The 72,089-nt window shown below is 44.1% G+C and overlaps 1 protein-coding gene across 2 annotated transcripts; it reads left to right on the plus strand.

Annotated features, from left to right (window-relative positions):
* The first annotated feature begins 432 nt into the window (after window positions 1-432).
* Window positions 433-14,279, plus strand: ARRDC3 (arrestin domain containing 3). Of its 2 annotated transcripts, none has more exons than XR_014783278.1 (8): window positions 433-981; window positions 4,919-5,000; window positions 6,778-6,925; window positions 7,829-7,931; window positions 8,274-8,530; window positions 8,816-8,978; window positions 9,200-9,392; window positions 11,612-14,279. XR_014783278.1 is itself a non-coding variant. In XM_084801945.1 (8 exons), the coding sequence occupies exons 1-8, from the start codon at window positions 702-704 to the stop codon at window positions 11,666-11,668; spliced, it is 1,245 nt and encodes a 414-aa protein (XP_084658071.1). In that variant the 5' UTR covers window positions 433-701; the 3' UTR covers window positions 11,669-14,279. The 2 variants fall into 2 exon arrangements, 1 of the variants encoding a protein (XP_084658071.1); XM_084801945.1 differs by having other exon boundaries at window positions 9,238-9,392.
* Window positions 14,280-72,089: the final 57,810 nt, after the last annotated feature.

The following is a 72,089-nucleotide window of genomic DNA, read 5'->3' on the forward strand; positions in this document are numbered from 1 at the left end:
CAATGCTTTCTTCTATGAACAATATTTGTCTGCTTTTTATTACGTTTCCTTTTGAAATTCATTAGCTTAGACTCGGGGCCACCAGCCGCTTGCCCAACCGGTTTCTCCCCTTCCCCCCTTGCCCCCCCCCCCCCCCCCCGGCTCGCACGTCCTTCTCCCCGGGTCTGCGGCCCTCGCGCACACTCGGGCCGCGGGGCCACACTACCCAGCTCGGGGTGCGCGTGCAGGGCCGGTGCTGCGGGCCGTGGCGGGGGTGGCGCTGCCAATCGCAGCGGCCCATGCACCGAAGTCGCCGGCTCCACGCCTACTGTACCGGGAGCGCGCGGCGAGCCGGGGCGCGCCGCGCCGGAGGGAGCGCGCAGGGAGGCTGGCCGCAACCGCGGCCTGCGCCTGCGCACTGGGGTTGTTTTTCACAAAGCTGCTCTTAAAGTGAGCTGGCAGCATCCAGCCGCCCGTCTTTGTAAGGAGACCACTGAGGCGAGCGGGAGCGTGGAGCAGCAGCTTCCTTGCTGCCCTGACTTTTTAAGAAATCTCAATGAACTGTTCGTAGACAATCACTGATCCTGCCTGCAAGATTTTTTTGTTGTTGTTGCTTTTGCACGGCAAAAGACACCGATCAGTGTTAAGTGAAGATCACATTTTATATGCGATCTTGACTTTTTTGGTCTTACATTATATTTTTATAGATTTTTGTTATAATCATGGTGCTGGGAAAGGTGAAGAGTTTGACAATAAGCTTTGACTGTCTTAATGACAGCAATGTCCCCGTGTATTCCAGCGGGGACACTGTCTCAGGAAGGGTGAATTTAGAAGTTACTGGGGAAATCAGAGTAAAATCTCTTAAAATTCATGCAAGAGGACATGCGAAAGTACGCTGGACTGAATCTAGAAACGCCGGCTCGAATACTGCCTATACACAGAATTACACTGAAGAAGTAGAATATTTCAACCATAAAGACATCCTAATTGGGCACGAAAGAGGTAAGTTTTTATATTAGTCGCTACATTCGGCTTCTTTGCATGAGAACTTTATTCTCATTTAGTGTACTTGTAATCGGCAGTTTGAGAAAGGTTAGCAAACTTAGATGCAGTTTCTCCTTGACGTTCAAGCGTGGTAAGCCCGTAATGCATGCAGGCGTCTGCAGGGTGACTGCAAACTGCACTTACTCAACTCTATCTGTAACCGGCTTCATAACTGCCACCCGCACCTTATAAAGTGTTTAAATCTGACAGCGTCGTTTTACTGTTATTCCCAAATTCGTTGGCAAAAGCTGCAGTCCAATATTGGATTTCTCCTTTTATTTTACAGTCTTAGATCCAAAAATGAGCTCCAATAAAGAACTGGAGTGACATTTCAAGAAGGTTGCTAGATGTATCTGATTTTGATGTTCACATGCAAAAGACTTTAAAGACTTGATTATTGTTCCTTGATAATGGACTTCCATGGCTAATTTTGACATATGGCATCAACACCCCCACGTGGGTTTTTTCCCCCTATTTCTCCCCATTCCTTTAAAAATGTACACCAAGCATTATTTATTTTAAAGGATGATATCAATCATTATGCAAACCACTAAGTCAGGTTTTAGAAGCCATTCGGGGTCAGTAATTTTCTTCCCAGAGCATCACGTCTAACTTTGGAACGTGGATTCAATGAAAGCCATGGCAGGGGGATGGAATTGTAAAGTATATGGCACATCGGATTTGGTTTGTGGGTACAAGAGGAAGATAGGCATTGTCAACGGAAGAGAAGGGGGGTCCTGAGATTTGCCGTCTGTTGTTTAAGTGGTTACAATGTGGAAATATAGGCGACTCCAAGCTTGTTTTTCTAAGTTTCCACCCTTTGTTAGAAGCGGTTCAATCCTGTTTCGGACCAGTTCTGGGGGGATGGTGAGGAGGGGCGCTTGCTGTGCTCTCAGCAGATTGGCCACACGCGTCAGGTGGTGGCGATGACTTAATTCCTAGTCCAAGAAGAATATAATGTTAAAACTGGTTATGTAATTTGTGTTTCTCCTTTCTAATGCAGTATTTTAGTGCAAATACTGGCGTTTTTTGGTTTTTGTCCAGATAGTGGCATACTTTCACTTTTTAAAAATATCTAAAATGTACATCCTGGGGAGACGGTAATTGAACTTAAGGCAAGTGAGAAGTGGGAGGATGCTTTAAGTTACACAGAATTAATGCACCGTCTTCTAAATATGAAGGTGAAGCCAATTCTTAGGGTCACGCAGCTACACCGAGGCATCCTACACCCTAAAATGGTTCCCTAGATAACCTTCCCCAGCGTCCATACAGATGGGGCATACAATGCCTAATGACAGTGCTCTTATTTGCTTTAAAAAAAGGGGGGGGGGGCAGACGCATGAATTTGCCTTTGAACCTGCTTGGACGTTGCAGCCTTTAATAAAACGAGAAGAGACAAAAGGCTTTTTTTTTTTTCCTCGAGCAGTAAGGACTTGTTATGGAGAAATCAGAGCGGGTTATGGGGACCAGCAGTTCATGGGGGGGGGGGCGCACCCTGACCCGCACGGTTAGGAGAAGCTACCTGCACCGTGCGCGGTGGCCCCGCAACCCCGGCTACGCGTGGCCCGGGGCTCTTGAGGCTGGAATAGTTTCAATGACTTCAAACTGGGAGCTCTCAAACTAGCCTGGCAGCCGGGCGCCCGCCCCGCGCGCCCCGCGATAGGCGGAGCCGCGTTTGTTAAGCCTGTTGCTAAGGCGATGCCAGCCGTTGATTGGATTGGGCACGGGGTGGGGGCGGGACGGAGGAGGGGTGGGACGGGGGGGGGGACAGACAGCGAGCCGGCTCGCGCCGGCTGGGGCGAGGCTTGGAACCGGCGTGCGCCGGTAAAGGTCCCTCCCGGCTGGCCCGCCCCCGCCCCCTCCCCAGCCGCCGGGGTTCCCCCACCCCACCCCGGCCCAGCCCTCCCTGGGCCCCGTCGCCCATCGGAGCCGCCGCAGGTGCCATGGCCCCTGGGTGCAGCTTTGGTTAGGGATCCCACCGGGGTACGGAGGGAGGGAGGTCGGCGCGCGGGGGGCTCGTCCTCCCCCGGGCTGGCACCTGTGTGACCCGAGGGGACATGACAGTGGCCGGCAAGTGAAAGGGCGGCGCGGCCAGCTCGGCCTCGCCCATTGTCCCCACACACACACACCGGGGAGTGGGGGGGGTCCTCCGCTTGCCGGCTGCCGCCTCCGCCCCAGTTCCCCCAACGCTGTGAACAGTAAAGGTGTCAGGGTGGCCTGAGCCAGATCGAACCGGTCACCGGCTGGGGCGTGGAAAGCGGAAGCGCGGCGCGCCGTGGCCCCGCCCCCCTCCCCTCCCCCGGGCCCAGCAGGCTAGGCTGCCCGGGCGCGAGCGCCGCGCGACGTATGCCGTATGTATAGCGGGGCGGCGGGAGCGCGCGCGCGCGCGCGGGCACGGGCACGGGGGCGCGGGCGGGCGGACCGGCTGGGATCTGCTCAGCGCCGGTTTAGGCCGGTCCTCTCCTGCTCCAGTCTAGTTCTTGATTGACAGCCAGGCACTTGTTTACCACGGCGCGGCGGCCGCGGCTCGCCTCAATGAGACTGCTGAGCTGGCACAAAAGGGAGCCGCGAGGAAGAAAGGGAGAAGAAGGAGGCAAAGTTTGGGCGCCCGGGAGGGAGCGAATGGGAGGACCCCGGCTCCCGGCCACGTCCTCGGGGCTGACACAGTGCGGGGCCTCCCAGAGGCGCGGGCGGCAGCCGCGTACACACATGGGCGGCTCACCGTAATGTTGGAACGAAAAGTCATGTTTTTAATGCATTGTCAGTACTTCGGTCGAAAAAGAAAAAAGAAAAAGTATAAATGATGCCGTGGCCAGCCTCCCTCACCCCCCTCCCTCCCAAGCCAATTAAAAAGGATTGCACACCAAGTAAAGCAAGTAAGACCTTGGTGTGTGCCCTAGACAGCCAAGAGGAATTTTTTTTAACTCTAAACCTTTTCCACAGTTTTTTTTTTTAATGAATTTATTTTTCACGACACACACACACACACAAAAATGAATTCGCACAAAAGAAAAACTGGTTGTTAAATGAAAGCCTGTATCTACCCCACCCCCACCCCCACCCCCAAGCAAATGGAAACTGCCCAATTAGACTTCATTTCTTAAGGAGGTTGAACAAACTGTTTCTTTGTAAAAAGGCATCTTTTAAATTCAGCCCTCTGCAATTAAACTTACAAAGACAGATTTTAGTTGCTGTTAAAACCAGTGTTGGATATTGTCTTAAATAAATGACTGTATTTACCTTCGAAACTGTACAGTCACCTCCTCCCCTCTTTGACAGGGTCCCCTGTGGCTAGCCTTGAGTCCCAGGCGTCCTTCAGCCCCAGTTTCTTGAGTGCAACCTGAGTAATCTCCTCCAGAAAGTCAATATTCACCAAAAACTAGCTATTAAAAGATGTTACCACAATTTTTACTTTATGCACACTCATATAAACAACTAGTAACCAAGATAACTGTAGTTTGATACCTGAACCTTTTGTTAAATACTGTACTTGATACGGGGTTTTTTTTCTCATTGTTTGAATCATTTTTTCATTAAAATAAATAGCCTATAAAGTGTAACTACTCACATCCCCATTTGGGGGATGAGGACGGTGAAGAATAAGGATTTTTATTTTAGCCAGAGCAAATAATGACGTTGGGATGAGAAGGCATATTGCTAAGGTGAAAGCTTGTGCCTTTTTATCATTAAGAGTGCCCTTGCTACAAGCAGGCAGATCTGTGAGTTCTAGGCTAGCCTGGTCTACAAAGTGAGTTCCAGGACAATCGGGGCTATGCAGAGAAGCCCTGTCTCCTGGAGAAAAGAAAAAAGAAAGAAAGAAGGAAAGAAAAAGAACATCCTTCCTAACCACTTGAGAGTGAGAAGGTTTATGTTTTTTTCTTTTTGTTCCTTTTAGATGATGATAATTCAGAAGAAGGCTTCAACACTGTTCATTCAGGAAGGCATGAATATGCATTTAGCTTTGAGCTTCCACAAACGTAAGTACTCTAAGTAATAGGCATTTCTATGGACAGTCTTAGTCAATTGTTCTTATAAAATAAGATGATCCATATTGTAAAGTTTTCAGTTTAAAAATTTTTTCAGCCTGGAAAAAACAAAACAAAACAAAAAAACCCTTTCATTACAGAAACTTAGAGAAAGGAAAACAATATTAAATAGAAGGAGCTATTTTTAATTTCATGTGGCAAAATTACAGAAAGCACACTTAGTTGTTAGTATCCTTCAGTAGTGTTTGAAGCTTGTAAAACATTCATATTTAATTTAGGAGTGGTGAGCGAGTGGGTGCTAGTCAAATAGTAACCCTTCTGTCACATAGCTGCTTTTTTAGCTTTACAAAAAGAGCGCTATGGAGTACCAGCTCACTGCATTAGAGTCGGTGTTCTACCTTTTCTGCCATTAGAATGCGAAGATAAGACTCAAGGAGGGTCTTGTTCTTTAGGTACAGAGTCTGTAGCTTTTGTGTACAGAGCTACTGGGGACATTATATAAGCTAACATAACCTGGACTTGAAAGCAACCGTCTGTCAAAGTCACCTTAGGAGCTTGAAATGCAGCACATTCTTAGCATTTTAACATTGTTGGTAGAGAATATATAAACACCTTTTCATAGTGCATTTTAACAGACACTAAGATCTATAAACTGACACCTGCGTTGATCTGTAGAAGACTAAACTTAGCTCATACAACAGTTTATCGTGCCTTGAGTGTATGTAATCCTATGTTTACTAATTCTACGTTGGAATTCTTTGTAGAGTTCACAGTCATTGTAAAATACTGGCACTTGTACCAGGCTAATCTAGCTCCAGCCTTCTATGTAGCAACACTGGGCAGTTCTCTAATGGGACAGACTGCTGCTTAAAACCTTCTACAGGCCAGACATGCCTGTAATCTCAGCGCTCGGAAGCCAGAGGCAGGAGGATCTCTGTGAGTTCGCAGCCAGCCTGGTCTACAAAACGAGTCCAGAGTAGCCAAGGTTACACAGAGAAACCTTGTCTCAAAAGACCAACACAAACAAACAAACAAATAACCCTATAACCTTGTACAAACAGCAAAGCCTCCAGCCTGGCCAAGTTGAGGAACAGCTCTGATTCCTCTCACGTGGGTTCAGTCGGGACATTTTTTCATTTTGAGCCTTGGAAAGTAAAGCTGGGAAACAGCCAAAGGAGAGTTAAAATATGAGAGGACAGGGCTAAAAAGCACCTTTCCATTCCTGTGAATTTACAAAATACAAAATTGTGAGACTATTCTAGACCTTTTTTTGACATTGGTAATTAACTGGTAAAAAAGGAGAGTCTAGTTCCTAACTAACAAAAATGCAGCAGCACGGGGAATATTTTCTGAATGTTTTACTGGGAGCTAGGATTTTTTTAGATAAAAACTGGCCATTCTTATCTTTATATTTATATTAAAACTTTTACCTTTTCAAAAATAGTTCATTTAACTTTCATGATTTTGCCACCAACATTAAAAGTAGACTCTTTAGTTTAAAGGGATTGTATTCTTCTGGCTTTAAAAATAAAATTTCTGTTACATTTAACTCTTACCTTTTGAGAATAAAAGGTCTTTCCCCAGTGACTTATCCCTTTGGAAAGTTTTAAGAACTTAAACATGCGGGGCCTCATTGGTCCACAGACAGTACTTTATATATGTGGTACCTCATAGACAGTACAACATGGTGACGTGTTTATTCTGATCTACTATTGAATTTTTAGAAAGAGGTATAAGATTAATATATCAATCTTTATATTTTGCACAGACCACTTGCTACCTCATTCGAAGGCCGACATGGCAGTGTGCGCTATTGGGTGAAAGCCGAATTGCATAGGCCTTGGCTTCTACCAGTAAAATTAAAGAAGGAATTTACAGTCTTTGAGCACATAGATATCAACACTCCTTCATTACTGGTAAGAACTGACTGAATTCTGCATTGCTTTTTGACATAAGACCACATAAAGAATAGCCTCTGATCTATGCAATCTCCGTAACTTTAATAAAGCAATTTTATTGAAATCCATTTAAGATACCTATTTTAAAATACAGTACAAGTAGAGCACACAGTGGATGAATAATGTGCTCCTATTTTTCATGTTGTGCTAAGTAAATTTAAAAGACCAGTATGTGATGCGAAGTGTCTTTTATGTCGAACACAGCAATAACAAGGCGTGGTCCCTAAATGACTCTTTGACAAACAGTATTATCATTGAAGGCGATGGCGTTTACTCTTACTTGAAACTGTCACCGTCTGTCTAAAGTTCGTACTACAATGCGCTATTCCAGTTAGGGATAGGTGTCAACTCATGGGGAGTCATCATTTTCAGGAAAAAACAAAACTCTTAATTTCTTTTTAATTACATTTTATGACACTAATTCAAATTTGGCTTCAAAACCTATTAGGCTTAAACATACGATAACATCTTTAAAGCTAATTCAAAAAATTGACAATTTTTACATTTTATTAACAATTTTTTACATTTTCAAAGTCAGATGTTACCATTTGGAATTACAACCAAGTTTACGACAGAGAGTTTATATGGAATTTGGAAAGGGTTTTTTTTGTTTGTTTATTTGATTAGTTTTTTTATTGTACAAAATGGGCTAAAACTCTGCTTTGGAATAGGGTGTTAAACCTTTAGCCCATTTTTTTTTCTTTATTCAATAGAAGTTTATATAAAGACAGATTTTGATATCATTTAAAAACCATTGATTAGGGGAACAAAATTAATTATCTTAGTTTATTTTTAAAGCACTCTGCCATTTATTTGAGTTTGTACATTTATGGATTTTCTTTTTCAATTTATTTCTTACAGTCACCCCAAGCAGGCACAAAAGAAAAGACCCTCTGTTGCTGGTTCTGCACCTCAGGCCCAATATCCTTAAGTGCCAAAATTGAGAGGAAGGGCTACACACCAGGTATGTATGAAGCTGATGCCCACAAAAAGCAATTTATTTACTAAGCATTTGTGTATACACTTAGAGTATTGCAGATACCAGATATAAACACCCAGCCTTCCTTAATAAAGCCACGCCCATGGTGCGTGCCCATTTTCTTTTCACAGTTGTAGGCCCCCTTTTCCCTATAGTTCTGTGAGTGGGCAGCCATTTTTGACTGTCGCTTGCTTTGCCCACTTCTAGGATAGCGTTTCCTCCATGGGGTCAGTTGCTCTTCATAACTAAGCTTCAGAAGTCAACACTTTACAATAGGTGTTTGCTGATTTCTTTTCTAATAGTGAATATAACTGCTTCCCTCTCCAGGTGAATCAATACAGATATTTGCTGAGATTGAGAACTGCTCTTCCCGGATGGTAGTGCCAAAGGCAGCCATTTACCAAACACAGGCCTTCTATGCCAAAGGGAAAATGAAGGAAGTTAAACAGCTGGTGGCAAACTTACGTGGGGACTCCTTATCATCTGGGAAGACAGAAACGTGGAATGGCAAGCTGCTAAAAATTCCACCAGTTTCACCCTCTATCCTCGATTGTAGTATAATCCGTGTGGAGTATTCGCTAATGGTAAGTGTTACTGTAAGAAATGTTTGTGACTTCTCTTAAGGTTATGGGGTCATAATTTTGACTTACCCAAGATTGGTTTTTATAGTACTCTCAGTGGAGTGTGTGTGTGTGTGTGTGCGCATGTGTGAAACTTTACACTGTGACCGCTAATTTTACCACATAACATGACATAAAAGAGGAACTTCCTAGAAATGAAAGGGCATCTCCGTTAATGTCAAAATTGGGTTGTGTTGTTAAAGAAACTCCTACTTAGAAGGCTGACTCCAGCATCTCTTTCCCGTTTAGGTCTATGTGGATATTCCTGGAGCGATGGATTTATTTCTTAACTTGCCACTTGTCATCGGCACCATTCCTCTTCATCCGTTTGGTAGCAGAACCTCAAGTGTAAGCAGTCAGTGTAGCATGAATATGAACTGGCTGGGCTTATCCCTTCCTGAAAGACCTGAAGGTAATTTGATAATAAATGTCTAATCTTATTCTATCCATTATTACTTAAACTTTGTTGTTGTCTGATAATTTATATCCCTAGTTAAATTTTTATCTTAGATAGCATGTGACTTTAATATTAAGTTTTGTTGTATGTCTCCCTTGTTTTAATCACCAAATAATTATTCTTTTACATGACACTTTTTTAATATCTACTATTCTGTGTATTTTGACATGCATAAGAACATGTTGTTCGAATTGCGTGTATCTTTTTCCTTCAGCGCCACCCAGCTACGCAGAAGTGGTAACTGAGGAACAAAGGCGAAGCAATCTCGCCCCCATGAGTGCGTGTGACGATTTTGAGCGCGCTCTTCAAGGACCACTGTTCGCCTATATCCAGGAGTTCCGGTTCCTGCCTCCACCTCTTTATTCAGAGGTAAGCGCCAAGTCAAAGATGAAATTTGCTGGGTCTCCTAGGAAACAGCAATAAAGGCTTTTAAAAAGATACAGCCTTTAGCAAAATAGTTGCTTCTTGGTTATTCTTCTAATAAAAAATTTAGAACAGTTTTTAAAGTTGTGATTGTCAATTTTCCTCTTTTTTTTTTTTTTCTTTTCTTTTTTCTTTCTTCTTTGGTTTTTGAGACAGGGTTTCTCTGGATAGCCTTAGCTATCCTGGACTCACTTTGTAGAGCAGGCTGGCCTTGAACTCTCAGAGATCTTCCTGCCTCTCTGCCTCCTGAGTGCTGGGATTAAAGGCGCGCCCAGCTCAATTGTCAATTTTTCTAACTTTGACATATAAGTAAGATTTCACTCAGGAAATAAGATGATGATCAAACTCCACTTGAATCATTAGTATTTTTGAAGGAATAACTTTATAATATCGTAAACATTAATTAACTAGAATTTATGTATGAGCCTTTTCCAATCTAATTCTTGTTTATTTTAGCATTCATAGTCATAGGAGAAAATAGCATATTTCCAAATGGCCTCTTAAAAAACATTTCTACAATGCAAGAGTTTTTGTTTGTTTTGCTTTTTGTTTTGTTTTGTTTTGTTTTCGATTTTGTTTTTTGACATAGGGTTTCTCTTGTGTACTGGACTCACTTTTTAACCCAGGCTGCCCTTGAACTCACAGAGATCCTCCTGCCTCCTGAGATTACAAGTGTGTGCCACCACGCCCAGCTACACTGCTAGATCTTTATGTTCTTCATGTTGATGTATGAGCATGCAAGGGAATAGATAAGCTAGCACTTGGATAAGCTCAAAGATTATTGAGAAAATAAGATTAGAAACTAAATCAACAGTGTTAGAAAACACCACTCATTTAATGAGCTGTTTATTGGATCTTAGAAATCAGAGTAACTTTTCTGAGAAAGTTATTTTTAAGCTGAATTTTTAAAAATGAGTAGCCCTCCAAAGGTGGGACAGTCCAGGAAGAAGAGCAGCGCAGCTACAGGGCCAGAAGGCTGGGCTCAACAGTGTCTGGACATTTTTAGCGACTGGAGCAAGAGCACAGTTTTTACAAGGACTCTTCAAATTGGCCTTGGTAACCAAAATAACTATAAATCAAGAAAGTTGTTCTTGGCTGGGCGGTGGTGGTGCACGCCTTTAATCCCAGCACCTGGGAGGCAGAGGCAGGTGGATCTCTGTGAGATCCTGTGTTCGAGGCCAGCCTGGTCTACAGAACAAGTTTCAGGACAGCCAGAGCTATTTCCACAGAGAAACCCTGTCTTGAAAAAGCAAAAACAGAAAAAGAAAAAGGCAGTTATTCTCTGGGTGATGTAGTCTAGTTCTCTATTTTATGGTGAGTTCTGTACTATTTCATACTCCTTAGACGTGAGGGAATTTGCTTTCACTTTGAAACCAATCGCTGTGCCACACAGTAGCTGGAGCTGAGACAGCTTCCCCAAGTGTGACAGTGGAGTCGTTGCCGTCAACTAGGGTATTCAGAGTCTCAAAGTGTTGATTACATGTATTTCCTTTCTTACTGTGGTTCATAAAAATATGTGTTAGATACTGAAAATATTCTACCAATTCTCACATTTTATTACCATTATTATTATTATTTTCTTCCTGACATTTTCTTATTTTGTTTCTGGCTTTGAATGGTCATAGCTTTCATGGAAGCATTTTAAAAGAAGGAATATCTGAATAGCATTCACTTTTATGTAATTTCTCATAAATTCTGCCCATTTCAAGTTGAGTATATATATATATAAGTTCATTTAAACCTTATACAACCCTAAAATGTTTCTGGAATCTGATTTAACTAAAAAGTAATTGGCTATTTTCTTCAAAACTGTGTATTTGGCATAAAACTTTTAAGGCACTTTGGGTTGTCTCACATTTAAATTCAAACAGACAGGTCTTGCCCAGTAGACCTCTGAGTGACCTTCACAGGAACTGCAGAGCCTCCTCGCAGATTTAGGATGGGAGCAGAGATAGTTTATTTGGCATAACTATAATCATATAGCTGGTCTAGCACCCTGCGCTTCCCACACATCACCTGAGATGGAGGGAATATTAACTTCACTTGGCTACGGAGTGACGAGTGTGCGCTGACTCCGACTCTTGCTTAACGTTTGCTGACGCAGTTGTACGCTGCATTCTTCCTACACCTTACCAAGGTAACTTTGTACATTTTCTTCCTACTAGATTGATCCAAACCCTGATCAGTCATCGGAGGACAGACCTTCCTGCCCCTCTCGCTGAAGGAACACTTGATTGAGTCAAGTTGATGTGGGTTCCGAACTGTATCTCTTCCGGCTGAGGACAGAGAAGTATCTTGGAGACACGTTTTCAGAGGAAGTGGAATTGCTTTTGCCCAGAAAAATGGTGGCAAATACGTGAAACAGCCAGTGATCACGCTTTAGAATCCTACAGCATCATTCTGAGGCTGCTCCAACGTGCTTGAAGATCTAAGCTTTTCTTTAAAACTGGCATATGCTAAGTGCAGTCTTCTTAGCCTGTGGTCACACGTGTCAAGACACCGTTGCAGAGAAGGGTGTTGTCCTTCTGATTTGAAAATTTGCACATGCTCAATGCTTACATTGTGCAGCAGTTCAATGTCACTACAGCTTTTTTTTTCTTTTTTTCTTTTTTTTTTCCATTTATGCCAGACTCTTGATACTCTTAAAACTTGCTTGTGGTCAGCACAACGTGGAACAAAAGAAAGCTTTGAAAAACTTTGACATGAAAAAAACAAAACAAAACGCACTGACAGTTGGGTTTTTTTGTGGTTGTTGTTTTCGTTTTGGGTTTTTTTTTTTTTTAAGTTAATGTAGCCTGGACTCTACCTGCGTATGCACATGCTCAGAATTGTCCTGCTAGGCTGGCCATGTACCACCTCTTCAGCTTGGATCCTACGGTGGATTCATTTACAAACATCAAATGCCTTCAAGCCAATCCTTTTGCTGTATGTTTTGCAGCCTACTGTAGTAGATAAGCAACAGATACACGGAGAAAAAGGGCGGGAAGAAGCGGACGAGAGACTCTGTGGGCCTGTGTACCCAGGACTGTGTTGCCTTCTACTCCTGACAGCAGAGCAGCATTGTGTTACTGACTGCCTAACATCACTCAATCTCAGGTGACCGCATCACTTGCCAAACGTCGGAATGCTATTTGTGTTTTGTTGCACTGTTACTTTGTTGTTGTTGTTGATGATGATGATGATGTTGTTGTTGTTATTTGGTTGGCTTTTTGGAGAGGGAAATTCAGAAACGGGACATACACAAAACTGATAATGCACCCACATCCCCTTTTTATCATTACATATAAGCAGCAGAGCCAAGAGGGCTGCAGAAAGGCAGCGGGGCAGGCACCAGCGGGAGCTAAGGGCTGTGGCTCTGAAAGAATATTTTTATTATTCTGAAAGGAAGCGGAAGTTGTCCAGTCACTGGGGCAGGGAGGGGAAAGTGCATTTATTTTTATACAGAGTTACTTAATTACCTCCAAAACACATATGTTGGAAATCATTTTTGCTGATGCAGTCTTCAGTAAGCCAGAGGTGTCTGTGAGTGAGGGTCATGGTCGGAGAAGCTTGACTTAAATGATTGCTGAGGTTTCAGAGATTAAAATCCCTGATTTGTTCCCTGGGTGTGCAACTTCGCAATTACCATCACTAGCATGTTCGCTGGGATAAATAGCTTCAGTTTGTACGTGTGAGTGTGATACTGTTTTTCAACAATTTTTTTCTCTGTGATCTCCAGCTCCGAACCTATACAGGTAGAACAACACATCAGTAAATTATTTTTAAAGATAATGTGTGGTTGGGTCATACCAGCGTACATGAAAAGATTTAAAACTCTCATCTTCCCAAGTACAAAGAATAGTGATTTCTTTTAGGAGTTCACTTGTTTCTATGACACCAGCATCTCTGATGTTGCAACATATGTGTAAAAATTGAGCGTTACATCTACCTACCTTGCCATCTAACCCACAGTTAACGTGACTGAAAACAACAGTAACTCTGGCTCGGTGCTTGGCCTGGTTAAATACTGTCTTAAAGCTTCATACAAAATAGGCTTTTCCATAAGTGGCCTTTAAGAAAAACATGGAAGAATATTCATGTTTGAAATTATGCTGACAGGGTGAAGAAAGCCCACTGTAAAAAGGGATCGCGTTTTAAGTGATTCACTTACAGGGTTTGTGCTCCCGTAGCAACCTATACTAGATGATAAGGAAGTGGGGGTCAATTATTTTTTTATTGTTGAGTCATTTTGTGAATGTCCCCCTCAGAATAAGCTGGTGGGATATTTGACATAAAAAGGGCATTTGGTGGTTTGGTTTGTTAAGGAGGGATTGTCTGAAAACACCTCTTACTCATTGTGACGTCTAACTAGGGAACAATTGTCGGTGTGCACAGCATCGGGACACTCACTAGCATATTCTCTCATAAAATACTGCATTAACCAAGAATGACCAATATTACGATAATCGGCACTACGTGACAAAATTCCTTTAAGCCTTGGTGAAATAGAGTTTTGTTTTTTCCCATTAAAGATCTCTTCACTCTTTCAGGCTTTCCACTTTTCTAAATATTGGTCCATTCCTGACATTACATGTGAGGGTCACAGTTGTGCTCTAGTATTCAAGATAGCTTCCTAATTTTTCATTTAGGAAAAGTAAAATCCAAAATGTTCGCGAAACAAAGTGCAATATTAAATGTTTGCTTTATAGATTATATTCTATGGCTGTTCGTAATCTTTTATTTGGTGCTGAATATGTCCTTGTAGGCTCTGTTTTAAGAAAACTATGTGGGAAATGATTTAATTTTTCCTATTGCTCTTCCTTGTGGAAAATAAAAGTGTTTTTTTTTCTTTTTTGTATAATTGTTTGGCAATTTATTTGAAGTTTGCTCGTATTAGCGATGCACTACATTCAAACACTATTAACAATACAATTAAACTCTTAGATCAATTTGTGCTAATGAAAATTACTGAGGACTTAAAAGATGTGAACTTCAGTCTTATATAATGAACCAAATGTAATGAGATAATTTAACATTTAGACCCCAGTTTCCTTCCCCTCTGATGTGCCCTAGTCCTGATGCTGCAGGAGGGCATGCGTAAGTTAGATTGAAAAGCACTGAACTGATTTTCCAAATTTTAAAAACAGCAAGTAGTAAATATTTTTTAAAAATAGGCCTGACTAGTATGGTGATTGGCAACCTTCAAAATCCTTTTGGCATCAAGTTTAATTTTTCGTTTTGCTTTGTTTTGTTTTTCAAGACAGTGTTTCTCTGTGTAGCCTTATCTGTCCTGGACTCACTTTGTAGACCAAGTTCACCTTGAACTTGCAGAGATCAGCCTGCCTCGGCCTCCCAGAGTGCTGGGATTGTAGACATGTGCCATGACACCCAGCTAAATTTAATTTTTCTTGTTAATTATTTACACATGTACATAAGGATTATTTATTTATATGCCTTAGATTCTCATGTTACCAAGAAGTATTCCTACATTTTGTGTGTAATTGCAATGTGTTTGCATAGATTGCAGGGCTGTCAGCTTGTCACTCAAGCCAGTGTAAGATAGGTCTGTAGTAAGGCTAACAAATGAATCAGTGATGGAGGGGAGGGGCCGGAGAATGTGTTTCTTCCTTCTGTGGCTGGACTAGGCATCGATCAGAGTGCTCAAGTTGATTTCCTCTTCTGGAAAGAAGAAAGATTACATAAGATGCTCTCTCTTGACGAGTGAGTTTGGCCTTCTTTCGAGGAAGTAATAACGGTTATGCTCTTTTTGACCACCTATGACTGTGAAACTGCATCGGACTGGGTTGAGACGCAAGTGTGTGTCTTCTAGGTTAGACAGCATCCTGAGTTCTCTTTAGCTGTCAAGTTGCTCTGTACAGCCATTGAATGGCTGACCTTACTGTATCTATCAGGACTTTTGAGTCTGCAGGAAAGGAACTCGGGACTAGCTTCAGGAAAACAATGTGTTAGCTGGTAATTCCAGGAGTGATCTATATTAAACACATCTGGATTATGGGGATGCCCTGGGAACATACTCTTTCCTTTAATCTCTAGAAACTAGTCTTTGATACTGGTGTATTTTTTTCATACTGGCTTCTAAGCTAGACAGGCTAGAAACTTTTTTTATGTACTCCCAAGACAAATAGAAAATTAGCTTTGTGGCTCAGCCTGGCTTCAAACTCAGAATCCTCCTACCTTGGAAGTGGATGCCACCATGTCCAGTGTGTGAGAGATTCTGACTAGCTGATACATAGTTCTTATGGGCAGGTGGGTTTTCCAGTAGAGTAATTTATGTTCCCAAAAGGAAGAGGTGAATGTTGTCCTGATCTGTCAACGGAGCTCAAGCCAGCAACCACAGTATATGCACAGCATACACTCATCTACCTCAGAATATAGAGCAAAAATCTACCTACTTAAAAATTCCCGGGTGTGCCAGGCATAGTGGTGCATACCTATAATCCCAGACAGGCAAGTGGATCTTTGTGAGTTCGAGGCCAGCCTGGTGTACAGAGTCCAGAACAGTCAAGGCTACACAGGAAAAAAAAAAAAGTCTTGAAAAACAAAAAAGCCAAGGAGTAGTGGTGGCACATGCCTTTAATCCCAGCACTCAGAAGGCAGAGGCAGGTGGATCGCTGGGAGTTCGAGGCCAGCCTGGTCTACAAAGTCAGTCCAGGACAGCCAAGGCTACACAGAGAAACCTCGTTTTAAAAAAACAAAAAAAACAAAACAAAAAAAACTGAAAAACAAACGAAAATAAAATTCAAGAGTGCAGTTTGAATAAGAATGGCCCCCTTTGGCTCATAAATTTGAATGTCTAGTTCCTAATTGGTGAGCTGCTTTGGGAAGGATTAGGAGGTGTGAACTTGTTGGAGAGGTGTGCCACTGAGGGTGGGCTTTGAGGTTTCAAAATACCAAGTTAGGCCCAGTCTTGTGTTCCTCCCCCCGCTTCCGTGTGTGCGTGCACACACACACACACACACACACACACACACACACACTGCTCCAGCACCATGCCTGTCTACTTCCAACCATGACAATCATGGACTAACCCTGAAACTGTGTAAGCCAGCCCCCAGTTAAATGCTTTTCTCTATGAGAGTTGCCATGGTCACAGTGTCTCTTCATAGCAATAGAGTAGGAACTAAGGGACCAGGTAATAGTTTTGAGGGAGAATTTTGTAACCTCTGAGTTAATGGGCAGTTATACCTTTGGAGTTCAGTATCAGCAGTATGCATTTCCAAAAACACTCAACAGTGGTGAGATGCTTGTCTTTTCGTTCTTTGATGTTATACTACAAAGAGGAGAGATGTTTCAGCTCAAAGCGTTTTATTTTATTAAGGCTTTTCGAGACAAGTGTTTCTCTGTGTAGCCTTGGCTGTCCTGGACTGGCCTTGTAGACCAGGCTGGCCTCGAACTCACAGAGATCCACCTGCCTCTGCCACCTGAGTGTTGAGATTAAAGGCGTGTGCCACCATGCCAGGCTATAAAGCATTTTATTGATAAGAAGAAGACGTGGGGTGGGGAGATAGGACCTGCTTTCAGACCCCAGCACCCAGATAAAAAAAGACAAGGCTAGGTGAAGTCGCGCAGGCCTTCCTTTAGTCCTGGTGCTCAGTAGAGGCAGTCAAATCTATCAAATTCACCATGTCGCATACAGGAGAGCCAGGCCAGCCAACCCTGTCTCAAATAAGTAAAAATGTTGAGCACTGCTGCCCACCTACAGTTACAGTGCCAAAGAGCAAAGTCAGCAAGGTACCACCAGGCCTTTCGAAATCGGCAAGGTCAAGATTCTGTGAGAGAGAGCCTGCGTCCAAAAATAAGGCGGAGAGTGATAGACATTACTGATGTGGACCTCGGGCCTTCTGAACCGTGCCCACACAAGCATGAACTCGCACATGCATATATTACACACGTTTTTAAAATTATTTTAATTGTGTGTGCATGTGAATGCAGTGTCCGCGGAGACCCAAAGAGCACAACAGATCCCGCAAAGCTGGGCTTGTGAGCTACCGTGTAAGTTCTGGGAACAGAACTCAGGCCAACTATAAGAGCAGCAACTGCTCTCCACCCCGGAGCCATCCATCACTCCAGCAACCCACCCCCTGACACAGACAATTTTTCAAAAGCAAGATGACTTTGATTTTTGAAGAATGTTGTGCCCCGGACAATATCCTTGTCAAAAAAAGAGAAGAGAAGCAAGGATATGCAGGAAGTAAGTGACTAGGCCAAGTGTTTATGATGTTGATCTGAATGTCCCTCGTAGCTGCTATGGGTGTGTTGAAGCAACAGTGTTGAGATGTAGGGCTTGGGGCAAGTAAGAGAGACCCAACAGTGTCCTTGGGTACATCTTGTGGCTGGATCGTCCATGTGGTTTCTTCTGTGTCCTGTCCTCGGTAAGAAGAAGCCCTTAGCCACAGCCTCCACCCTCTGAAACCATGAACCAAAAGTAAACCCTTTAGGTGGTTTATATTTTGGTCACAGCCATGATAAAGTAAATCCAAACAGTTTCTAGTTTTACATGTCAAAAGTATACGTGTGTACATTGGTGCATACAATTCCAAAAAAAAATCAAAATGTTGTCAGTAGTTAGGGTACTTGACAAGTATACACGAAGCCCTGGGTTCCAAGACACCACATAAAAAGCGATACGGTGGCACACACACTCTCAGCACGTGGCGATGGATTCAACTTATCATCGCCCTCTTCTCCTTAGTTAACGCAATAGTGTGCAATTTACATGAGGAAAATCTGACTATAATATATGCACTAAATTACACTTTGCCTTACAAAGTAAACTCAATCCTGCACTGTGAAATCAGAAGGGTTTTTTGTTGTTGTTGTTTGGTTGTTTGTTTTGGTTGTTATTTTGGTTTTTCGAGACAGGGTTTCTCTGTGTAGCTTTGGCTGTCCTGGACTCACTCTGTTGACCAGGCTGGCCTCGAACTCACAGACATCCTCCTGCCTCTTGCCTCCTGCCTCCCGAGTGCTGGGAGTAACGTCATGTACCGCCATGCCCGGCTGAAGTCACAAGTTTTAAAGGCGGCTTCTCCTCCACACACTCCTCCTTAGGCTGGCCTGGTGCTAGCGCTGTGGCGGAATTCGTTGTAGCCTCACTTCCTGCTTTTGCATGCATTTTTAAAAAGGACTTTAGTGTCCCAGCAGCATCTGACTGTAGTGGCTACTCAGCTAGCAATGCCACAGCTTTGTGTATCACCTTAAGCTTTAAGATCCAGATTGTTGTCGAATATATCAATGTTTAAATACTGCAGCTTAAGGTTTGCACAAATTAATTATGTTGTAGGGAATATGTATAGAAATGTGCATTTGTAACCCATAATATACTCAATTGTTATGTGTCATAACATAGAACATTGGGGCTGGGAAGATGGCTCAGAGGTTAACAGCACTGTCTGTTCTTCCAAAGGTCCTGAGTTCAATTCCCAGCAAACACATGGTGGCTCACAACTATCTGTAATGAGATCTGGTGCTCTTTTGGGCCATACAGGCACCCATTCAGGCAGAATACTGCATACATAATAAAATAAAATAAATCTTTTCAAAAAACATAGACTCTATGTGTGTAAATGTATATTAACACATTTCTAGGAGGTGATCAGTAAGCTGAGAGCACGTTTGGCATGATAAAATGTCTAACCGGAAACATTAGTTCGCACACACAGAGCACTGGGGCCTTGGTTGGAACGAGAGTCGGAAGGAAGGACATTTCTAAAGAATTGGCCAGTCCTGAGCCTGACCCGGTCAAAGCCACCTGTCTGCTTATTGATAATGAAGATACTTGTGACTTGAGCTTTCTTGAAAGGTGGTAGTGGGGTGGGGGAGGGGCTGGAGCACGCTAAAGAGGTGAACCAAAAATGTCCCTCAAAAAAAAAAAAAACTTCTGAAAGCTGAAATGGTCACATTCGTATCATTTGCTTCCACGGCAAGCTTTGAGATGTGTTCACATCAGATTTGTTCAAGAAGAAATAAGCTGTTAGGGATGAGTTCGTGTGGATGAAATGCTCTAAGCGGATGGTGGTAGCAGTCCGCCCTTTATTTCATACTGAGATTTGCTCCCAAAACACTGTTGACTCAACTTCAGTGGGATACAACATAGTGGAGCTGTGTTACCCTTTTATGCCTTTTTGACAGTTAGCTGTGTTGATTTGGTAAAGGAAAATAAAATTGCTCCACTTTAAGGAAAATTAACTCTTTCCATTTTCTAAGGATTCGTGTGTTTACTAGCTTGCCAACAGAAATCAAAAGGCTCTGATTTAAGTAGCACTCTGGAGGGAGAGCTGTCTGTCTTCCTTTTTTTGGGCAAAGGTTGGTTTTTCTTTTCTTTCTTTTCTTTTTTTGTTTTTTGTTTTTTGTTTTTGTCGTTGTTGTTTTTTGTTTCTTTTTTTTTTTTTGGTTTTTTTTTTTGTTTTGTTTTTCAAAGCAGGATTTCTCTGTGTAGCCTTGGCTGTCCTAGATTTGCTTTGTGATCAGGCAGGACTTGAACTCACAGAGATCTGCTTGCCCACCTCTGCCCTAGAGTGCTGGGACGAAAGGTATACGCCACCGTGCCGGCAGTTCTGTCTTCCCTAATCTCCAAACTTCTAGGTCTGCCTAGAGTGGCTTGGGATATGGAAAATTGATATTTATCTAAATATAAAAAATATTTCTTAGCTGGACATGGAGGCACATGCCTTTAATCCCAGCACTCTGGAGGCAGAGGCAGGTGGATCCCTGTGAGTTCGAGGCCAGCTTGGTCTACAAAGTGAGTCCAGGACAGCCAGGGATACACACAGAGAAACCCTGTCTCAAAAAGCCGAAAAAAAAATCTGTAAATATGAGAATAAAAAAATTATATATCTAGTGCTTGTCATAAAAATACTATTTTATCAAGTTCCTGGAAGATTATAATGCTCAATCTCTTTATATACATTACCTTAATTAAATGTTACAACTTTCAAATTTATGACAAATTAAAATTTGTCACACTTGTTAAATTAAAAATTATTAAAATCCAGAATTATGAATATTTGAAGTTCTTGTATTTTATTATAACTCAACATGTATTATTAATTGGCTCTGACCCACAGGTTGAGCCAAGTCCTTATTTATTTATTTGTTTTGTTTTGTTATTTTTTGAGACAGGGTTTCACTGTGTAACAGCCCTGGCTGTCCTGGACTCACTTTGTAGACCAGGCTGGCCTCGAACTCACAGAAATCCGCCTGCCTCCGCCTCCCAAGTGCTGGGATTAAAGGCGTGTGCCACCATGCCCGACTCCAAAGTTCTTATTTTAAGGAGTCCCCAATAGCATAAAATGTATTTGTGTACAATTTAATTCCACAAGAACTATGCACCATAAGGTAAATACTCATAGTCAAAAGAAGAGAGTAGCTTGGTGTATCTTGAAATCTTTGCGAACTGAGCTCCTAAGGGAGAGTCAAGTTGGCACAGCATATTTAAAGAGAGACCACCGCACAATGGCTACACAGAAGCCTGTCAGGCCAGACCTCCAACAGAAGGGCTGGCATAGAGAGAAAAGTCAGTGCGAGCTGACCTGCCAAGGGGAGGAGAGGCCGTCATGGACCCAAGAGTGGACCTGAGTCCAAGGAGAAAACTAGGTCACAGAGCAATGCGTGTCTGGGCTCCTTGCCCTCTGGGAATATACCTGGATGTTCTGACAGTCAGCTGATGGGACTGAAACCTAAACCAATATGAACCCCTGCATCTGACGGGAGAAGCGACTCGGTTCATTATTTCTTCAGGTGTATGAATGACCAACTGTGTTCAAAGCATTCGTTTCCATGGAAGTGAGAAAGCTGGCTTCACTTCCAAACATGCCTGATCTATGACGGGCTTTGCCGAATATGAAGGTCTAGCGTTCGTTCATTAAGAATGTAAGCCAATACGCGTTCTTCTGTCATAGCATGGATATAGTATATACCCTGGGGAAAAAATGGGGCTGGCCTTGAACTCACAGCGATCCATCTGCCTCTGCCTCCTGAGCACTGGGGTTAAAGGCATGCACCACCATGCACGGCTGTTTGGTGTTCTTCTTTCACACATCTTCCCTCGTATTTTCTCAGGAAGATCCTTTACTTCTTCAGCCTCGATTTTCAACCCTATCGTAATTGGAACATCCGTTATCTTCAGCTTCTTAATCTGTATTATCAGTGATGTTATAAATAATGTATTTGCCGGATATGGTGGTGCAGACCTTTAATCCCAGCACTCGGAAGGCAGAGGCAGGCAGATCACTGTGAGTTCGAGGCCAGCCTGATCTATAAAAGCAAGTCCAGACAGCCAAGGCTGCACAGAGAAACCCTGTCTTAAAAATCCAAAAATGAATAAAAAATAAACAATGTATTTATTACACATTGTAGTTTTTCAAAACAGTTTTAATTATATGTATATATATGTGTGTGTGTATGGTTTTATATATGTATGCATGTGTATGTATGTATGTATGTATAAAATCCTGGCTTAAATGTCAACAACAGAGGTTTGGGATCATTTAAACCCTCAGTTGACCCTGTTGTTGATTCTACATCTATTGTATTTGTTCTGGTTAGTGAAATATTGCTGTACCAGTGCCTCCCTTTACAGTGCCAGGAGGTGCTGTACAGGCTGCTGGGAGAGAAAGATCATCAACAGTCTTCAACTCTTCATCAACAGTCTTAGTTGAGCAGTGGTGGGGTCTCGTGCCTTTGATCCCAGCGCTAGGGAAGCAGAGGCAGGCAGACCCCATGAGTTCAACGCTACTCTGGTCTACAGACCCAGTACAGCCAAGGCTACACAGAGAAACCCCATCTCAAAACCACAACAACAAAAAGCTGTGGACAGGAACTCTACTACTATGGTTCCCCTAAATGAACACATTGTCAAACTGCCTTCTGGAAAGTTATGTTCATAGATAGCATCTACTCGCAGCTTTGATCAGCAGTGCTAAGAATTAGTGGACATTGAGTGGAGTGTTTGGCCCTCAGCAGACATCGCCAGCATCCCTTCAATGCTCAGAAAACATCAACGGAGGGCACAGGAAGAATATATGAGCCAGAGGATGGGGAAGATGCTAGACACAGTGTCCTCTGCACATGGCATGGCTGCTGCATCATAGGTCACAGGAGCTGGGGTTGACTGCACAGGGTCCTCACAAGATAGAGCCCATCCGCGTTCCAGCATGGACTGGGGAGACAAGTATGGTCTCTTGCAGGAAGGTGAACAATTTTCCTCAGCAATGTATCTATTAGTAAGTTGTTCATGCTCCAATGAATAACTCCCACATCCCTCCAACCAGTGTTCATACAAACAACCCGAATCAAACTAGTGGGTCTCACTCACACACACACACACACACACACACACGCACACACACACACGCGCGTGCACACACACACACACACACACACACGCATAGTGGTGTCTGGAGAGGCTCTTTAGGAGATGACACCTCCCCCTTTAGGACCTAAAGGTAAAGTCCTTTGGTAAGAAGTGGAAGATAGAAAAAAATCTGTCGTCCAGGTCAGGCTGGCTACACAGAGAAACCCTGTTTCAAAAAGAAAGAAAAAGAAAAAGATCCATCCTCTCTTCTGCCATGTTAAGACAGTAAGAAGATGACTGGGGTTTGTCGTTTGTTGGGGTGGTAGTGTTGTTTTGAGACAAGATCTGGCTATGTAGCCTTGGACATCCTGGAACTCGCTGTGTAAACCAGGCTGCCTCAAAACTCATCCTCCTCCCTCTACCTGCTGCGTGCTGGCATTAAAAGCAAAGATGATCAAGTTTATTCCTTCTCAAGTCTCTGATGGAGTTGGAGACCAGGTAGCTTAGTTTTTACAATGAAGCTTAGTTGCTTAGGGGTTAAGATGTTTTTAGGTCTAGAGAGGTGTTTTAAGTTGACAGTGACAATATGTGATGGAGACTGATTTACATTCAGAAATTTAGACGCACCAAGATAGGAAAGATGTCTTTCTTCAAGGCTGTCAAATACAGATAGCCCAAACACTAAGAAAGTAACATTTTAAAATTCCTGATTGTGTCATGGTTCTTCTTGCTATAGGTAATCTATTGTATATAGGAGTAGTGTATATGTAAAAAAAAAATTAAAATTAAAAAAATCAACCCTTTAAAAAAGAAAGCAAAGATGACAGTTTGTGAGCTAGTGGGCAGGCTCTCACTGGAGAGCCTATGCATTTATTGTTCTGTCAGACTTTCAGCCTCCGGAACTAGGAGAAAATAAGTTTCTGCTGTTGAAGCTACCTGGTCTTTGTCACCTTGGTAGGGCTGCCCTAAGCAGATCAAGACAGGCACTGAGAAAAGTTAGTGTCACCAACAGAGCTTTCCTATCTATTTTTATGGGGAGTAAGAGAGATGTGGAGAGAGATGTACATGAGAGTACTGAGAAAGACGTTAGGCAAAGAGTTGCGCAACAAAATAGGTATTTGGTTTTTGTTTTTTCCCTATGTAAGGAAGAACACCTGAGAAAATTACCATAGTTATGAAAGCTCCTGGCTGTTAAAGTGTAAAGAGAGTCTCTCGCAGCTTTTTTTTCTCCTTTACAATGATGCATTTTCGTGACGTACAACTCTTACCATAAGGTAAGTCATAAGCTACTACAAAGCAGATCTTTCTGTTAGATAATCTTGCCTGGGCCACAGTGGATTGTTCAGTCCAGACAACGTTGCCCAAAAGGCTATCAGAAGAGTTCGGTGAGGTTTCTAGAAAACTCCCTTTAGCCTAAGAGTGACCAAGGCAGAGTTTTCTCTTTTCTCTCTAAGCTCCTATAGATGGAAATTTTCCTTCACGGTCCACTGTAAAGCAAGCCAAGCTAAAGCTGGGGTGGACTGCTTGGTTTTGTGGGTCCCCTGTACTTCCTGTGTTGGGAATGTGATCTGCAGATTCCTGTGTCAGTGTTTCTAGACGGGTCCTCTAGGGACTGATAGGGTCTCGAGGACTCTGCCCGCATGAATGAGTTAATGGGCTACTGAGCTGAGGCTTGGCTATAAACGCGCATGCTCTGCCCTGCATGTGCCTGGGATGCAGCAGAGAAGCCTTCACTAGGGCCGAGAAGATGCAGCACCATGGTCCTGGACTTGTCAGCCATCCAGAACGTAAATTACTCAGATCTAAGCCCTCGGTTACAGCGACAGAAAAGGAACACAGGCCTGGGCAGAACTAAGAAACTCAAAAGGTCAACGGAGCTGGAACGCTGACCTGATTATCCCTGAAACCTGACCTCGCTGTGCGCTTCGGAGCTGTAGGAGCTAGTAAATTTCCTTCCTTGCCTAAGCCAGGGGGAGGCTGGCTTTCAAGTATTCACAGCAGAAACTCCCCTTCCTATAGAAGACTAAGCTGATCTCAAAAAGGTTTTATTCATAGCAGAAAAATGCATGCCCTCTCACTCAGCGATGACCCGAAATGCCCGTGTGTGTGTGTGTGTGTGTGTGTGTGTGTGTGTGTGTGTGTGTGTGCGCGTGTGCGCGTGTGCGCGCGCGCGCGCGCGCGCGTGCCATCTATGGTCACATATACTAGAAAGTGTCTCTACTATTCCATCCCCCAGCCTAAAGCCCTTGACACAAGCACATTAGATTGAAATGACATTAATGTGTCCTCTCGGGTCACCAAACTATAGTTTCTGAACTCAATAGTGGAACAACAGAATGAGCGTCCGGACAGGCAGGACGGGGAGGGGGGGCGGGGGTGGGGGGCGGCTACAACCAGGACAGCCACATCCACAGGAGCAGCTGAGGACTAACTGAAAACCACTACAAAGACCTTTTACGTATAAGGAGAGCTAGCAAGGAGTTTGCCAGCTGCCAGCAGCAGGAGGCCCAGAGTGATGTGTTTTTATTATAGCTAGAAAAATATACTTTAGATAAACTGTTGTGCTTCAGGGTCAAATATTTAAATCACTTTTGAGCGGAGGAAAAAAAAAAACCACAGAAGAGCTAACGACTGCAGATTAATGAAACCTGTTGGGAAGGAAAAGTAGGAGGCAGAATCTACCTGGAAGGCTGAGGGTATCGCTTAACCTTAAAGCATGAGGTTAGCATGCGTTCACTCCCTAACACACACACACACACACACACACACACACACACACACACACACACACACACACACTCACCTCACAATGCAAAGTTAATACCTAAAACCAGAATGCCGTCTCCCAGACTTCACAAACTCTATGGCAGCTGGGCTATCTACAAATGGATTGTGCAGAAAGTGTACACAGGTTATCTACAAATGGATTGTGCAGAAAGTGTACACAGGCTACCCAATTCTGTTAGTTCCTGCCCTGAGAAATATTAACATGCCGGGCGTGGCGGCACACGTCTTTAGCCCCAGCACTCAGGAGACAGAGGCAAGCGATCTCTGTGAGCTTGAGGCCAGCCTGGTCTCTTCCTGGGGCAAAGAGTCTGATTCTCCAGATTTTTCCTATTTTCCAAAGGCCAGAATATTTTTATTTTATTTTTGTTTGTTTGCTTTTTTGTTTTGTTTTGTTTTTGAGACAGGGTTTCTCTGTGTAGCCTTGGCTTTCCTGGATTCACTTTGTATACCAGACTGGCCTCAAACTCAGAGATCCACTCTCCTCTGCCTCCTGAGTGCTGGGATTAAAGGTGTGCACGACCAAACCCAGCTTCTTTTTTTTTTTTTAAAGATTTATTTATTTATTATATATACAGTACTCTGCCTGCACGTACAACTGCACGACAGAAAAGGGCACCAGATCACATTATAGATGGTTGTGAGCTACCATGTGGTTGCTAAGAATTGAGCTCAGGACCTCTGGAAGAGTAGCCAGTGCTCTTAACCTCTGAGCCATCTCTCCAGCCCAGCCATAATCTTTGTTTAAGAGAAAATTTCAGTAGGCCTCAGTTTTACAACACCAATTCTTGCCGTGGAAACTCTCTTCTTTTTGTCAACTAGAGGGCCCAACTCCAGGCAATACATAAAGCTATAAACTTTGTATTATTATCATATATACATATATATAATTTTTATCTTTTATTATATATATGTGTGTGTGTGTATATGTATGTATGTATGTATGTATGTATCAGTAGACACATTAGCTAATATCTTCCCTCTATCTTAGTCAGTTCCCAGGTCCAGGTCTGAGGGCCATGGGTGTTCCACCATAACCCTATATTTCCTCAGGAGGAAGTTGAGGGGCAGGGAGTGGAAGGGCCAGGGGCCCCGTGAAACCTCGATTCCAAAGAATTCATAGTCTGGAGACAATCCATTTGGTAGTGGCAGCTGTGGCTTCTGATTTCCTGGGCGAGGTGGAGCCATGGTGTGATCTCAGCAGCCTTCACTGCCATAGGAGTGGAGAGAATCATATTGTAGGGTCCTTCCGCGTTGCTTGCAGTGTCCTTGTGACTCCCTGTGTGGCCCAGACATGGTGGACCCCGAGGTCAGCCAGGACGCTTGGCTGGTCCAATGAGTAGCCTTTATGAAGAACTGGAGGACGTGTGGTGACTAGAGAAAGGAATAGTTAGAGAGTTCTGCCAACTGGCTGGTCTCCGAGCCTGGGAAGCAGTGGGGGAGGGCTTCCACACATAATCTCATAGGGAGGTAAATCGGCACCTGTAGCAGGCTGAAGCAAAGCAAAGCAAAGCAAAGCAAGGAGGACTAGCTGCCTTTGGTAGACTCTAATGAGACTTTTGTTACATATGTCTGTGTGTGTGTGTGTGTGTGTGTGTGTGTTTGTGTGTATACATATATATGTGTGTGTATATACATATATGTGAGAGAGTAGCTCCGTTTGCTACACTAGAGAACCGTGACTAATACAGGAAGTGACCCTGACTCAAAGGAATAGACAGTGATAAAGGAGAACATCTGATGCCTTCTTCTGGTTTCCTTTTTGTTTGTTTGTTTGTTTGTTTGTTTGTTTTGTTTTGTTTTTCAAGACAGGGTTTCCTCTGTGTCACCTTGGCTGTCCTGGACTCGCTTTGTAGGCCAGGCTGGCCTCCAACTCACAGTGATCCCTTTGCTTCTGCCTCCCCAAATGCTGGGATTACAGGCGTGTACCACCACGCTTGGCCTTTTGGTTTCTATGCACAGGCATGCATCCCCTACACGTGCACACGCGCGCACACACACACACACACACACACACACACACACACACACACACAAAGAAGTAAACCTCTTTTGTTTTTTCAAGACAGGGTTTCTCTGTGTAGCCCTGGCTGTCCTAGACTCAATTTGTAGACCAGGATGGCCTCGAACTCACAGAGATCCACCTGCCTGTGCCTCTTAAGTGCTGGGATTAAAGGTGTGTGCCAACCCCCGCCCCTACTAAAAATAAACCTTTAATTAAAAGAAAAACATAAAATAAGGCATCTTCTCACGTTGCTGGAGTCTGAGAGGTCTAAAATAAAGGAGGGGAGGGACTGACAGCAGCTCCACTACTCGTCGCTAAGGCAATGCTTTGAGTTGGGAAGACCGCCATGTCCTCACCTGAGACCTCCATTCTAAGAGAGTCCTCCTAGCCCAGCCTCACCCTAAGTACCATCCCAGTAGCTGCTGTGTTTCAGCATCTGGATTTTTGTTTTTGAGGCAATATATTCATGTTATAATACAAATAGTGGACTTAATCACATGTAGTGGTTTGAGTAGGAATGGTCCCCACAGGCTTGGGCATTACGGAGTGATGCTGCTTGAGGAGGTCAGGAGCTGCATCCTCGCTGGAGAAGGCATGGGCTTGCTGGAGGAAGTGTGTCACCAGGGCTGAGCTTTGAGGTTTCCAGGGCTTAAATTCAGGCACAGTGTCTCTTTCTTCCTGCTGCCTGCTGATCTGATGTAGAGCTCTCAGCTCCTTCTCCAGCACCCTGTCCGCCTGCGTGCTGCCATGCTTCCCGCCATGATGAACTGTAAGCCAGCCACTATTAAATGTTTTCCTCTGTAAGAATTGCCATGGTCGCCAGGCATGGTGGCGCACACCTTTAATCCCAGCACTCAGGAGGCAGAGGCAGGCGGGTCGCTGTGAGTTCAAGGCCAGCCTGGTCTATAAAAGTGAGCCCAGGATAGCCAAGACTGTTACACAGAGAAAAGCTGTCTTGAAAAACCTAAAACAATAAAATAAAAATAAAAAAATTACCATGGTCATGGTGTCTCTTCACAGCAATGACATGCTAAGATACAACATCTGTGACAGGGATAGATAAATTAAGTGTTAAATTAAGGATGTGGCTTCCAGAGGCAAACTGTCTAGGTTTGAATCCCAATTTAGCCACCTATAAACTGTGAAGCCTTGAAGAGGTGATTTTACCTATCTGTTCTCAGTTGTATATGGCACATAGAAGTGCCATTATCACTATTACCTATGATTAACTGAGTGTTACTATTACATAATAATATGTAATCTACAATTACCATTGTTATTACTACTTTATATACACAGCAGTGTATTATTTCACACAGAAAGTGACATTATCCTTATTATTGCCTATGATTATCTAATATTAATATTATATAATGATATGTAATATATTGTTAACATTGTTACTACTATTTTATTTATGAATAGCAATATGCTATTACACACAGCAAGTACCCCTTTCATTATTATTTTCAAGAACGTTATAACAGCAATGTTGTTGCTATTTGTTTGTTGGTTGGTTGGTTGGCTGGTTGGTTGGTTGGTTGTTGGTTGGTTAGTTGTTGGTTGGCTGGTTGGTTGGTTGGTTGGTGATTGGTTGGTGATTGGTTGGCTGGTTGGTTGGTTGGTTGTTGGTTGGTTGTTGGTTGGTTGGTTGGTTGGTTGTTGGCTGGTTGGTTGGTTGGTTGGCTGGTTGGTTGGTTGTTGGTTGGTTGTTGGTTGGTTGGTTGCTGGTTGGTTGGTTGGTTGGTTGGTTGGGTTTTTTTTTACCACTGGCCACTTAGTGCAAGGCATATGAGAGAGTTGGTCCACAGAGTCATAAGGTATCTGAGAAAGGTCTCCTTCTGTTCAAAGGGAAGAAAACCAAGCTGAGACAAATGCTCACAAACACAGGCATGGTTATCTTCTCTAGAGACAGTGACTGGAGGAGGCCTAAGGACATACAAGAAACTCTCAAAAGCCTCACCCAGGGACTCCTACAATCTCCATCCATTGTGCTACATAGTCCTGTTTTCTTTTTTCTTTCCTTTTTTCTTTTTCTTCTTTTTTTTTTTTTTGGTTTTTTTGTTTGTTTGTTTGTTTGTTTTTTGTTTTTTGAGACAGGGTTTCTCTGTCTAACCACTCTGGCTGTCCTGGAGCTTGTTTTGAAGATCAGGTTGGCCTCAACTCACTAAGATCTGCCTGTCTCTGCCTCCCAAGTGCTGGGATTAAAGGTGTCTGCCACCAGTGCCCTGCTCCACGGACACTTCAAATAACAATACTTCTTAAGAAGATGCCTTGGATTCTGAAGTCTCACATTTGTCTTCTAAATACAATATTCTGTACGGAAACATATATACAAGTAACTGTTTTATAGATATGTATTTACACACATTTAGCATGTAATAACAAGTAATGAAAAAAGGGCCATGGATTTGAAAGAAAGCAAGGAGGAAAACATGAGGGTGTGCTGGAAAGAGGAAAGGGAAGGGGGAACTAATACAATTATAATACAATCTTAAGAATAAAAGAACAAATTAAAAATTCATATAGAAACAAAGGATCGTAGGTAGCCAAAACCATCCTTAACAACAGCAACCATCCTGCAAGGATCATATGCCTGATCTCAGGTTACATTACAGAACCATAGTACTACAAACAGCAGGGTAGAGCACAGAAACAGCTTGTGTAGATGGGTGGAATCAAACAGATGATCTAGAAATAAGCCTGCCCAGTGACAGCAGTTTGATTTTTTTCTTTTTATAAAGATATCCCCTTCAATGAATGATGCTAGGAAAACTGGTTATCAGCACGTGGATGCCAGGCCCACTCCACAGAGGGGAATTCATGCCTGGCTCTGCACCTGGTTAAAAAGTCCACACCATGAAGCATACCAGGGAACCTACTGCTGTTGTTTTGCTAAACAGACATATTGTCGAAGTACTTTCTAAGCATGTGTGCTTACACCATAACTCATGGGCCAGAGGAACTTCTGTTTACAGTGAGCAGAGGCCAACAGAGACATAGCTATTCAAAGTGCTGAAAATATTGACTGTTGAGTGCTCAGACCTAAGTAGAACATTTCCCCCCCACCCCTCTCTCTCATATACACACACACATACACACACACACATGCGTGCCCACACACATGCACACACACACATGCTTATGCACACACATGCACACACACACACACATACACACACACACACACACACACACACACACACACACACATACACACCTCCACAGTGCTTAGGAAACACCGTAGAATAGTGATAGAGAGAATAAAGAAGCTGGAGAATGGAACAGAGTATATGAAACATGGCTGCTTCATCTATGAACTCACAAAAGCACAGCACATGAGTGGCCTACTCAATATTTCATCATGGATGTGGAAGGGGCACACACGTGTGAGCTCCCCAAGTGTGGCTCTGCATCTCCTGAAAGGGCATCCGGATGCCACTGGGGCACTGATTGGAAAAGAATAAAGTTACATAGTCCTGTTTTCTTTTTTCTTTTTCTTCTTTTTTTTTTTTTTTGGTTTTTTTGTTTTTTTGTTTGTTTGTTTTTTGTTTTTTGAGACAGGGTTTCTCTGTCTAACCACTCTGGCTGTCCTGGTCCCTGGATCTCTGGTCCAGGTGGGGCATGATAGCACACAACTTTGATCCCAGAACAGGGGAGGCAGAGGCAGGCGTTATCTCTGAAAGTTCGAGGCCAGAATGGTCCACAAAGTGAGACCAGTACAACCAGGCAGGACTAGTCTGGAGAATGGGGGGGGGGGAGGCAGGGGGTGGGAGAAGGAATGTGTGTGGAGGGGGGGGAAACAAAAACAAAAACAAAACCTAACAACTCCAGTTCAGCAGGGAGGGTGGAAAAGGATATTTTCTCTGCAATAAGCTGGGCTGCCAGGCCAGGTGGCAATGGACTGGGTCAGGTGACAAGGGCCAGGCCTGACAGGCTACTCAGGTGGCTGCTTTGGGACCAGTCAGCAACTAGCTCCCACAGATCACAGATCGGCACCTGCAGCAGGCCCAGACAAACAGGGGAAGCTGGGGGGAGGGGTGCGGGAGGGTGCGGGGCAGACGCGGGGCTGCGGGGGGGGGGGGGGGCAGCGGGGAAAGAACTATAGTTGTGGCTACCGCTTCCCCCAAAAAGTCATGAAAATAAGAGGAGGAGATGTTGGGAAAGGAGTTTGTGGGGTGAGTAAAGACCACAGGAGAGGACGAGGGGAGGGGACCACAGTCAAAGGGTATTATACGAAAAAAACTTGTGAAGGAATAACTTGGAAAATTACAATGCATTGTATGTGTTGTAAAGCCTGATAACAGGGGCTGGAGGGATGGCTCAGCGGTTAAGAGCACTGACTGCTCTTCCAGAGGACCCGGGTTCAAGTCCCAGCATCCACATGGCAGCTCACACCGTCTGTAGCTCCTGTTCCAGGTGATCTGACACGCTCACACAGACATGCATGCAGTCAAAACATCAATTTACATAAAATTAAATTAAATTAAACCCCTGATAGCAGGCCCCCTCTATTGGAGACCCTATCTGAAACAAGACAAAACAAAAACTGATAAGAAATCCTTTTGGTGCTTGTTGTCATTTCCTGTTTTTAAGAAAAGATCTAGCAGAGGCTGGAGAGGTGGCTTAGAGGTTAAGGGCACTGACTGCTCTTCCAGAGGTCCTGAGTTCAATTCCCAGCAACCACATGCTAGCTCACAACCATCTATAATGTGATCTGATGCCCCCTTATGGCATGCAGATAGAGCACTCATAAAATAAATAAATAAATAATTAAATCTAAAAAGAAAAAAAAAGAAAAAGATCTAGGATCTAGTGGAGCCCAGGCAGACCTCAAACTTGATGACCTTGATCCCCTAATTTTCTTTCCCCCACCTCCTATAGACTTAGAGTACAGGCATGCATCACTAAATATTGTAAAAGTAACTCCACCCCCCCCCAGACAGGGTTTCTTTGTGTAACCTCCCTAGCTGCCCTAGACAAACAGTGTAGACCAGGCTGACCTTGAACTCAGAGACACACCTGCCTCTGCCTTACCTGATCTAATTGTTATCTCTGAGGCTTGCTCCCTCCTTCTGCTAACCTAGGCCTAGTCCTGGAAGCTTCCAGCGTCTGTACAATCTAACCCAGGCCTAGAATGTTTTGAGCCTCTGAGACTTAATGCTGAATAAGCTCATCCCTTCTAACTCTTTCTCAACTCTTGCTGGCTGGTTCAACTCAACTGTTCTGGGTTCAATCGCCTCCCCTAGCTGACTGATTCAATCGGGCTTCTCTCTTGACCTCTGACTGAATTGGTTTGTTTGGCCTTGTACTAACTCCAGCAATCTGTTCCAATCTTCTGTCTCCTTCTCATTTTCTGTCTCATCTGTCTTCCCTTGTGTCTAGTTTGTTCTCGCTTCAATCTGTCTCTGTAAAACTCTCCCAGTATGCCAGGCATGGTGGCCCACAACTTTAATCCCAGCACTCGGGAGGCGGAGGCAGGCTAATCTCTGTGAGTTTGAGGCACCCTGGTCTACAAAGCAAGTCCAGGACAGTCAAGGCTACACAGAAAAACCCTGTCTTTAAAAAACCAAACCAAACAAGCAAACAAACAAACGAAAACCTTTCCCAATAAAATTGCCTCGGAATTGCACAAACTGAATATCCACAAACTCAACTCGACTGCACTGCCTCTCAACTCACTGACTCAACAGAACTGCCTGACCAGAGCTCAGAGATCTGCATCCTCTGTCTTCTAGGTGCTGGGATTAAAGACCTCAGTTTTTCTTAACCTGAAACTTGCTCTGTAACAGGCTGGGCTGTAACCCAGATATCTTCTTCCCCTCTGTCTCCTGGAATTAAAGACATTTGTGTATCCCAGCCAGATGACACAGGCCTCGAAAGTCTTTGGGTGTGCTCTTCCCAGAGCGGCCATGTTCCAAATTAAAATTCCTCTATAGAGTATGGTTCAATTTATTTTGTTGTTGTTATTGTTGTTGTTGAATACATATTTTGAGTCTAAAAGGCATAACCCTAAACACACACACACACACACACACACACACACACACACACACACACACACTTCAGTACCTATAACATTAGGTAGTATATTGCAATCTTTGAGGACATTTTTATGTAACTTTATGTGTATGGATGTTTTGCTTATAGTTCTTTCTATGTATTGTGTGCATGTGATGCTTGAGGAAATCAGAAGAGAGAGTTGGACTTCCTGGTACTAGGGACCAGGTCTCTCTTAACATAAGTCACTATAAGGGAGCCAGATGTGTAGATTTCAGGCAGGGAACGCAATGGTTAGCTAGGGCTATATCTGTTGGGGGAAAGGATTGCACACATATATTCCATCTGCTTGGGACAAGTGCATTTTAGCAGACCCTGCCAGTTGTTGGGGTAACTGGTGTGAGTGCGCCAAGCTGAAGTGTAAAACACCCAGTACAAAATGCTCTGAACTCCAGATCATATTGCAGTGTTTAACCCCAGTGATCAGTGGCATAGAGAAGTGACCAAAATCCTCATATTTTGAAAATCTAAAGTACCTAAAGGGAGCCCTTGCCTGATATCACTGCAGTGACTGTAAGTTCATATTCTTACAAGACCCCCACTTAAAAAAATATTATGAGGTTTATTAAGTGAACATGGGGGGAGAAGGAAAGGGAGGAGGGGTACCCCAAAGAGAGGGGACAGAGAGGGAGAGAGAGAGAGAGATAAAGTAAGAGGGTAGATCAGGTAGACAGGGGAGAGAGGTAAGAGAGAGAGAGCCACATGGAAGTTTGTCCTTTTATGTGGCCCCACATGGCAAGTAAGCGATGACATCAAGGGTAGGCTGACTGAACCAAAATACAAGACCCCCACTTAACCACAGTCAAATACTACTTTTATACCAATTATTTTTACGTTAATCAACAAAGTAAGATTTCGTTATGACATTCTCACACATGTATGTCATTGTATTTTGTTTACATGTGCCCTTCTTGCCTTTTCATCCTCCCTTCCCCAATTGTCTCGCTCCCAGGTATCTCTTATGCTTTCATGTGATATGTATGTATATATGACATATGTATGTGTGTGTATGTGTGTGTATACATTTATACATAAATCTAGATTTTAGAGATAAGAAGAAAAATCAGAAAAAGGAGCCTCTGCCCAGTGACCACACTGAAGTCTTTTTTTTTGCCTTGACTGCCATGGAACTTATTCTGTAGACTTGCTAGCCTCAAACCCACAGAGATCGTCTTGCCTCTGCCTCCCGAGTGCTGTAATTAAAGGCATGTGCCACATCACCTGCTACCAAAGTCTTAAGGTAAGAAAGACCACTGGTGTGGGATGTCTGAAGTCCATGCCCTCCAGAGGATTAGACAGGAGGGAGAGTTACAAGCTGAAGTCTAGCCCGGACTATAAGACATTGCCCCCAAAAAATAAATAAAATTAATAGAAACAGGTATATTACAAATTATACTTTGTAGGCTATTGTATTGCTTAGAATGCAATGTTTTAAAATAAAAAAATGAATTATTAAACTGTTGCTGTTGTTGTGTGATCTCAACATCTAATCAAATGCAGAGAGTCTTGGTCATTTATGTAGAACCATTTCTATGAGTCATAGAACTTCAGGTTACATGTCACACCAATCTAGAATATTCAGGCCCAATATTCAAAAATTAGAAAACCTAACCTTCACCCTAACTGGTTACATTAGTGTCTCCATGTATCTACAACTCGCTTGTTTCTGCTGAGAAAACTGTGTGCCTGAGTAGCGATTCTTTCTACTCATTCTGGGAGGTTTTATCAAAGCAAAGAGAGAACCTTGAAAAGCCTTTTCTTAAAATACTCTCTCAGCCACCGTGCAGCTCTCAAGACCTCATCAGAAAAGGGTCTTTGTTTAGTGGACAGTAGTTAACATACAAACTCACAACTAATCAAAGTGTAAGAGAGTAAGTGGGGTGGAACACACACAGACACCATCATCACCATCACCACCACCACCATCACCACCATCACCACCACCACCATCACCACCACCAATATCACCACCACCACCAGCATCACAACCATCAACATCACCACCACCACTACCACCATCACCACCACCACCACACTACCACAACCACCACCACTACCACCACTACCAATATCACCACCACCACCAGCATCACCACCATCACCACCACCACTGCCACCACCGCCACCACCAACACCATCACTACCACCGCCAACATCAACACCACCATCGCCTACAGATAATCAAGCCAGTCCAAGTTCCAACATAGGCAGAGAAGGAAGGTGCCATGGACAAGTGACTTCTTGGGGATGGAGAGTCAGTTGCCTAAGGGTATGACTAACCACTGGGAGGTCCACCATGCTCCCCACCAGTGAGTACATAGACAGTATAAACTGGTCTTGGTGGGTTATATTTTTGCTTTTGTTGTTGTTATTGTCTTGGTTTTGTTTGTTTGTTTTATCTTTCAAAATATCCCTCACTGTCCTGGAACTCAATTTGTAGGCTAAGCTGGCCTTGAACTCACAGAGATCCCCCTGCCTCTGCTTTCTATGTGGTAGAACTAAAGGTATTGACCACCATCACCCAGCTGATGGTCCTTTAGCCTTGAGATGAGGAGACATGATGGAAGGCCCATTTGTGGCTAAGCATTCCACAGTCACTTAGTCTCTGGACTTTGACCAGTTGTGAGTTTCTATGTTAACCACATTTACTGCAAAGAAATTTCTCTGATAATGTCTAAAGCCTTCATTGATCTATGAGTACAAAGTTACTAATTTAAAAGAAAGTTTGGTGCTGCATCCATCTACAAAAACAATAGAGGTTTAGTCCTGGGGCCTATAAGCTCCCCAACCATAGGTACATAGCCAGATTTACAGAACCATTCTTCTGTAGAGCAGGCCTCAAATTCATTGTGAAAACAGTTGGATGGCTACATAAAATTCATGCCGTTATTGTAGCATGTGAACATCTTAACAGTCAAGGGATTATTGTAGCTCATAGGGTTCATAATTCAGTAAAACTGTTGATAGCTTTTCTTTCCTAGTAGCCAACATAGGACCTTCCAGTAATATGAGAGGTAGCCATCAGCAGGAAGCTTCCTGGTCAGTACCAATGTCTCTATGTCCTGTACCAAAGTGTATGGTGTCACCACCCATAGAATCCTGATCAGCAAGTCCACTGGGCTCTTCTTGATTAAAGGTTTCCAGCATCATCTCCATTGGTCTCTGTGGTTCTGTTTCTACCTCCTTTACTCCACTCACTATGGAAGCAGACAGCAATAGCTTCCTTCAGCTCTAAGCAATGCTAAGGGCACACACTTTTAGTCCATTTTCCGCTCCTATAACAAACAGGCTTCTCACTATTGATTGAACTGCCTCACAGTTCTGTAGCCTGAGAAGTTGGTGCTGGACACCCAATGGGAGCTTCGTGAGTGTTTCACAACCTGGGAGAAGGTCTCCCTTGGTGGCACACGCATGCTAGCATGAGGTCTCTGATGTTCTGCTGCCAGGACACAGGAACAGGTGGCTGCAAAGCAGGACCCATCTCCAAACAAATCATTAATGCTGATCAGGAAGCTTGACCCTTCCGTGACCTCATCCAATCTTAACCCTGACCTGCATGAAACTCACCTTGAAAACTTGAACATAAAAGTGTATTTCTAACACATGATTGTATGTACACACATTCTAACCCTGCCAGTTACCCACCTATGAGAACCTGTGGTCTTTGTGGCCTTTGATATTCTGTCACCAACCATCATTTGCTCCCCAACCTTCGGGCCACAGTGCCTTGGCAGATTCCTTCCACCCAAAATGTCCCAGCTCTGCCTAACCCGTTTTTATCTTTTTGTAACCTCCATATCTAATCTCAGGTTGAGGAAATTTTCCTTAATCTGTCTTCACTGAAAGATTAGCAACCTTTAGTTAGTCTGCCCAGGGTGTTTCCCTTTCTACTTCCTCACTCCTCAGAGTTTACACAAGTTTGTCGGCTTTTTTGTTTTGTTTTGTTTTCCTGTTCCTCTTTGCTTTGTTTTGATTGTGCGGCTTGCAGTCTAGCCTTCCTCTGTTCCTCTTTCAGTAAAGAGAACCTTATCTTCCTGCTTCAGCTGCCGTGTGCTGGGATTTCAGGTATACACCACCCTGCGCAGGCTAGGAGTCCCACTCTCATTTCTTTCTTTTAAATGTTATCTCGCCAGGAGATGGTGGCACACATCTTTAGTCCCAGCACTTGGGAGGCAGAGGCAGGCAGATCTCTGAGTTCGAGGCCAGCCTGGTCTACAAAGTGAGTCCAGGGCAGCCAAGGCTACACAGAAAAACCCTGTCTCCAAAACAAAACAAAAAAACAAAACAAAACAAAACAAAACAAAGAAAGGAAAGAAAGAAAGAAAAAAGAATGAGAGGCAAGGCATCTTGGAGAAGAGAGACCTGAGGCCTCATAAACAAAACTTAGAGTTATATATTAAGGATATATAGAAACTCTTAAGGCATCAGTATTTAGGAAACAGGAGCAGAAAGACTACAAATTTAAGGCCATATGGAATATATAGCAGGCTATCTCAAAAAAAAAAAACAAAACAACTCCCTCCCCCAAGAAAAAAGGAAGGAAAGAAAAACTCTACATATTGGAATAGCAGAAACTACTGGATTTTAAGAGAGTCCCAGCACTGATTTTTGAACCTGTTTCCTGCTCTGGATAAAATCTTTACGCTTTGGTTTAGTTCAGTTTCATCTGGGTTTGTTCTGATTGGTTGAGATATGATTTCATGTAGCTCAGGTTGGCCTCTAACTTGCTATGTAGCTAAGGATAACCTTGAATCTGTTGATCTTCCTGCCTCAAATACTTAGATTCCCAAATGCTGGTATGGTCCACTAATCCTGGATACTACTACTGTGCTCAATCAGAGCTTTTATTCACTTTGTCTTGCATTTGTGGTGTCTTATAAAATGGGTGTCAGTCCTAGCCATGTTAAATGCTGCAGAAACAGGATTTTTAGAAAGCCAGAGAGGGAAAAATATTAATTGAAAAAAAAGCTTAAAAAAAAAAAGAGAAGAAAAGAAAACCAGAGAGGGATACTGTTTGGAATTCCCACAAAAAGTACTGATTGGAAGACTGAAAATGGAAGCGCCTCCAAGGTCATGGCGTCTCTACTGAACTACGACAGCCAGCCCACTATGAGTGTCAGAGGCGACCTTGCTCTGGGGCAGAGAAGAGGCTGGAACTGAGCAGACCACTATGAATGAATAAGGGCAGGGCTAAGCACGCTTTTGTCTCTGTCTCTTTTTCAGAGTTTCTCCCCCTCCCCCCATTCAGGCTACCACAGTCAACAGCTAAGGTGTGGATCTGAGTGTAATCGCTGAGAACGTTTAAATATTCGCTCGTGTGTATGTATTCCCTCTGGTGTGGCCAAGTGTTTCCAGCTCTTGTTTTTCTTTATCATCATCTGACATGCTAATGGAAATCTTGCCTACTCTAATTTAGTCCCCAAAAAAACGTTTGCAGCTTCCTAACTGAGAGTCACCCAGTGATTCCCAGGAAGAAAGGGAGATACTCTTTAAGTGATAGAGGAAAATGAGCTGCTGTTCAGATTGTACTGGTAGCTGATGCAGAGCCCCTAGATCCTGGGTGGTGGTTGTTGTTGGGTTTGCTTTGGTTTTTTTTTGGAACAAGTGCTCCCTATATAGCCCTGGTTGGCCTGGGATTTGCTATGAAACCTAGGCTGGTCTTGAACTTGACACCTTCTTCTGACTCAGGCTCGTGAGTACTGGGATTATAAGTGTGCACCACCATACCTGGCTCCAGCTTCTGTTCTTTCTTTCTTTCTTTCTTTCTCTCTTTTCTTTTCTTTTTCTCTTTCTTTCTTTTTTCCAGTTTTCAAGACAGGGTCTCTCTGTGTAGCCTTGGCTATCCTACACTCGCTTTGTAGACCAGGGTGGCCTCGAACTCACAGCGATTTGCCTGCCTCTGCCTCCCGAGTGCTGGTGTGTGCCACCTCCCCTGGCTACAGTTGTTTGTTTAGCTTTCAATTAAAGTAACTTTTATTCAATTGAGGTAAAGTCTTGAGGGCTTACTGCTCCTTCTGTTGGTGTAGGCCTAGTTCTGGAAGCTTCTAGCCTATGCCTAATCTAATCTAGGCCTAGAATGTTTTCAGCCTCTGAGACTTACTTCTGATTAAGCTCACCCTCTCTAATTCTTTCTGAATTCTTGCTGTCTGATTCACCTCCGCTGTTCTGGCTCAAACTTCTCTCCAAACTGACTGATTCAATCTGGCTTCTATCAGTTTCTCACTGTATTGCTCCGCTAGGCCTAAAACTAACTCTCGCAATCTGTTCTATACTTCTGGCTCCTCACTTTCTGGCTCGTCTCTCTTCACCTGTGTCTAACTTGTTGTCTCTTCAACCTGTCTCTGTAAAACTCTGCCAGGAAAAACTGGCCTCTTAATTCCATGAACTGGACTGCCACAAACTCAGCTCCACTGCCCTGCCTCTCAACTCACCAACTCAACTGAACTGTGTGGACAGCACTGAATACAACACAGAGATCTGCAGGCCTCTGTCTCCTGCATGCTGGGATTAAAGGCTTGTTCTGTCAGACGTCGATCACCTTAGTCTATTTTTGGAAGACCGATAGAGAGTCAGAGTCCAAAGTCGATGCAAAAGCAAAGGAATTTATTGAGCCGATGCGCCAGGGTCCACCAAACTCAGAAGAGTTGGAAGACCCTGAAGAGCAGGAGCAAGGGCTTCTTATACTTTTACAGAGTACAGGCATGATTGGTTAGTTGACCTTTAAAATGATTGGCTAAGTAATGGTGCAGGCTGGAGAAAAAGGGCGCATGGAAAAGGTGTGGTTTTCTGAATGAGCTAACAATAGTTGGAGACTTTTTCTTTCCTTTTTAAAAAATTAATTTATTCATGTTACATCTCAATTGTTATCCCATCCCTTGTATCCTCCCGTTCCTCCCTCCCTCCCACTTTCACCCTATTCCCCACCCCTAGGTCTGTGACTGAGGGTTGGGAACTCTTTCAACTAGGAGGGGTATGCACATTTCTGAGGTAGTGGAAATGTAGACACAAGCTGGCTGTCCTTAGATCAGGCTGGACTCTTCAGTTCCACTACACCTGGATCTAAGTTTTTCTTTTCCTGAAACTTGTTCTGTGCCAGGCTGACACTGAACTAAGGGGTCTGCTTGCCTCTGTGCCTGGGACTAAAGGTGTGTCTGCATTCCAGCTAGATCACACAGACCTAGTGGATCTTTGGATGTGATCTCCTGCTAGAGCAGCCAAGTTCTGAAATAAAATTCCTCTACAGCTGGCTTGTTTGTTTGTTTGTTTGTCATCTTAACAGACAGGGTCTTGCTATAGACCAAATTTATAATCCTCCTGCCTCTCAAATGCTGGCATTACAGGTAAATGCTACCATGCTATGTGACGCAATCATGTAAAGTCAAAAGGGGGTTGGGGGGTATAAGTTCATTGCTTGAACGCTTGCTCTGTATACACTGGGTATGGGAGTGCACACTTGTAATCCCAGATCTTGTGGGGGGTGAGGCAGAAACAATCAAGGTCATCCTCACCTGCATAGTGAGTTTGAAACTGGCCTGGAATACATGAGCCCCTATCTTGAAACATTCATGTGTATGTGTGTATATATATATATATATATATATATATATATATATATATATATATATATATGAAATATGTCACTACTGGTTCCATCAGTTATTTGGCATGCAAATATAAGTGTTCAGGAACTTATTTTCTTACATGAATAATTACCACTATAATAGAAATTTTGGCCAAGTGTCATAGTGTAGATTTACCATCCCAACACTCAAGAGGCAGAGGCAAGAGAATAACAAGTTAAAGTACACATAGACTCGGTCTCCATAACAACCATGTGTGTGTGTGTGTGTGTGTGTGTGTGTGTGTGTGTGTGTGTGTGTGTATTCATGAGCAATGATTGTTGCCACTCTAATTGTAGAATGCCTCTGCCTGTCCACATAGCCCCTTTCATTGTCCACCCCTAAAAGGGAGGAGGGCAGAAAGGATGCTCAGCCCATCCCCTCACCCCACTTACAGTCTGTGGGCAGTGGCCACCTCCCAGGGATTCCCTTCACTCACATCTGAGTCCTTGAAATAATGCATAGGCACCCAGTGAGGGGACCAGAGGGAGAGCTCGGGTAGGGGTCCTCACGCTTGGAGGCTGGTGTCCTGCCACCTATATCTCAGACTTCCATCCAAGACACATGGCGTCAGGTTCCCTGGGATATGCTAAAATGCACAATGCTGGCATCCCAGCTTCAGCTGCTGGTCCAGAGTCCCAGAATATAGAACTCTCCTTTATGGTTTAGCTTTTTACCAGTGTGCTTTTAAAATCTATTGTCAACTCAGCAACCCTTGCTCTAGTCAAGACTTTTCCTGATCTTTCTCCTAACTCTAAATTTAAAGCGTTGCAACCTTGTACCTAAATCTCTGCCACATACTCTTTGGAGACCTACGTACGCAATGATTGTAGATAAGGAATTTAGCTCCAAGGGGCTTCCCATTTTAACTTTCCACACCTTCAGAAACTAGGGACTTTCAGGGTCAGGGACATAGGCCAGTGGCAAGAGAATCTGTCACCTTTTCTCTTCCAACACAAATCTTACTGAGACAGGGTTTCTCTGTGTAGCCTTGGCTGTCCTAGACCCACTCTGTAGACCAGGCTGGCCTTGAACTCACAGTGATCCCCTGCCTTTGCCTCCCAAGTGCTGGTTTTACAGGCATGTGCTACCGCGCCTGGCCTCCATCTGCATTTTAAATGCTGATTATAAACCTGTGACTATAAATCAAATGTCTTCAACAATTTTTGGTCCTTATTTTCATCTGTAAACTTAGGGATGCAAGAAGATATATTATTATTATTTTACTACAAAAATCTTCCTTTTTTCCCCCCTTCTTTTCCTTTGAGAGACTTCCTGGAACTCCCTATAGACCTTGAACTCAGAGACTCACCTGCTTCTGCCTCCCGAGTGCAGGGATAAAAACTGAGCCATCATGATCAGCTCTTCACTGCAAACTCCCTATAAACTAGATTGATAAAGTCAGTAGACACAGTGAAAGCAGCTGTAATCAGTTTAAACCTTAAGTCTGATAGACTGAGCTGTTCCAGGGTCCAGAGACTATTTCTGAGTTTAGGTTTAAAAACTGAACTTTCTGATTGAAATTTATGATGCAGCTTTGTGGTGGAGAACTCCCTGCTATGTTCTGGGCCCCAGCTTCAATGCCCAAAACCACAAATAAATAAACAAACAAATCAACAATTCCATAAAGCTTTGCAATTATAATATACACTTTCCTGTGTGTATTATATACTACATAATATACATAAATATACTACAGCACTTTCCTGACTTTATACAGTTATTTGTGGAGTTTGTTTTTGTTTTTTGTTTGTTTGGTTTTTTTAGTTTTTCGAGACAGGGCTTCCTCTGTGTTAGCCTTGGCTGTCCTGGACTCGCTTTGTAGACCAGGCTAGCCTTGAACTCACAGCGATCCACCTGCTTCTGCCTCCCAAGCTGCTGGGATTAAAGGCGTGCATTCCCACAGCTGGCTCTTGTTTTGTTGTTTTGTTTTGTTTTGTTTTTTGAGGCAGGGTCTCACTGTATGCTCAGGCTGGCTTTACTGGCTCAGCCTCCCAGATCTTCCCAAGAATTACAGATTTGAGCCTCCAAGCCCTGACATCGCACAGCTTAATTATATTCTAAATTATACGTTGTGCCGCCTAGTTTTATGCCAACTTGACACAAGGTAGAGTTATCTGGAAGGAGGGAACCTCAGTTGAAAAGCTGTCGGGAATTTTGTTAACGAGTGCTTGATGGGGGAGGACTCGGTTCACTGTGGGTTGTGTCATCCCTGGGCTGGTGGTCTTGGGTTCTATAAGAAAGCAGGCTGAGCAAGCCAGGGGGAGCAAGTTAGTAAGAAGCACCCCCTCCATGGCCTCTGAACCAGCTCCTGCCTCTAAGTTCCTGGCCTGCTTGAGTTTCTGGCCTCATTGCTTATGATGAACTGTTATACAGAACTGTCAGTCAAACAAGCCCTTTCCTCACCCACTTGCTTTTGGTCATGGTGTTTCTTCACAGCAACTGTAGCCCTAGCCAAGACATATGTTTTCAACTTTGTGTTTTGAAATAATAACTGCAGTCTTCTCATTTTGTTATTATGCATTCTATCTGGAATCAGAGAGACTACTTATAATTTTTTAATTCATAGATTTTATTGGTGGAGATACATTTTAGCATTAGCTCTTTGATATAAGCGGGTATTAATGTTATTCCCTAGGCTGCTCTCATTTGCATCTGAAATATTTCCTAAGAGTGCATGTGTTAAAAGCTTTGTTCCCCAAGGACTGGAGAGATGGCTCAGATGCTAAGAACGCTGACTGCTCTTCCAGAGGTCCTGAGTTCAATTCCCAGTGACCACATGGTGGCTCACAATCATCTATTATGTGGTTTGATGCCTTCTTCTGGCCTGTAGGTGTATATGCAGGCAGAGAACTATACACATAATAATAAATAAATAAATCTTTTTTTTTAAAAGCTTTGTTCCCATCATGAAATGCTTTATCATGAGCAACGAACTAGGGCTCCTGCATTCTAGGAACGTGTACTGCCACTGAGCTGTTTCTCAACTCCTTTTGCACTTTTATTTTGTGACAATGTCTCACTCAGTAGTTCAGGCTAGCCTTAAATTTATAATCCCCATAACCCAGCTGCTCAAATAGCTGTGATTATAGGTTTGTACCAACAGTTTTTGTTTGTTTGTTTGGTTGGTTTTGAGACAGGTTTTCTCTGTGTAGTCTTGGCTGTCCTGGACTTGCTTTGTAGACCAGGCTGGCCTTGAACTCACAGCGATCCACCTGCCTCTGCCTCCTGGGTGCTGGGATTAAAGGCGTGTGCCACCAACACCCGGCAACAGTACTTAAGTTAAAGTGAAATTGCTTCCCACCCACCCCCCATACTAGGGAATGAACCTGAGATCTTATGTGTAACAGGAATGTGATCTTATCATTGAGCTGTATCAGAAGCCCACCCAGCTGTGATAGTTTGGGTGGCAATAGGAACTTAAGTAGGTGGGGTCAGAGCAGGATGCAACTTACTAAGGCCAGGCCTTTGGAAAGACACAGGGTTCTCAACTCCCAGAGGCTAAACAGACATCTGTGGCTATGTCTCTTTCTCCCACTACAGGCCAAAAGCAACAGGGATAATGGACATGACTGAAAACATTAAAACTGTGATCCCGATTTTATTGCCAAGGCTGTGCAGGAATAGCTGCACACAGACCACTTAGACACCAGACTCGGGTAGATGGAAGTTTATTGAACATTTAGCAAAGTCTGACTGGTTAGAGACACAGTCTGGATTCCAGAACCAGCACCAGACCCTGAGCTGGTCTCAGAGTGAGGTTTTTTTGGGGGGTGGTGGGGGGGTGGGGGGCGGTTTCGAGACAGGGTCTCTCTGTGTTAGCCATGGCCGTCCTGGACTCGTTTTGTAGACCAGGCTGGCCTTGAACTCACAGCGATCCACCTGCCTCTGCCTCCCGAGTGCTGGGATTAAAGGCGCGCGCCACCACGCCCGGCGATCAGAGTGAGTTTTTAAAGGAGAAAGATCCTAAGCAAGCAGGAAGAATCGATTTATTCCAGGTGCATTGTGCCTAAGTAGCTGGACAAAGCATTTCAGCTGAACTTCAAGCTGACTTTCCAGTTTCCCACTATTCAGGAAGAAAGGAACATAGCAGGGGATTGTGGGTTTGTTTAAGTAGAACATACATTTATCATTAATTCAAGCAGAACATTTAACGAGCACTGAATTGTAAATAAAAGGCTATTCTTATGTCAGGCAAGCAGAACTCAATTTCACCTTAGGATCAAAATAAATACTAAGGACAAAATGGCTTCAGTCACATTAAAGATGAAAGCAAGTGTCAACTGAGGAGCTACAGTTACACTAAAAACTAAAGTAGGTCTCAACCTAGGAGCTATAGTTATGCAAAAAGTTTGCTGATTTTGTTTGTTTTTTTCAGACAGGGTTTCTCTGTGTAGCCTTTGCTGTCCTGGAGTCACTTTGTAGACCAGGCTGGCCTGGAACTCACAGTGATCCACCAGCCTCTGCCTCCTGAGGGCTGGGATTAAAGGCGTGCTTCAACACTATTCTAGGTGTTACTTAAAGGTATTATAAACAGTATAAAAAGTAACAGTATTAGTTACTTTTTGGTTGCTGTGATAAAATACCAGGATCAAAACAATCTATTGACAGAAGGGCTTATGATGGGCTTATGGTGTCAGGAGAGTCATTATGGTGGGGACCAAAAAGATGAGAAAAAAACACATCCTGTTATAAGCACAAAGCTGAGAGAGCAAACTGAAGGTGGGGTGACGCTAATACTCTTCCCATTGGGGAATGATTCGCTTCCTCCAGCAAAGCTGCACCTCCTAAACCTCAGGATTTAGCACCACCAACTGGATACCAAGTACTAAATGCCTGAGGGTCTGGGGAACACTTCTCACTCAGACCATCACACTGATTATCTCACGTACTTTGTTACCTTGAAGAAAATCTGACCAGCATGCAGGCAAAGCAGCCCAAGTGAACTATTTGATATATGAACCTCAAATTTATAACACTTGACCAAAGCTAGAGTTTGGTAATATCTGCTTTATTTTTCACATCGTGTGAACAGGTGTGATTAAAATGCAATCAAATCTAACTGTGTCTTATACGAAGCAGGACTCCAGAGAGAAACAGCCCGGGCTTGTGACTACATACAATACGAGACTGCTTGCTGCGTCTTAATTCATATTTTAAGCGGGGAGACTGTAGTGGTTGATTTCAACTGTCATCTTGATGGGGTCTAGAGTCACCTGAAAGATAGGGCCTCTACCAGACCCAGGGAGGGATGATTTTGATAAGGTGATTTGAGGCAGGATTATACATCTTCTGTGAATGGCATCCTTCCTTAGATTAAAGTCCCAGACGGAATAAAAAGAGCAAAGCGAGGTAAGCACCAACACTCTTCGCTCTTTGCTTCTGGACTGTCGATGCAGAGCGACCAGCGGCTTCGGGGTTTGTTCCTCAGTAAGCTGAAGTCAGCCCGTTTAGTATGTAGCTTTTGCCATGCTGTTTTGCTATAACAACAGGAAGAGAGATGTAGCGTCCTTGAGAGCTCTTTGCTGAGGATTTAAACCGGAACCTGCTGCATCCTGAGCAAACACGGGGCCACACACCGGCCAGGTCTATTTACACCAACTTTCTTATCGGCTGGAGAAAGGAGCTAGGCAGAGCAGGTCCCGGACTAACCCAGAGGCGACAAGTGTCGGCTAATGCTTGTCTACGGGTGCCAGGCTGGTTCTTAGAATGAGTGAGAACGCTTTTTGTAGAGGACAGCTTGCTCTCATGGGTGTCAAGTTCAGCCTGGCTTCATTTGCAGCCGAAGAGACACGCTCTTTCTTTAATGACGTTATAAAAGCCTGGAGAAGTGTGCGGGACAGCAACGCTGAAGAGAGAAGGGAAACTCAGGAAAGGAGATTTCGAGTATTATGAGTTTGTGTTTCTTTAGGCTTTTGGAGACACAATTTTGTAACTTTGTGTATGTCGAGGTGAGATTTCATTTCTTCCTTTTTTAGATTTGGGGCATGTCTTCTTCCTCCCAGTTACTTACTTGCATGTCTTTTTCTCTGCTCTCGCTAAGAGAATTCCCATTAAAACACACGGCTGCCGCTCTCTTATTTTGCACCAAGTCAATGTTTAAATGTTTTAAATAAACATGTTCCTGCTGACTGCTGGACGAGATTCATTACAGCCACGAGGAGCTCAGTGGAACTGCTGGAGATCTGGTTATTATCCTTGTGGTTTGTGCTTGTGGTAGAAATTGCACTAATATTTACATAGAGGGCGTGGCTTGAGGGCAAGAGCAAAGCTGACTAAAGTGGGAATTTGTAGCCAGTGCCTGCTAGTGAAAATAGCTACAGTTCAGTTGTCCTTCCCAACAGCATAATTAGGTCCTTCGCAGGACATGTTATTTTTACATTTTTACTCTTCAGCTACAAATTTTCTTACCATCCATTTCCCATGTGGAGATGATTACTTCAAGCTGGGCGGTGGTGGTGCATGCCTTTAATCCCAGCCCTTGGGAGGTAGAGGCAGGCAGATCTCTGTGAGTTCGAGGCCAGCCTGGTCTACAAGTGAGTTCCTGGACAGCCAGGGCTACACACAAGGAAACCCTGTCTCGAAAAACCAACCAACCAACCAAACAAACAAACAAAAAACTGAACCCCCCCAAAAATATATATATGAAAAAACAATTAAGATAATAAAAATATATATTTCTGATTTAGGTCTCACTAAATAAAACAAAGAAATCCAGGCAGGCCTCGTGGAGCACTTACAACCTTAGCACTAAGAAGGTGGGCACAGGAAGCCTGGTAATTTGAAGGCTAGCCTCAGCTACCCAGTACGTCTAAGCCAGCCTCAGCTACAGGATATTTTTTGTCTCAAAACATCTAAAACTGAAACCAAACTAAACCAAAATAACAACAACAACAACCGTGAAAACTAATTCAATCCCCCCAAAAGCCAACCAAACAACCAAACAACCAACCAAACAAACAAAATTTTCCATTTTTCTGATGATTACAAGGAGAAGAAGAAAGAAAAAGAAACCACCCCAACCCCGTTATGTTACCTTCTGGGTGTACCCAGGCCCGCAGCTGCAGCTCTTTCTCTCATGTGGATGAGCTGAACCAGATGCAGAAACTCCTCCTACACCGCGGTGCTCCAGTCCTTGCAAGTGTCCTTACCTAAGTGACAAGGGAGCCACTGGAAAATCTCCAACAGGAGGTTTTTTTTGCTTTGTTTTTGGTTTTTTGAGACAGAGTCTCTCTATGTTAGCTTTGGCTGTCCTAGACTCACTTTGTAGACCAGGCTGGCCTCGAACTCACAGCGATCCTCCTGCCTCTGCCTCCCAATTGCTGGGATTTAAAGGCGTGTGCCACCATGCCCAGCTAACAGGAGGGTTTTTTTTGTTTTTGTTTTTGTTTTTTTTTTAACCCCTTCTCCTTTGTGCCCTCCCAGTCAGCAGTTTTTGGTAACTCACTCAGGGAGCAAAACATTTTGGAATTCAGGGTATTCAACTGTTACACAATGCAATACAGATATTATTTATTTTACTCCAGAAAGTCTGATTTCATGCAATAAGACATATCTGTATGTATGACTATCTAAACCCAGATCTCTAGGTAGCTATACAAATGTTTATGCACCCACTTTACTTGTTTTTTTCCCAGAATATTCACTCCTGGTGATGTAAATCACACACCCAGACCTAATATTTGTAAATAAAACACGTCTGCTTCCTGGTTTCCAACAGAGGCCATTTCCTTCTTTTCCTGTTAGTATGTGGTACTTGTTTGCATACTTTTCTACCCAGCAGATAAGATACACTTGCTGATATTTAAAAATAAAATCAGGGTATCAGGGTGAGAGAAAAAAACAGCTTAAAAAAAAATCAACCTACTTGTTTGGATTATTTTTTCTAAGAGTTGGGAAAATTCCATTATTTGATTTTAACCCTAAAGACTTTTTTTTTTGTGTGTGTGTGGTTTTTCGAGACAGGGTCTTTCTGTGTTAGCTTTGGCTATAGTGGACTCACTTAGACTAGGCTAGCCTCAAACTCACCGAGATCCACCTGCCTCTGCCTCCCAAGTGCTGGAATCAAAGGCATGCGCCATGCACAGCCCTGAAGACTTTCATGGAGATGAGCCTAGCATTATAGATTTGACGGTAGAGTTGAACATAGCTTAAGAACGGTTATGAGTTGAGAACCAGTTCTAATATCGACTTGCTGCTAAGATGGAGGAGGCAGGATTAACATAGCCCAAGGTAACTGGAAGGGAGCTGTGTGCAGGTCCCAGCCCCTTCTATTGAGCTCTGACTACATGCAAAGCACTGGTTGAAGCTTATCATATGTCTCAAGAGTTTTGATCTTCAAGACAATTGTAAGAGGCACATATTATGTCATGTATTAATTCCTTAATTTATACTGAACGCCAAGCACTACTCTGAGGCCCTGGGAGATGGAATACGAACAAAGCCAAGTCCTTGTTTGGCTCGTCAGCAATTCTCGTCAAGGGGTCTGCTCCTTCCTGTCTGTGTTTACATCTCTGCCCCCAGCATTCCCTAGCTCTGTGACCTTGGGAAGATTCTGTAATCTCTCTGTCTTTGAGCCTGCTTATCTGTAAACACAAACGGTAACAGGCCCTACCTTAGAGAGCCGATAGGCAACGATAAGATGATCCTAGTAAGCTGACATGTGTGAAACAGAACGGTTGCTTGCGTGCTGTAAGGACGCCCTGGGTCTGCGTTCCTCATCGTGGTCATTGTCATTGTCAACACAGTGAGCACACAAACGCTTTCCCCTGTTAGGCACAGAGGAACACAGGGCGCACGCGCAGACGTATTTGTCGTTGCGAGATGTGACGTAGTGACCCATAAAATGGGTGGGGGAGTTAAAGTCTAGACATGGCCGCAGAGGTTTGCTTTCACAGATGGATAGGAATATCCGTACGGTGAAGGAGACGTCTGAACAGAGAGCTGACGGGAGTCTCAGGTTGAGTGACCATGTAGAGGAAGGACACTCTCTCTAGACAGGGAACAACTCCATATATGAAGGACACAGGACACTGCATGCTTGATGAAACCAAGCACAGTAAAGATGTCACCAAGACCACACAGGCTGAACAGGTGTTGGTTTTGTTAAGTACCTCATGTAGCAGTTATGTACTAAAGGCTTAATGTCCAGCCCAGGGTATAACATCTGTCTTCTGATGGTGTTTCCTTTCTTTGTTACATTGACATCCTTAATGTGCTTTGGTTTTATCAAACATGCAATGGCCCATGTCCTTCATATATGTAGTTTCCCTCCCTTCCTCTACATGGTCACCCAGTCTGATACTTTGGTCAGATCTCTGTTCAGACATCACCTTCACGGTACAGATATTACTACCCACCTGTGAAGACAAACCCTATTGGGAATTAGTGGAACCTTCAGGAGATAGGGCAACATAGGGCACATATGGTTTTGGATAGAATAATGGGCCAGGCATGGTGGCACACACCTCTGATCAAGGCAAGTTGATCTCTGTGAGTTCAAGGCTAACCTAGGCCACAAAGTGAGTTCCCGGACAGGCAAGGATACATAAAGAGACCCTGTCTCAAAAACAAACAAAAAGAAAGAAAAGCATACTGGGGACTTGACCTTCTTAACTCTGTTTTTTTTTTTTTTTTTTTTTTTTTGCCATGATGTGAGAAGAAGGTCACGCTACAACACATTCTCCACTAATTGATTCATCACAGGCCTAACACAAAGCCAACTGAGCCTCGGATGGGACCTCGGCAGCTCCAAACAGAAACAAACCTCCCTCAAAAGAAAGCCAGTTAGAATCTATGACAATAAACCAGTGTGGCCCGCATACCTTTAACCCCTGCACTAGGATGGTATAGGCAGGTGGATTTGAGATCTCTGTGGATTTGAGACCAGGTTGATCTATAAAGTGGGTTCAAGGACAGCCAATGCTGTTACACAGAGAAACCTTGTCGCAAAAAAGGAACAAATAACAAAAACAACAAAACAAAACAAAACAGCAACAACAAAACCCCAGGAAGACCCTTTGGTAATAGTCCAGGATAGAGAGGATGCTACGCACCTGGATGGTCGTCAGGTGGGGAGAGACAGTTGAAAGTCAGGCTTTAATTTGAGGGTAGAGCCAACAGGACTTGCTGATGCAGTGGGTTTAGGCTATAAAGGGAAAAATCGTGTCAAAAAGACTCCTCATCTTGCAGAGCCATGGAGCAGAAAGGTGCTAGTTAGTGGTCTGACAGAGATGGAATTTACTGTGGTTTGGAGTTGCCCTCCGCCCCTTTTCTTTAGATGCGGCAGGATATCCTTCGAGAATCTGCAAGATTGCTGGAGCAAGGTTTTTCCTACTGGTGGTGTTCCTTCCCACACTGTAATTCCTCCTGCCTGCCCTGTGGTCGTCTGTGGTTTCTCTGATGATCTCTAGCATTTTGCAAATATTTCCACCCATGGGAATGAATTTTTCACCCACGTTAATTAAAGCGCAAGCCTGAGGATATGCCACGTAGCTGTCTTAGAAGGGAGAGGTGAATGGTTTTAAGCAAATTACTGGAGGCTGTGGCACTGGGGAAGCTTTTGTTAACCACTAGCCCGAAGAACACGGCCATGTCTTTGTGAGCAGAGAGTCTCCTTGCTGGATGTGTGCCTCCTTAGATATGGAAATTCTATGTCTTGTGTGTTATCCATGTTTTGCCCTGGGTTATAAAATTATAGATATCTCTGAGTTTCTTCTGTGTGCTTAACTACATACTTATTTAGTTTCAATTATATTTGTTTACTCACTGTGGTGGTTTGTGCAGGTATGGTCCATAGACTCATGTGTACAAATGCTTGGCCCACAGTGAATGGCACTATTAGGAGGTACAGCCTTGTTGGAGTAGCTTATGGCCTTGTGGAGGAAAGGTGTCACTGTGGGGGTGGGCTTTGAGGTCCCCGGTGCTCAAGCTACATCCAGTGTGGCACACAGTCCTCTTCTGCGGTCTGTGCATCAAGATGTAGAACCCTCTCGGCCTTCTAGCACCATGTCTGCCTGCACCCTGTTATGTTCTGCTAATAATGCACTAAACTTCTGAAACTGTAAGCCGGTCCCAATCAAATGATTTCTTTTTAAGAGATGCCATGGTCACTGTGTCTCTTCAAAGTTAGGAAACCCTAACAAAGACACTCATCTATTTTTTTTCCTGTTTTGTGTGTGCACATGCAAGCACGTGTGTGTATGCAACACACAGTGGATGTGGAGACGAAAGAGCATCTTCAGGATTCCCTCCTTCTACCACATGGGTCCCAGGGATTAACCTGGATGTCAGAATTGGTAGGAAGCACTTTTACAGGTCAAGCCATCTCCGCTGCCCTGTGTATTTCTAAGTATCCACAGCAACGTAATGACACAGACCCAGGCTCAGGCCTCTCCCTCCTCTCTTCTTCCCTGACTCCCTACCTTCCTCCTCGAGTCAGGCTGCAGTCCTCCTGCCTCAGGCTCCATCTTGTTATTATAGCTATGTGTCATCATGACTGGTTGTTTCATTACATTTTTAAATTAATACAGATAGTTCAAAATGTATCCTAAGGACTTACAATTACATCATAACTTAAAACAGGAAAAAAGAAAGAAAGAAAGAAAGAAAGAAAGAAAGAAAGAAAGAAAGAAAAGACCAAGCATGGTGGTGCCCACCTTTAATCTCAGCACTTGGAAGACAGAGGCAGGCAGATCGATATGAGTTCAAGGTCTACAAAGTGAGTCTAGGACAGCCAAGGCTACACGGAGGAATCCTGTCTCAAAAAACAAACAAACAAACAAACAAACAAACAAACCAGAAAAAAATTTAAACTGAAAGTAAGTCTTTGAGCAGAATATTTCCTTTTTATTTCTGTTATACAGATATTTATCTCAAGCAAAACCACCACTCCTTAACTTTAAAAGGGGTGTGTGTGTGTGTGTGTGTGTGTGTGTGTGTGTGTGTGTGTAAAATGAATACTGCATGCCAAAAGAAGCTAATGCTGCAAATGACAATGAAGTCAACAAGAAAAGTAGGGCATGGAAGAGACAAGCCACAGTTCGCCACGATCCTTAAATAGGATGTGCAGGGTTTGTAGGTATGAACACCTCTTTCAGAGACAAGCCGGTACACGGCTCATACCTGTACTCTCAGTGCTGAGGCAGAAGGATTGCCAGCCTGGGTTACATGCTGGGTATCCTGTTTCCAAAGAAAAATAAACAAGGAGCTGCAGTGATGACTCACTGGGTAAAGTGGGGCAAAACATTTGGACCTGAGTACCAATGCCCAGCACTGATATAAAACCCGAGGTGTGGTGTCCATCTGTAACCCCAGGGCTGGTGACAGTTGGGTCCCAGGAGCTCCCTGGCTCGCCAGCCTCGATGAAGCAGTGAGCTCCAGTTTAGGTGAGAAACTTGTCTCAAAAAAAATAAGTGCAAAGCCATAAAGACACCTGTTGTTGATCACTAGCCTCCACACAATCACAGAGGTGAGAGCAGCATAGCCCATGTGTGTGCACATATGCACACATCCTCCAACTCACAGAGAGGGGGAGGGGGAAGGAGGCAAGGGAAGGAAGGAGGGGAAAGGGAGGGAGGGAGGGAAGGAGAGAGAGAGGGAGGGAGGGAGAGAGGAAACAAATACCAAAGACAAATCAAGGGATATTCAGCACTATGACTAGAAAGATCTCCCAGAAACTGACTGGAAAAAGGACATATCCGTGATCCAAGGTCCTTGCTGGGTCAAGACCTTACTGACGAAGGATTGTACTGGTGGTGACAAAGGTGACTGTGGGAGACACTGTGGGTTACTTCCTTCATCTCAGTTGCATGTCACAAAAATAGAACGTGAAACTTAGAGCAGCCTGCAGGCATGTTAAAGCACATTTACTCTATTCAAAACTCGGACTAAACTTCAGTCTGTTTCATACCTCACTCCGAGAACTAGCCCAATCTTCCGAGTCTACTTCTCCTTGATCTTTTATGTGAGCTCACAGAGGTCTCGGCTTGAAAGATGACCAACCAGCGCTTGTCAAAGAAAAAGTCTACAGAATACAGAACATTCTCTTTAGTGATCGAGATAAAGTGTTGTGTTACTAAAGTTCACCGTTAGTTACTTCTGCAATTTCCAGGAAATAGCTACTAGATAGGATTTCCTACCAGGCCTAGATCTTTCGTTTTGTTTTGTTTTGTTTTTTGAGACAAGGTCTCTCTGTGTAGCCTTGTAGTCCAGCTATCCTGGATTCACTTTGTAGGACAGGCTGGCCTCCAACACACGGAGATCTGCTTGCCTCTGTCTCCAGAGTGTGTGGATTAAAGGTGTGCACCACCACGTCTAGCCAGGCCTGGTTCTTAAAGCTTTGTCTTGCTAACTGTCTGTCAGCCAGGGACAGAGTTCACAAATAAATGGCAGCAAGCTATTCTCATGAGGAAAGCAATTAAAGGTGTATTACTCTACGAAGGTAGGCACAGAGCATTGTGCAGGATTTCAGAGGATGTAGAGGTTCAAGTCTCACTCTCAGGAACAGGCCTGTTGATAAGCCCATCTCAAGATGAATCCCCACGCTCACAGCATGCGGTCATGCCTGTCAAGCAAATTTCTGTCTGCCTCTCGATTAGTAAAGCGTGACTTGGCACTCAGAGTGATAGCCTGGCAAGAAAGGAGTGTGTGTCACATCAGAGACTGCCACAGACACCCAGGGCCACAGATACTCAGATCCATAGACCCCCTGGGCCATGTGATTCACCAGTTACAGAGGGAAGGCAGTGCAGTATGTCACATCTTCCAACTGCTGAGTCACTCTGCTCCGTGAGCTATTTAAACAGAGGCTTGTAGGAGACGCACACTCAACACTCCACTTAGACAATGCCCAGGCTTCTAGCTTGGGTTGCGGGACCCAACCGTGTTCAATTTCCATCCTTTTTTCTCCGTTCTGCCCACTGTGGCTTTGAGTTTTTGGTTCCTTTCTTTGGGTGGAACCTATTCAGCTGACACTCAGGGGACCTTAGCCCCTGAGGTTTCCAATTCCTCTTCCAAATTTGTGTGTGTGTGTGTGTGTGTGTGTGTGTGTGTGTGTGTGTGTGTGAACAATATTCTTTCCTAACTCTGTTTTTCTTTCTCTTTTTAATGTCTTAAACAGTAGCAAACCTTTTCTGAGCACACACTGTGGGATATGCACGATGACGGAGGTACAGACAAGAGCTGGTTAAAAGACAAATAAGAGAGAGCCCTTGCCAGGCATGCTGGCACTTGTCTGTAACTTCAGCATTTGGGAGGGATTCCTTGTGCTCAGTAGCTCACAGTCGGCTGAAGACTGTAATCAGCAAACCACAGTACATGATGTGCTGGTTCTGGGACAGGTGAGCACACGATGATGTCAGTGATGCTCTGGACCTGGGCTTTGGAGGAGAGAAGGGGAGGAGCCCGACTCTCACATTGCTCTCTGTGAGTGAATGCAAAGGAAGAGATGTGGGAGGCATCAAAGAAACACAGGAGTTTCTGAAGGGCTTTTCCTTTCTGACAGGATGTGCCTTTTTACCTGCTGCTAGACTTTGCCTGGTTTGACCTGGGTGCGCACTGCCAGCCTGTCTGCCCTGAGTGGCCCTGCCCCCTGCTGCTCTTCCAGGCACTCCCTTCCCTGTGTCAGATGAGGACTTCTTTCACATTTGCTTGCCATCCGTAAGCCGGACTGTCCAGCCCAGACAGCTGGCTTTGGCTTTGAATGCTGCCTGGCTCACTTCCCCACCAGTCTGTTAAGGAGTCCAATATGCCACTTGATGTCACATGTACTGCAGGTGTTGGGGATGAAATTGCTACAGGAGCTGGATATAAGTGATGTCACTGGGCAAGATGGGACTTGGCATGCCTACCTTGTGTGTCCAAAAGGCTGTTCCTATCTCCCAGAGAAAAGATGCTGGAAATAAACAGAACAAGCACACAGTGATCCCAAACACTGAGCAGCAAGCAAAGGGCCTTCCAGTTCTCAGAGTAGGACTGTTCTTGTGTTAGAAACCCATTTATAGGGTGAGGGAATGAAGGCTCAGAGAGATTGAAAGACTTATGTATGGTCCTGCAGCCCCACACACTTACACACACACTCACACACACTCACACATACACACTCATACATACTCACACACTCACACAAATACGACACACATACACACTCATACCCACACACTCACACACACACACTCACACATACACACTTATACATACTCACACACTCACACAAATATGGACACACATACACACTCATACAGACACACACACTCACACACATACACACACATACAGACACACACACTCACACACACACACTCATACACACCCACACACTCACACACATACACACATATAGACACACACTCACACATACACACTTATACATACCCACACACTCACACACACTCACACACATACACACACACACACACACACACACACACACACACTTTCCACTACTGAGGATAGAATTCAAGGCCTGCATATACTAAGCGTTGAATTATGTCAACAGTCACAGATTATTATTTATCATGAATCTGAACACAAATCAATGTGTTCTTTAAACATTGGACTGGTTTACAGCACGAACCATGAGATATTAGCATTGTGGTAAGATTTCTGATTCTAGCCTGATTTCTAGGAGTCAGACAAACAGAGTATTTAGCCTGGGCCTATGAGGTCATGTTCAGAAACATGCTTACCAATCTAAATGCACTGGCTTGGAAGGAATCAACCAAGAAATACTAATGTAAAGGTCATCAGATAAAAATGTAGTTAAATATACGTGCATTCCCAGAACTTGTGCTGTTAAAGACTACGACACACCCAAGGGAAAAGATGTGCAGAAGTGTGCCTGCTTTTATGACTTGTTGATAACTGTGGGCTTTTTTTTTTTCCTTGAGCCTAAAAACACTTTACAGCATTGCCAACAGCATTCAGTACATTCAGAACAGGATCGTTTCACCCGGAGCTGCCCGAACACCCTGGTTGGGACAGCACAGAGGACGGCCATCCAGCAGACAGGGGCATAAGCCAGGTTCAGCAAGTGAAAAGCCAAGCCGGGCCATTTTAAGTAACACGGCTTATGTAAGTGAGACTAACTCTCCCACTGGAAGTGGGTCAGATAGGAGCTGGGACAAGCAGGGCCCGGGTGACCCTGGTGAAACCCGGCGGTAGCTTTCCTTTGCTTGTCTGAGAATGTGACTCTGGTGACACAGTGTCAGGACTCAGTTCAGTCGTCTGCACGTCCCGCCCTCTCCTTGTTTCTAAACACTTGTCTTTCCTGTTTTCTTCATGGTACTATGCTAAGCTAAATGAGACACACAATGTTTGACAGAATATAATAGTTTACTATTGGGAACAGGGGAGGGAAAGTATGGGATAAAGAAAAAGAGCCTTTTTTGCCTCTCACAGCTGTGATTCAGTTCTGACTCAAAAGGAAGTGTGCCACCTACTGAATCACAGAAACCACTTCCTGTAGCTGTTTGGTCTATTCTGGAGGCAGCAGGCCAGGGACTGCCCTGCCCTGACCCTTTTGCCTGGCTCTCTAGAGCCAAGGCGTTCACAGCTCGAGGTGGTTTGGCCTAGGACTCCTGAGAACATCGCATACTAAATTACAAGTGTTTCGTTTCCTAGCAAGGAGCCTCTAGCAACGTCAAAACGAGTGTGTGTTACTTGAAAACCATTCGAACCATTATTCTACCTAAATAGCCCTGACTTTTTGCAAGGTGTGGGCTGCGGGATGACCACTCTCCAGAGAGCTGATCGTGCACTGTCTTCCCGGAGGGCAGCTTGGGCGGTCGGCAGTCTAGCACGGGCTGCGTGAGGTTTTATGGGACCTCTTCAATCAGCGAAATGACACTGGCTGTGCTCTCATTTGTCCCTATGTTTGTACTCTGCTGGGTTGGAGGAGGGGAATCCAATGTGCGGGACCACCCAGTGCTGCCTTCACAGCAGAAGTGTGCTCTGTCCACTAGAAGCGGGTTGTCTCTACAGTGACATTGAGTACCAGGGCCAGCATCAGGAAAGATGGGATGCAGGTAACCTCATCAGCTTTTTTTTTTTTTAATGTATTTGTAGGTGAAGATAGATGGGAGCTTTAGGTTGTTGGGTTCCATAATGCCATTCCAAATAGGGTTGCTTGTTAGTGTTTGTGTGGTGTGTGTGTGTGTGTGTGTGTGTGTGTGTGTGTGTTAAAATCCTAGGTGGGACATAGTCTCACCAAATAGTTTGTTAATGTGTGTGTGCCTCTGTGTGTGTGTGTGTGTGTGTGTGTGTGTGTGTGTGTTTAAATTCTAAGTGGGACATAATCTCACCAAATAAAGTTGTTTGTTAGTGTGTGTATGTGTGTACATGTGTGTGTTTAAACCCTAGGCGGGACATAGTCTCACCAAATACAGTTGTTTGTTAGTGTGTGTGTGTGTGTGTGTGTGTGTGTGTGTGTGTGTGTGTGTATGTGTGTGTGTATGTGTTTAAATCCTAGATCCTAGGCGGGACATAGTCTCACCAAATAGAGTTGTTTGTTAGTGCTTGTATGTGTGTGTGTTTAAATCCTAGGTGGGACATAGTATCTCAATGAGTGAAGTTCCAGAAGTTCTGAGTGTAGGTCAGTGCTGCAAGTCCTGGGAATCACTTGTGCAGCTTAAAAGGCTCCTCTCCTCCAAACGCTGAAGAATCCCGACGGCAGAGAGCAGCTCATGCTCCTGTCTTTCCCCGTCCCCCTGATGTGTAAAACAACGTCTGCCAACTCCTGTCGTAGGCAGTGAATACTGTGCCCATGCCAGCTGGCTGCTGTGCGGCCTCAGGAAAACAATGTACAGATCAGAGCTTGGCGCCCGGCATGCAACGGGCCTCCTCTCTGTGGCCACTTCCACATCTCCTGTGACTTGGGGTGCACCTGAGGAGGCCATGGAGTTCCTCAGGATGTGACTGATGACACTACGTTTAATGATGGAGTTCTGTGACTACACTGTCTCGGCCTGTGTAAACTGGTACCTTTCTTTGGAAAAAAAGAAAATCATTAAAATCTTCAAATGACCACAAATGTCCTATCAAACCCGGTGCAGTGGCACACGCCTGTAATCCCAGCACTCGGGAAGCAGAAGCAAGCAGATCTCTGTGAGTTGGAGGCCAGCCTGGTCTACAGAGTGAGTCTAGAACTCACAGAGATTCTCCTGCCTCTGCCTCCCCCAGTGCTGGGATTACAGGAATGTGCCACTGCACCTAGCTCATTACTCTGTTTTTAAATTTTTTTCTTTTAAGCATTTTATATGAAATAGTCACACACACACGTCATTGGGAAAGAATACAATTTTATATCATTAATTCTTTTTGACAGGTCTCATGTGGCTCAAGATGGCCTTAAACTCACTATATAGCTGAAACTAGATGCTAAGGGTCCATGTGTATGCCAGCACATCTGGTTTAATATGGTACCCAGGATAAAACCCAGGGCCTCATCCTGCTAGCCAGGCCCTCTACCCACTGAGCTGCATCCCCAGCCTTCAATGGTTTATTCTGTGACTTTTATTTGAATGTCACAGAAAATTATATTGAACTCTTGACCAATCTATTTTTTTCCCCATTGGAATATTGGCCCAAATAAGAAATAACATCAAGGAAAAATTAGTTTTTGGCAGGAAAAATGTCCTCTCTAAATTCTTGTGTGTTTTGTTTTGATTTTTCCCCTTAGTGACTGGAGGCCACTTTCAATCCATTCCGGCACAGATTCCAAATTTTCAATCTGGTTTTCCTGAATACTGACTGAGTGCCAAGAATGAGACAATAAGACAAAATTACCACCGACACATTCACATTCATACTTTACACATACAGAGAGATGCACAGACGCAGACATACAAGATGCACAGACACACAGATAAACAGACATACAAATATACACACAGACGTACACACAGAGAGACACACAGACGTACACAGACACACAGACATACACACAGATAGAGACACAGACGTACAAATATACACAAAGACACACACACACAGACATACACACAGACATTACACACATAGATATACACTCAGACACAGAGAAGCACACACACATAGACACACATAGACACAGAGGCACATAAGGACACACACACAGAGATATACAGATACATACAGACACACAGATATACACAGAAGTGCACACAGAGATACATAGACTCACATAGAGATATACAAATAGACATAGATACATACAGAGATACTCACAAACGCACAAAACATACACAGACACCCACAGGGATACCTACATACACGTACAGAGATGCACAGAGATGCACACACAGGCCCACACTCAGATACACATGCACACAAGCATGAACACCGCCAGAGTCCCAGATGTATCTGCTGATTTGCATGTTTCTGTTTTTTTTTTTTTAACATTTACCCTCAAAATTGTGTAGTTGTTAAACTTTCAAATGGAACTATTCTTTTTGGGGGGAGGGGGTTGAGACGGGGTTTCTCTGTGCAATGGCCCTGGGTGTCCTGCCCCTGCCTCCCAAGTGCTGGAATTACAGGCGTGCAGCACCACACCTGGCTGGAACTATTATTTACATCTTTAGATGATATCCATGCATGCTTCTCTGAAGTGACGGTCAATGTACTCTAGATCCTAAAACAAAACAAACAGACAGAAAACACTGTCCTGCAATGATCCATTGAAACCAATCAACATATTCTCTGCTTTTTTGTTTGTTTGTTTGGTTGATTTGGTTTGGTTATTTTTGTTTGTTTGTTTTTTCAAGATAGGGTTTCTCTGTATAGCTTTTGCTGTCCTGGACCCACTTTATAGTCCAGGCTGGCCTCAAACTCACAGAGATCTGTCTGCCTCTGCCTCCAGAATGCTGTAATTAAAGGCGTGTCTCATCATGTCTGGCTACACCTACACCTTTTTTTTTTTTTTTTTTTTGAGTCAGGGTCATACTCTTAAGTCCAGGGTAGTCACTACATAAAGCAAACTGACCTCAAACACACAGCAATCCTCTGGTGTCATTTTTCTGAGTGTTTAGGATTACAGTTACTAAGCCCCACTCTCTGCTTTTTTTATGTTTTTATTTTTTTCATTAACACTTTGAAATGTTCCAGTGTTAGGGATAAAGCGATGGCCATAAGTATTAAAGAAACAGTGATTTAAAAAAAAATTACCTAAGAATAAAAAAAGTAAATATGTTTGGCAACCTGAAAAAAATTACATATTTAATGTAGTGGGTAGCAATTCCCTGGAGGATACAGTATGGGCCACAGCGCCCTGGAGGATACAGTGGCCTGTAGTGCCCTGGAGGATGCAGTGAGCAGCAGTGCCCTGGAGGATATAGTGGCCTGCAGTGCCCTGGAGGATGCTGTGGGCAGCAGTGCCCTAAAGGATGCAGTGGGCAGCAGTGCCCTGGAGGATGCAGTAGGCAGCAGTGCCCTGGAGGATGCAGTGGGCAGCAGTGCTCTGGAGGATGCAGTGAGCAGCAGTGCCCTGGAGGATGCAGTGGGCAGCAGTGCCCTGGAGGATGCAGTGGCCTGCAGTGCCCTGGAGGCTGCAGTGGGCAGCAGTGTCCTGGAGGATGCAGTGGGCAGCAGTGCCCTGGAGGGTGCAGTGGGCAGCAGTGCCCTGGAGGATGCAGTGGGCAGCAGTGCCCTGGAGGATGCTGTGGGCAGCAGTGCCCTGGAGGATGCAGTGGGCAGCAGTGCCTTGGAGGATGCTGTGGGCAGCAGTGCCCTGGAGGATGCAGCGGGCAGCAGTGCCCTGGAGAAAAGGCTATCCTGCTGGACAGCGAAAAGACATCCACAGCAAGTAACCTGAGCACCAAGGTAGGGTGAGCCCAGCTCTGCATTGAGGTTTGGGGGAAGTTTGCCTCCTCTGTGATCGGCTTGTTCGGCTATTGACTAGAGCTATCAACACATGCTGAATGCGTATGACTCTCTTTTCTAACAGTTAGCTCACTGTTTCCCATAATTCCACAGATCCCGAAACAGTGGTAGCCAAGCCCACCTCGCTCGGGATGCTGTTCACCTTGTATGGTGTATCTCATCCTGCTTTGGGGAGGGGCACAGTCAAGGAAGGGCACATTCAGTCACGCACGAACTGGCATTTAAAGTCCTTTGTGCCCTTGGTCAAGAAGACAGTCTGAGGAGACCGAGCTAATCACTTTTGAAATGTTTGTTATTTGGGACCTAGTCACTTTTCTGATAGTGATATTGATTGCCATTTGGTGAATTAGATGGAAGACCCCGTGTGTGTGTGTGTGTGTGTGTGTGTGTGTGTGTGTGTGTGTGTGTGTACTTATGGATGTGCATTCATGTGTACATACATACATGTGAAGGTCAGACGTCAACCTTAGGCATTGTTCCTCTAAGCTTTCTCAGACCGGATCTCTGGCTAGGACCTACAGCTCCATGGTCGGGCTACGGAAGCCCCAGGAATCCTACTGTCTCTGCCTCCCAGATCTGGATAAAAGCTCAGCCCTTTATGGGGCACTCTGGATCAACCTTAGGTCCCCAGTTTACTGCCTGAGCACTCTGCAGCTCTTTTTTTATTTTTGTTTTTGGTTTAATTGTTTGTTTTTCTTTTTTGAGACAGGGCTTTGCTATGTGTCTGGCTTATAAACTCATGGAAATTGTCTGGCTTCGGCCTCCCAAGTCCTTGGATTAATGGTGTGAGCCTCCATACTCAGCCGCAGTGGGCCATTTATGAATGCAGGCAGTAAAGTCTATGTGGTGCACGCACAGGAACCTAAGGTCACGCTACAGCACCCCATAAAGGGCTGTAGAGCTGAGAGGCAGACATGGAGGGATGCCTGGGGCTTGTTTAGCCTGAGCTCGGAGCATCAGGTCCTAGCCAGAGATCCTGTCTGGGAAAGCGAGATAGACACACCTCTAGAGGAGATGGCGGGCCTCCACATTGTCTCAAGGCTCCCAGAAGTCTTCGCTGTCTGGTGGACACTTCCTTATGCTAATCCCCCCTCCGTAGTGAGGCCACCAGCAGGACATAGTTTCCTTCTCAGTATAGTCAGTGCAGTGGGAATCCCTCTAGAAACAGTGAGAGTAGTGGAAAATTGTTCTCTTTTTTTTTGTTGTTGGCCTGACTTTGGGCAGTAGCTATGGGGTGGGTGGTGTGCAGTCACGTGCCTTGAGGATTCACAATACCACTAGTAGTTTGGATGAGTTAGACTTTGCTTCGGGAGCTGGACACTTGCGGGGAATTTGGGAAGGCCAACTGCAACGTACTCTGCAGATGTGCAGACTCACTAACCGAGCTATCCGATGAGGTGGGAGAGGGAACCTAGCCACCCTACTCTACCGTATAAAGGTTCACTTACCTCCTGTGTGTTTTGGGGAGCTGACGAGGTCCCGGAAAGGAGAAATTACACTAGAGAGGCCCCAGCACTGGCTGTCAGGTGCAGGATTTTGTTTTTGTTTCTGTTTTTGTTCTTGTTCTTTTGTTTTCATTCCTTTCAACTTTTACTGCCCTCTCCTCCTGCCGAAGAAGCAGATTTTAAAACGCAACTCATGAAGAGGGGGTTTTTTCTCCAGGTGTCCCTGCCCAGGAACTTGTTAGAAATGCGAAATAATGTCAGGCATTATGGTGGCTTGTGTCTGTGAGCCCTAGTGCTCAAGAAGCTGAGACACGGAGACACGGGAATCATGGGTAAGTTCAAGGCCAACTTCTCCTCTGTACTGAGTTCCGAGTCAGCCTGGGCTACAGTGGGAGATGCTGTCTCACAAAACAAAGCAAACTGCAAACCCTTGTTGCTACCCTAGTCCTCTGCAATCAGAGCCTCTGGAAACGGGGTTAGCAACAGAGCCAGAACAAGCTGGATTTTAGCAACTACCAGTCCAGCACATCGAGGACAAGACTCAGGCATTTATTTGTTGGGATTGTTGCAAAAGCAAGCATTTTGACTTCTTTCTCCACACTGACGTCCATCTCCAGGAGGTCGCATCCAGAAAAAAAAAAAAAAGGCAGGAAGAAAGACAAAGGTTTTGTTACTTTTGTCTTAAATACAGAACCACCACCAAAGGATAGTGCTCTAATAGGATACAGACTAAATGTGCTTTGAAACTAGTTTAAGAGTTTGGATTTATTTAAGAAATGGAACTGGCTATAAAAGGGCACAGAAACCCTTGGGAAGTGGCTAGTACAAGTGGCAAGTTACCTTCAAGTATATCTTTAACAAATTAAACAAATTTGGAAACAAATCCCATCAGAAGATGTTAGGCCATAAAGACTGTTTCTGCTGCTGTGCTTACCAGCTGGTCCTCAATATCCTCCCTGCCCCATCTCCTTTCCTCCCCACCCCCTTCCTCTACTTCCTCTTGCTCTTGTTCCTCCTTCTACTTGCCTTGTTTCCTCCAACATCCCTCCCCTCCTTTTTTTTTTTTTAAATCAAAGAAAAAAAGAAAGATAAAAAGCCTGGACCTAGTGACTGTTTTTTTAAAAATATATTTTATTAATTTATTCATATTACATCTCAGTTGTTATCCCATTCCTTGTATCCTCCCATTCCTCCCTCCCTCCCATTTTTCCCGTACTCTCTTCCCCTATGACTGTGACTGAGGGGGACCTCTTCCCCTTGTATATGCTCATAGGGTATCAAGTCTCTTCTTGGTAGCCTGCTAGCCTTCCTCTGAGTGCCACCAGGTTTCCCCATCCAAGGGACGTGGTCAAATATGGGGCACCAGAGTTCGTGTGAAAGTCAGACTCCACTCTGCACTCAACTGTGGAGAATGTCCTGTCCATTGGCTAGATCTGGGTAGGGGTTCAAAGTTTACTGCATGTGTTGTCCTTGGCTGGTGCTATAGTTTGAGCGGGACCCCTAGGCCCAGATCCGCCCATCATAATGTTCTTCTTGTAGGTTTTAGTGACTGGTTTTATACCATGGAAAATAAGGAGAAGCCAGGACAATTGTAGACTCCAAAGAGGACTGTGACACAATCTGGCTAAGAAACACTGGGTTACATGCCTGTAATCCTAGCACTTGGGAGGCAGAGGCAGGCAGATCTCTGTGAGTTCGAGGCCAGCCTGGTCTACAAAGCCAGTCCAGGACAGCCAAAGCTACACAGAGAAACCCTGTCTTGGAGTGAGGTGGGGGGTGGGGTTGGGGCAAAAGAAACACTTGACTAAATAAATCTGTGGTATGAAACAACAGGCTGAAGAATCTTTGCTAACATATTGAGGAAATGTGTACGTTACTAAAAATCCATAGATATACTTGGGTTGTTTTTGTTGCTTTTTATTTGTTTGTTTTCTGTTTTCTTAGCATCTCTAAAAGTACCAAGCGAGCACCTATTAGTCACTGGGAAACATCTGCAAGATGTAGCAACCGGTGTCACCTTCCCTGTGTGGATCACAAGGTTCTTGGCAGCCACTGTCATACCAGACCAGTGAGCATTGTTTTTCTTCTTTCCAGATGGATAGACAGAAGCAAACTGGAGACAAAGGCCCGGTTCAATAGCACACATTTCAGCCACCCAGTGAGAAGCAACCGCTGCCAGTCTGTCCACTCTTTAACAACAAGGAGCTTTCAAGCTCTTGTTGTCAACAAGAGCTCTGGAAAGATTACACTGACTGAAGGCACAATGATGGGTCCGCCTTGGGCAAGCACGGACAGTACATCCAAACTCAACCAAACCAAGACGGACAGCGTTAAGAAATGTGTCTGTCAACCAGGCATGGTGGCGCACGCCTTTAATGCCAGCTCTTGGGAGGCAGAGGCAGGTGGATTTCTGCGAGTTTGAAGCCAGCCTGGTCTACAAAGTGAGTCCAGGACAGCCAGGGCTATGCAGAGAAACCCTGTCTCAAAAAAATCAAACCCCCACCCCCACCCCAAAAGAAAAAGAAAGAAAGAAAGAACAAATGAATGAAAGATTTGTATCTGTCCTGGGGATGCACAGCCATTTATCCTCATTATTATGCTGTAATAAGCACTGCATGGTTTCAGCTATTACAATTAACCTAGAGCAGAAGGGAGGATGTGAGTACACTATATTATAGTACTTATACAGGGGCCTCGAGCCTCTATTGATTTGAGCATCATGAACAGTTCACTGCTGATGGGTAGGACATGCCTGTACTCACAGAACTTGAGCGGCGTCAGGAGGATCAAGAGTTCAAAGCTGGCCTGTGCTACCTGAGACCCTGTCTCAAAACAATAACAACAACAACAACAAAACAACAAACAACTCAAAAACAACAACAACAACAACAACAAAACAACTCAAAATCAGTCAGAAACTAAGGGGCTCACCTGACTAGCTCTTAGCAGAAGACACAAAATAAAACAACGTTTCAGGAAAGAAGGGTCTAGAAGAAAGAAAACTAAGTATAACTAGTTATAAAGTGGTTATTTTTGCACAGCAGAATAGAGCCAAATTGTTTTTCCTTGTGTAGTAATGCTTATCTCTTTATTGTCATTCACTCATTCATCCATTTGTTCATTCAATAACTACCCTAGATTGTCTTTAATATACCAAGTATCTCTATACTAGAAATTTTAAAAAGCTAAAAATATTTATAATAATATCTATTGATCATTGTTTGTGAAGGTGGTAAAATATCAGAACCTGTTGTGAACCAGCTTTCTCTTCAGAGCCACATTCATTGACAATGACGCAAATAATCTGCCTTGACATTCTCCTGCTTTGGGGCTCTCTGGCCTCCTCTTCTGCCTGGTGATTCTTCCACCAATGATAATGACCTACTGTTCCCTCTTCTGTAAAAGCTGCTGGTGGTGACTGTACCGTGACTTTTCTTTCCTGCAGTAATCTTCTAACTGTTCTTTTCATGGCTTACTGACATACTGAAACGATATGTGAAATAAGGAGACATGGCGTGTTAGTATTGTTTTGATGGCAGCAGAAGTTGTCAGCTCTTCCTCTATGTTCCATTTTGGGCGGAGGGAGACGCAAGCGTGTTGAGATGACCTTTAAGCGGTTTCCTCTCACAGGTAAGTCCTAAACAGGACTCTGGTGTTTTCAGTGTCAGTGCACACTGATGACGTGCTCAGATGTGAGGAAATCTTCTGAGGCAGAAAGTGGGCGGGAAGTCTTGAGGCAGAGTGGAGTGGTGCAATACTTCTTAGTGTTGGTGTGGTTGTGCAATCTGTTTTTCAGTCGGCTTGGACGTCCAGTAAGGAAGACTCTCGTGTGTCAACAAGCACACGAAATGAAGCCTAGCACCCTAGGAAACAGAGCTGCCCAGTTTAAGTACACGTTTGCATTCGTCTTGAGAAACGCACATTCTTCCCTGACAGGTTTACCAAGCTTGCTTCATCCAAACGGTGAGGCACAACCGATGTCTGATCTAACAAGAAACCTTTCTGCCTTCGCCCGAGTCAAACTGGGAACAAGTGAAGGGAAGTTCAGATGTCCTCACTCGCCAGCGCTCGTCACTTATGCGGTCAGTGCATGTAGGGACAGGGCCAGACTGAAAGCGAGAAGCTGCAGCCGGCTTCCGGAAGTGAAGTGTAAACTGCTCCAGATTGTAAAATCGAGGTCACTCACCTCTTAAGAGTCCCAGGCATGATTTAAACTTCTGCTCTTCTGTTGTGAAATGCTCGGTATAATTACGAATGAGAAGAAAACAAAGCAAAACAAACAAACAACAACAATGAGAATAAAAAATGCAGTCCCTTTATTTTCTGTCAGCTGTTTGTGAACAGCTCCCCCGGTACTTATCAATGATTCCACTCCCTTATATACAGATGGCTGGCTGTCTTTTTTTCCACCTATAATCAGCATGTTGTTGTTATTTCTTTATGCTAGGCAAGTTAAAGGAAGATAAAGTTCCGAGATGGCATTAAGAGTTGGAGCAATAGGGGCTGGAGAGATGGCTCAGCGGTTAAGAATGCTGGCTGTTCTTCCAGAGGACCTGGGTTCAATTCCCAGTACCCACTTGGCAGCTCACAATTGTCTGTAACTCAAGTTCCAGGGTATCTGACATCCTCACACAGACATACATGGAGGCAAAATACCAACCCACATAAAAATAAATAAATAAATCTTTAAAAAAGAAAAAAAAAAGATTGGAGTAATAGGGTCACCAAAGTGACTTGGAGGATACAGGAGCTTGCCTACAAGCCTGCCAATCAGTTTGCTCACCAGATCCCACATGGGGCAAGGAAGAATTCTCTCTTCATGTTGTCCTCAGAACTCTACACATGTGTTGGTATGTGCGTACCGAATATATAAATGTAAAATTGGGTTTTTAAGATTTTATTTTTTAAGCCAAGTGTGGTAGCACAGGCCTTTCTTTAATCCCAGCACTCAGGAGGCAGAGGCAGGTGGATCACTGTGAGTTAGAGGCCAGCCTGGTCTACAAAGTGAGTCCAGGACAGCGAGGGCTGTTACACAGAGAAATCCTGTCTCAATCCTACCCCATCCCCTGATAAGAATAAAAAATATATTTTTTTAAATTTTTAGGCTGGGTGTGATGGCACATGCTTTCAATCCCAGCACTCAGAGACGCAGAGGCAGATAGATCTCTGTGAGTTCTAAGCCAGCCTGGTCTACAAAAAGGGAGTCTAGGACATCCAAGGCTACATAGAGAACCGCTGTCTCAAAAAATTAAAATAAAAAAATGATTTTTCATTATATATATGTCATGTGTGTGTGCGTTCATGTGCATGTGGAGGTCAGAGGTGTACAGTAGGTGTCTTCCTTGATCATGTATCATCTTATACATGGAGAGAGAGTCTCTCACTGGAGCCCAGAGCCTGCAGATTTAGCTGGTCTAACTAGTCAGCTTGCTCTGGAGATCCCAAAGTTACAAGCAAAAGCCTGCACTCCTACATGACATTTACTTGGATTCAGGGGACCCAATTCCAGGCCTCAAGCTTATGCAGCAAGCACTTTGCATGAGACAAGTCTTATGTAACCCAAGTCGCCCTAGACCCCATTATGTAGCGGAGGGTGACTTTCGACTTTCAATCATCTAATTTTGCCTTTCACCTATTAGGATTGCAGGCCAGGATGGCTACACTCAGTTTTATGAGGTGCTAGGAATGGAACTCTAGTAACCGAGACGCATCAGCACGTCTTTAAAAGTAAATTCGCCAGCTAAATGTAAAGCGACAATGATAGATTACATGGAAATGAAATGCAAATTTAGGGTTTTGTTGTCCGTTCCAGAAACGAGCTTTGAGATTATCTACACAGTGGGGCCTTGTGCTGTGTGTGTTGTCAATGTCCTTAGATTTACTATGTGTTTTCCTAGACTGGTTCACGTCCGCAGGCGCCATAAGCACGTCTATTTGCTCTAACTGTCAGCTCGTTCTCTAGAGATTAAGAACCGTTCACATCATTCTGAAGCCAATGCACTTGAAAATTCTATGCAGAGAAAGAACACGATGACTCTTGACGATGCGATGAGTCACAAGTCAATAGCCAACTTCCGTGACAATTTAAGCTTCTTAGAGTAGTAGATATGGTCCTGAAAATAAAACCCGGCCTCCTCTGTCTCCTCTAGTTTCCAACGCCATTATTTTTTTTTTTTAACTGAATAGGACATGCATTTCTTATATTGCATATATTTCTCTATATCATCTTTTTTGCATCTATTTCTTCTAGTCCAAATGTATAATATATTTTGCAAAGCATATTGCTCATTACCAAGTAATAATTTAGGCAAAGGAAGAAGTCTGGTGGGATGAATGGCAAGTCAGCAGGGTCTACACTGGCAGGAGGCTGGCATTTTGTGGATCTTCCACATCCACAAGTCCCAGGCAGAGGCCCAGTGAGCCAGAAACTGACTGGCAGCACCAACATGCTGGCTGTTGCTCCAGATAGGTTGCATTTTTTTTTTGGCTTTCCGCTCTGAATCAAAAGTTCAAGTGTGAAAACCAGGACCGGAGGAGCCTCTCCTTTGCAGGAGCCAGGATGCCCCCAGTTCAGCCAGAAGTTAGTTTGAGGGTGGAGTGTCCCGGCAAGCACTCCAGGAGTGGCACATGTCAGCAGGAAAGGTGCCAGGGCAGTGTCCCAACCACAGAACTGGGCTTGCCACACAGCCTCCACTTCATTAGTATACTGGATTGCTGGGCAGCTGGGCAGAGGCAGAATCAGGACGTGTGGTTCTCGTGCTGCTGGGTGTCTTAGGTCAGTGTTGGGAAGTATGTGCTGGCTAAGAGTCCGGTTGAGGCCTGATGACTTTCGACCTTTCTCAGAGTACCTGACACATCTTCTACTCCTTTTCCTTCCTCTTTCCCATCTCTATTTTTCTTCTTTTCTTTCTTCCTTCCTTGAGACAGGGTTTCTCTGTGTAAGAGCCCTAGCTGTCCTGGAACTCGCTCCATAGACCAGGTTGGCCTCAAACTCACAGAGATCTGCCTGCCTCTGCCTCCTGAGTGCTGGGACTAAACTCCTGTGACACTACACCCAGTTTCTTTTCCTTCTTCCTTCCTTCCTTCCTTCCTTCCTTCCTTCCTTCCTCCCTCCCTCCCTCCCTCCACACCCCCCTCTCTCTGTGCCTCTGTCTCTGTTTTGTTGTTTGTTTTTTGAGACAAGGTTTCTCTATGCAATAGCCCTGGCTGTCCTAGACTCACTTTGTAGACCAGGCTGGCCTCTACCTGCCTCTTCTTCCTGAGTGCTGAAGTGTGCCCCACCACACCTGGCTCTTTTTCTTTTCTTTTCTTTCTTTCTTTTTTTTTCCCCCTTAAGACTATCAGAGACCTCACAGTTCTCCCTTTGTTTGTTTGTTGTTTTCTACAGAGTCAAAATTGCTGCAGGATTTCCTGTACCCCTGCTTCAGATGGAAACAAATACCTCCAAATTACCTTCCAACAAGATCTGCCCCCTACAATGCTGGCATTTGCTATTGTTTACTATCACAATGATTTTTACAAACTACAAGAGAGTACTGCTTTGAGTTAAGCTCTTGGACTGTGTCCCAACAGAGAAGGCTAAGATCAAAATGGAGTCACTCATACTGAAGTTCTGTATCACCAAACTGCAAAGAATCCATTTATCAGACCCTCTTTTCTTTCTTTCTTTCTTTCTTTCTTTCTTTCTTTCTTTCTTTCTCCTCCTTCTCCTTCTCCTTCTCCTTCTCCTTCTCCTTCTCCTTCTCCTTCTCCTTCTCCTTCTCCTTCTTCTTCTTCTTCTTCTTCTTCTTCTTCTTCTACAGTGTTTACAGAGCCCCTGGCTGCCCTGGACTCTTTTTGTAGACCAGGCTGGCCTCAAACTAACAGGGATCTGCCTGCCTCTGCCTCCCCAAGTGCTGGGATTAAAGATGTGTGCTACCATGCCTGGCAACTCCATCATTTTCAATTGCCTTGATACTTTTTTTTTCTTTTTTTCTTTTTCAAGACAGGGTTTCTCTGTGTAGCCTTGGCAATCCTGGACTCCATTTGTAGACCAGGCTGGCCTCGAACACACAGAGACCCACCTGCCTCTGCCTCCGGAGTGCTAGGATTAAAGGCATGCGCCACCGTGGCCAGCTCAGACTCAGGTCTAAAATTCTAGGTTGTAATCTGAATTTCTAGCCAACAGGCTACAAATCAAGGTTCCCACAGCCTGGTCTTTATGTTCAACAATTTGTTAGTGTTACTCAGACGTCTCAGAGAGGCAAAGCACATCAGTGTACTGGCTTATTATAAAGGTTATAGGCAAGTGGCTAGATGGACAGGACTGTGTGTGGGAAAGACAAAGCGAGGAGGGAGAGGGGACAAGAGGAAGCACACAGTTTCCACTTCCTCTTTAGGTATAACCACCCTGCACATCCTAGTTCCCTAGCCCAGAAGGGTGTCAAACCTTGATGGTCTTCTTGTGTGTATGCATGTTTTGTGTGCATGAATGCCTGTACACCACCAATGTGCCTGGTACCCTTGGAGACCGGAAGAAGGTGTTGGCTCCCCTGTAACTGGGGTTGCAGACAGCTGCAAGCCGCCATGTGATAAAACCTGGGTCAT

This window comes from Acomys minous (assembly GCF_964271855.1).
Source record: "Acomys minous genome assembly, chromosome: 11".
Lineage (NCBI taxonomy): Eukaryota > Metazoa > Chordata > Mammalia > Rodentia > Muridae > Acomys > Acomys minous.

What these genes read in the sequence shown, in the direction of transcription:
- ARRDC3 (XM_084801945.1), top strand. Translation starts at nt 702, where the DNA reads ATGGTGCTGGGAAAGGTGAAGAGTTTGACAATAAGCTTTGACTGTCTT. An exon ending in AGCTTTGAGCTTCCACAAAC is followed by an intron (nt 5,001 to 6,777) that starts GTAAGTACTCTA and finishes TATTTTGCACAG; the next exon opens with ACCACTTGCTACCTCATTCG. An exon ending in TCAACACTCCTTCATTACTG is followed by an intron (nt 6,926 to 7,828) that starts GTAAGAACTGAC and finishes TATTTCTTACAG; the next exon opens with TCACCCCAAGCAGGCACAAA.